Source organism: Rosa chinensis, chromosome 7 (genome assembly GCF_002994745.2).
Source record: "Rosa chinensis cultivar Old Blush chromosome 7, RchiOBHm-V2, whole genome shotgun sequence".
In the NCBI taxonomy this organism is placed as follows: domain Eukaryota; kingdom Viridiplantae; phylum Streptophyta; class Magnoliopsida; order Rosales; family Rosaceae; genus Rosa; species Rosa chinensis.
The window spans coordinates 69,416,741-69,481,677 of NC_037094.1; the positions used below are offsets into that span (position 1 = coordinate 69,416,741).

General features: G+C 38.9%; 2 protein-coding genes, 1 long non-coding RNA gene and 1 pseudogene across 4 annotated transcripts; 1 reads left to right on the forward strand and 3 right to left on the reverse strand.

Annotated features, from left to right (window-relative positions):
* Nucleotides 1-7,609: 7,609 nt before the first annotated feature.
* LOC112178492 lies at nucleotides 7,610-9,089 on the reverse strand. Its single transcript, XM_024316630.1, has 3 exons — nucleotides 8,790-9,089; nucleotides 8,389-8,700; nucleotides 7,610-8,317 (listed from the first exon to the last, which is right to left on the reverse strand). The coding sequence occupies exons 1-3, from the start codon at nucleotides 9,087-9,089 to the stop codon at nucleotides 7,610-7,612; spliced, it is 1,320 nt and encodes a 439-aa protein (XP_024172398.1).
* A 1,684-nt stretch (nucleotides 9,090-10,773) lies between these two features.
* Nucleotides 10,774-14,962, reverse strand: LOC112180055. Of its 2 annotated transcripts, XR_005804058.1 has the most exons (6): nucleotides 14,738-14,962; nucleotides 14,284-14,647; nucleotides 14,030-14,130; nucleotides 13,537-13,597; nucleotides 12,567-12,660; nucleotides 10,774-11,055 (listed from the first exon to the last, which is right to left on the reverse strand). It is a non-coding gene; the product is annotated as an uncharacterized LOC112180055 (long non-coding RNA). The 2 variants fall into 2 exon arrangements; XR_002928037.2 differs by having other exon boundaries at nucleotides 14,030-14,647.
* A 21,201-nt stretch (nucleotides 14,963-36,163) lies between these two features.
* LOC112180672 lies at nucleotides 36,164-43,635 on the reverse strand (annotated as a pseudogene).
* A 19,660-nt stretch (nucleotides 43,636-63,295) lies between these two features.
* LOC112178493 lies at nucleotides 63,296-63,979 on the forward strand. The gene has a single exon (XM_024316631.1). The coding sequence runs from the start codon at nucleotides 63,296-63,298 to the stop codon at nucleotides 63,977-63,979; it is 684 nt and encodes a 227-aa protein (XP_024172399.1).
* The last annotated feature ends 958 nt before the right edge of the window (nucleotides 63,980-64,937 follow it).

Consider the following 64,937-nt stretch of genomic DNA (forward strand, 5'->3'; position numbering starts at 1 on the left):
GGTTGGAGTAAGATTAGCAAAAAAAATGAAGGTTGCCATGTCACATGTCAAATTTGAATTTGACACAAGCCAAAAGAAATATCTATTGGAGATGCTCTAAGGATTTGATGATTAATTGAATGAAGGCCACGTGCTATTAGCATTTGGCAAGTGAATGAAAAGGAAAAATTGCCACGTGTCAAGTGAGCAATTAATCAATGGGTAATCAACCCATATATTCATTGTGTGCTGCACGTTTTGTGTCTTGGTTAATTAACCAATTAAGCTTAATTAAGTAATTAAGCTTAATTCAGCAATTAACATATCCACAACTTTGTCCTTTCGTCGAAAACTCAAATCTTCACCATTTTCGCGCTATTTTTTTCTTGTTTTTGCAACTCTGCTTATTTCCTGCAAGATAAATATAAATGGATTAATTACATAATAATTGACTTGAGGATTAACTTATTTCTAGTATTTTAGATACAATTACATGCATAGAAATACGTGTAATCACCGCCACATCAAGATGTCGGGATCTTGACAAAACAATGGCGCTGGCAGCCTTCAAGCAAGGACTCCTCAAGGCAAGCTTTTTGTACCACCTCAACTGCAATTGCCCAAATGCCACATACAACCACGTCATGAATGAAGCAGTTTTACACGCCCAGGCTGAATACAGCACTTATGGCGCCATTCCACCACCACCACAAACTCCACTCAAAACATCCCAGCCTTCCACATTCCAACAAGGAAACACCACCACCACCCTAAACATCACCACACCACCAAATGAAAAAAAAAAAGAAAAAAAAAGAAAAGGGAATGGCGGCAAGGCAACTACTAAGACAAGCGGCAAAGGGATCAACAATACCACAACAAAGGCGACAGATCTTTTCACAATGATCGCTGCTACAACAGTGACAACCGCAACAATAAGCCCGCCGCAAACACTCCAAAATTTGAGGTTTTCACAGTCCTGACGGCATCATATGAAGAAATCTATGATCAATGCATGGATCAAATCTCGCCACCAGCCCCAAGAAAGTACCTTAGAGTAGGAAAGCCCAGAAACACCGGCAAATGGTGCAAGCACCTTGAAGATAGCGACCATAACACCAATGATTGCAATGCCCTCAAAACTGCAATTGAGTCATTGTACTGTGACGGAAAGTTGAAGCAGTACAAGGTCCGGCAACCAACACCTGTTGTCGCTAACATCGAACCAATGTGGCGGATCAACACCATTGACGGTGGTGCTTTCATAGGCAACTTGTCACACATGGAAAGAAAGCGCTATGAGCGCGCTAACCACCCAAAAGAGGTATTCAACATAGGCTATGATCGATCCTCCAAAATGGCCAAAACTGGCTGGGAGCCAATTAATTTCTCTGAAGGGGAGGAGCGAGGTATTCATGCACCCTATGACGACCCATTTCTGATGGATGCAATCCTCGACAAGTGATCCGTCGGACGAGTACTGGTAGACAGCGGGTCTGCCGCAAACGTCATATTTAACGGATGCTACAAGCAACTACAACGCAACAGAAAGCTCCTGCAATATCATGAGCCGTTACTCAGTTTCTCTGGCGACGTAACTCAACCTCTGGGGTCTGATTATATGCGCCTATGCATTGGGACAGCCCCATGTACAACAGAAATACATACCGAGTTCATTGTGGTGGACTGCTTCAGCTCATACAACGCCATTATCGGTCATCCCGCCCTCAACAAGCTCAAGTGCATCATCGCCGGATACATGCTACTCATGAAGTTCCCCACCCCCAACAGCACTGGCTCTGTCAGGGGAAGCCAATCAGTTGCACGAGAATGTTACTCAACAACGGTGTCAAGGTCAAGAAGCTGCCATGAAATCTTAACGGTAGCCAACACACCACAGTTGACGGACAAAATTGACGACCCCAGGGATGACGAGAAAAAATACTTCAAGAAAGAGCCCATCAACCTGGAGACATCGCTCCGCATTCTAAGCATCTCCGACGAGCACCCAGAAAGAACTGTGCGCATTGGAGCCCAACTCTCCCCTGAGGTAGTGGCAGAAATCACCCAATTTCTAAAAGAGAACGCCGCAGTCTTTGCATGGTCATATACCAACATGCCAGGAATCTCTCTCGACATAATTACACACAAGCTCAGCATCAAGCCATCCTTCTACCCCGTCAAGCAGAAACGGCGGGCCTTTGACGAAGAAAGATATCGGGCCATCAGGGAAGAGGTAACCAAGCTACGAGACATAGATTTCATCCGCCAGGTTAATTACCCGTAGTGGATCTCTAACATGGTGATGGTGAAGAAGCCCAACGGGAAGTGGCGGATGTGTGTTTATGGTTTAAATCCATTAGTTTTCTTTGGTTTTACTGTAGGTACTTTCTTGTCCTTCAGTATGTTTTTCATAGAATCCAGCGTTTTTTGCTGTTCATTGATTTTTCTACTAACACTTGTTAGCCTTTCTTCTTCCGTTTTTAGAAGTTCTTTGATATAATCTATTTTTTGCTCCAATTTTTCTAATTGGGCGATTATATCTGGTATTTTTTCTAGATAATTCTGATATCTAGATACTTCTTGTAGCAGATTCTGATGTTTCTCATCAGAAGAGAAACATCTCTAATAATTTTTCAGACATTGTCCCCATTGGGGATTCCCCTTTTGAGCTCTTTACAAGCTCTGATACCAGTGATTTGCGGATCTAACCAATGCTCAAATAATCAAGAGGTTTTTGTTCCTCTCGGAGAGTATATTCAAGATCTCCGATTGACTTTTCAACTTTATAGATTCTTTTCTGGATTATAAAGATAATATCCCAATAATCAGGAGTTTCTCTTTTAAGCCTTGACCTGTAATCTCTTAATTTTCTCAGTTTTTCTCTTTCTTCAGCTAGTTCTTTGCTAGTATTTTTACAAATAGCAATTAATTCTAATCTGTCGATAATCGAAATTATGAATAGTAAAACTAACCGTTTACCTTTGAGAGAGGAGGATAAATTTCAACTACAATTATAGTTTAGACAAATAAATTCAAGATGGGCCCACCACGCTTTATCAAAAAAAAAAAAATTATGTAAAAAGGAAAAGATGATGGAGAGGAGTATTAGTGGGATGAATAGTGAACGGTTTTGAAAAGTAGGGTAAAATAGTGGAAAGTTTTTGTGAGTGTGAATAAAAATAAGTTGATGGGGTGTATGGGAAGTATATTGGTGGATTTGGGGTGTATGAGAATTTTCCCTTTTTTCAAATTTTTGAACGGAAGCTTATACATCGGTTAATTTAACGACCAATGTTTATAACCACAATAGAAATCGGATATTTCATAAACCGATGTTAATATGTTTTTTTACATCGGGTGCAATTCCGACCGATCTAATAGTGATGATGTCTATTGACATAATTCTAGTAGTGTATGTGTTTAGCCCAAACTCTAGGTTACTTGCTCTAGTTGTAATAGGGTTTGTATTAGAGATAATCTCGGAGAATCTTAGTAGATATCCAATCAATGTACGATTATGTTTCCATGTACAACTCTATCTCTATGCTTGTAATACTCTATATAAAAAGGCTCCTATTATCAATGAAAATACAACAAATTCACTCCCAAATATCGATTCCCTAAAACAGAAATCAAATATTGTAGTTTATTAAAAAGTAACCACAAAATGATAGACACATATAGAAACAAAAGGAGTACTGATAGAGCATATAAACACCAACCTATAAAAGATTACTGAAATCAAGAATATGGCTAGGGCACCATGTCGGCTAGGGCATCAAGAATAAACACCAACTTATTGCTTATCTACTCAACCATTAAATACGCATAGACCTATAAATGGATCGAATTTTGATTCGTATCCACTCTGGATCCGTAGATAATGAACCGGTTTGGATTGAAAATTTGATTTATTGATCCATTAATAGTTTGGATCGGTTATTTCGTTTATTTAACAGATCAAATACGAGTTTAGGTTAATCATTAATGATCCAATCTGTTTTTATAATAATTAAATATTATTTTTGTATGAATAAAGTATTATTTCTAAAATGTTAAATATAAAATATCAAGAATACTTATTAGTTTTGAATGTAAAATAATAAATATACATATATTATAACATGCAAAACTTTTACGGAAACAAAAAGATCGTAGTTTTTCAATATTGAGAATATGGGATAATTAAGGGTATGTGTTATTATATACGGATCGGATTAGCGGATCGGATATCCGTTAATCAACCGGATATGGATTTAGATTGAGCTATTAACTATCCGTTGGGTTATCGGATCAAGTCGGGTTAAAATTTCTTATTAAATGAATTCGAGTTTAGATCAATCCGCTGGAATCCAGTCTATTTTCATGTCTAAATACACATCTAATAATTGTATTTAAAAGTCGAGAATCACAACTAAGTACTCGTTGGAGACCGAAAGTAAACTGTATCCACCAACCAATGTGTAGAAAACATCTAGTACCTTTTTAGCTAGAAGATATAATCAGCATTTATTAATGGACTTCCAGGAATGTTATTTCCATTCCTTCGAACGAGCACGTACATCAAACTAACCAAGAGAAATTATTAAGCTGAACATTAATTAATAACAAAAAGCAAACCAAACTAATCACGGAAGACATTTACAATGAGTAAAGCCACGTAGTTGTAACACTCATTTCCGCATGGATAATTTCAGGGGCGGCCCTGGGGGTGTTCAAATGGAGCAGCCGCACAAGGCCTCCGGTTTTTGAAGGCCTCTGAATTCAATTTTATAATGGCTTTAGATAAATATATAGGTCAAGAATGTTGAGAGTTATTAAATTGTTGTTCAGTTCAGTTGTCCACTTTACCTTAAGTTGTTAGGCTTGATTGGTCTTGGGTTCAAAATCCATGGGGTACTTAGCTCTGTTTAATTTTTTCTTTGCCTATTTTGTGATCTTCTCTCTTCTTTTAATATATTTTTTTTCTTTTCATTCCTAAGGCCTCTCTACTTTCTTCTTCGATCTTCTGCTATGTTTCTTGACTTTTTTTTTTCTCTATTTTTCCTTCCTTGTTGATGTTTTTAGGCGTCCACTATTTTTTTCTTCTATTTCTACCAAACATTTTTTCTTAGTTCTTCTAATTGAGATCGTGATTAATAAGACATCATTTAAATTTTCGCACTAGGCCTCTTAATTTTTAGGACCGGCCCTGGATAATTTTCAGGTTCACTCCTTGGGTGAATCAGCATATTCACCATCTCTTATGATTAATGCATAATAACTTTATAATTTTCTAATCCAACCATTCATGTTGTATAATGCAATACAAAGATTAATTCTGTAAAAAATCAATCGAATTGAAGACCTTTTAGTCAGGCCCGGGCCTACTGCTGAGCGGGCTTGGCGATAGCCCAGGGCCGCAAATCAAATGGGGCATCACAGCCTAATGTATACCAATATAAATATACATGTGTTTCTGTGCTAATGAGCATTTTTTGGAATGATAAGGACAAAAATAAAAGGGGACCAAGAAAAATGGAAATTAAAAAGTCAAGAAACATAATTGTATTAAGTATTAATTATAAATTAAAGTTAGAATCTCTCTCCCAGGTATTTTTCTCTTTCTTTGCAACGTTTTTCTCTCTTCTTCCATGAAATGAGAAGACACCCTCTTTTCTTAACTTTTCCCTCCACATCTTTCTCAATCCTTTTTCCCTCACAAGCTCATCGAATCATTACCTCATTTGATATTTTCTTCCCTATTGTTTTCTCTTCTTGCCTTTTTTCTTCCCTTTTTTGTTGCAATCTCCAGAAATTAGGGTTTTTAAAATAATAATAATTAGAGGTATGTTTTCTTCTTTTCTAGACTCTGATAGAGAATGAGAAAGAGATTACAATATGCTTTTTTTTTTCTTTTTTCTAATGTGTTTGGTTATACCTCAATACTATTGCACGTTTTGTCTATAATTTTGTTGAGTTTTGCAGTAGAGTTTGACATTTTCATTGAAACATATTTTCTTTTCATTAGTTTGATTTCCATTAAAAAAGAAATTTCATTTTTTTGTTGTTGTGTAACTGTGTTAATCCTCAATAAATTTAGAACTAAATTGGACTTTTGATAAATTTAGAAACAAGAACTCTTTACGACGTTTATATGAGTTTACTAATAGAAATATAGGGGGCCTGTTGGTGTCGAAAAATTCCGTAGAGGAGTTTGACTCACCAATGAATGCGGACTGGAGCGGGAGCTGACCGGGAACAATCGAGAAGCTTCCTTCGAGCGTTGACCTGGAGTTTGACTGTCGGCTCGAGGAGAAGGGGGGGTACCTGCAGAAAACCCTCCGATGCCTAAGTCAGTACGTTTCTTAGTAGTGGAGTAGAGAGAATTGGAATTCGTTGCCTTACCTCGACGTCGAGCAGCCTATTTATAGGTGTATTTCGGCGTGGGCTGCAAGTAAACTTGCACGGCAAGTCGCAGTGACTTGAGCGGCACGCCACCATTAAGGCCGTATTCACTCCTGCAATAATCGTCACTTATTGGCGGCCATGATTGCCATACTGAATATCGCATTTATAGCTACATTAACCGTTGCATTTATTGTTGCTATTACTTCCCTTTAATTGCCTTGATTGTAGGGTCAATTTTGTTGACCACCCCCACAGGGCCTAAACATAATTCTCGCCCCGGGCCTTGAAAGACTCAGGACCGGCCCTGCTTTTAGTTATTCATTTCTATAAAATACATGGACGGTTCATCATAATAGCAGTAAGTGTTGTTAAAACCGTCCATTTGTTTGATTCAATTATATAATTAAACGATTTCCGATTCGATTGATTTTTTTACAGAGATGATCTTTAAAGAGACTAATTTAAGATATAAACCGTTGGATTATAAATTTATTAAGTAAAAGTGAGTTAATCAACAATGGGGGTGAATATGCTTGTTCACCCTAGGGGTGAACCTAAGAATTGTTCTTTCTGCATATAGTTCCGGATGCTATTTATGGAGGTCCATATGCTAAGAGCCAAAAGGATAATACATATGAGAAAAGCAGCAACTGTCCATGGATTAGAAAGATTCTCAGTCTTGAATGAAGCCATCCATGAATACCATTTTATTTCGTAGCGAATCTTTACCTCCTTGCAGAGATCAGCATAGTAGAACTTGTTGTGTGGGATGCCCTTATAAAGGTTGTTGAAGAACTTGCAGACATCTTCCTCGCTGCTCAGCCAGTTGCTTATTACTTTTGCTTTACGAAGCAAAACCATATCTTCTTTCGACGTAATGAGGTTGTTCATTAACAGTGGAGGAGGGAGGAATATATATTTATGGGGGCCAAAAAATTTAACCAAACACCAAAAGACCATTGATGAACCAAAATACATCCCATGTATTTGCAATTAGTGCATATAATACACAAAAATGATTCGCATTATACAAAAAAGACTTGAGCTATTTCCTAGCACAAAAGACAATCAATATTTCCTAACAAAACAGAAAAAATACTACTCAAGTCATCTATAGCTGTCCTCAACAAGGAGTCATGTTTTGGAATCGTTGAATTATAGGCTCATTGTCAATGGCATTGAATATATCTTTCTCAAGGTATACCGTTAAGCTATCATTCAACCACTGATCTCCCATTCAATTTCGCATTCGATTTTTTATGATGTTCATGGCAGAGAATGCTCTTTCAACTGTGGCTGTTGCAACTGGAAGTACTAGTGCCAAGGTTATGAGTAGATAGACAAATAGATATATCTTGTGCTTTCCTGTCTCGACAAGTTTCTGTGCTAGAAAAGAAATTCCTTGCAAGTCTTGAAACTTTGTGTTAGATTGCATATCATCAATATAAATATCACGCTGAGATTGTAGTACCAGCAAATCTGATGTAGAAAAATCATCCGGATAAAATTGAGCAAGAAGCATCAAACGTTGCTTGTTGAAAGAAGAAAATGAATGATTCGGACGTAAACATGCCAAATAAAGGAGTAGCTCAGTATTAACCTCATTGAAATGATTGTTTAGCTCTTGAAGTCGGAGATCTATCACAGCACAAAAGAAATCAAAGCGATAATAGTGCAGATTTGTGATTTCTGGACTTTTGCGTTTTGATTTCCATTTACATAGATGCTGATCACTCATGTTGGGAACCATAATATTTTCCTTGCCACAAAAGCCAACAACCTGCTCTAGTAAAGAATCACATCCATTATCCCTCATATCTTGCAATTTTCTCTTGCAAATTTTCACTAAATCCATTGCATTTCCTAGATCTTGATCATCTTTTTGCAAGGCTTGTGACAACTCATGACTAATTCCAATTAAAGTACAATCCTCATCAAGTGCAGACTAAATATGAAATCAAAAGATTGCAATAGCCCCAATGAAATAAATGCATCATGTTTCTGATCAGAACCTACTTTGTCAAATGCAATTTCATCTAGCACATCAATTATGGGAGAGAACATGGCAGTAAAGTTTATGAGCGTACCATAATGTGAGCTCCAACTTGTATCGGCTGAACACTTAATCTCAATTTCTTGATTTAAGCCTCTTCCACTTGAAAGTTCTCCAACTTTCAATGCTTGAACAACTTTGAGAGACTGTTTTTCTCGAACAATGTCACGCCATTTAGAAGATGCACCAACAATATTTACAACATGACCAACTGATGTGAAGAAGGCACCTACAATGCTATGTTTCTTTGCTACAGCCACCAAAGCTAACTGAAGCTGATGTGCAAAACAATGGACATAGAAAGCAGAGGAATTCTCCTTCAAAATAAGTGTCCTTAAGCCATTAAGTTCCCCACTCATATTACTGGCTCGTCGAAATCCTGACCACGTAAACTTGATATGCTTAAACTATGTTTACAAAGCAATGCATCTATAGCTTCTTTAAGTGTAATGGCAGTGGTATTGGCAACATGTTCAATGCCAATGAAACGTTCAATCACAGAACCATTCTTATCCACATAACGAAAGATAACAGCCATCTGCTCTTTTATAGAAACATCTCTAGCTTCATCAACTAGAATAGAGAATAATGCATTATCCATGTCTCTAATTATAGCATTTGTGGTTTCAACTGCAGTAGCATTTACTATGTCTTTTTGAATCATTGGTGATGTCATTTTGAGGTTTTCTGGAGCATTTTTCAATGCAACAACTCTAACTTCTTCATCATGATCAGCAAGAAATTAAATTGCAAAAGCTCAAGAAAGTTACCTTCATTGCTTGAATTGTCTTACTCATCATGGCCCCGGACTGCAAGGCCTTGTCTTAAAAGAAACCGAATGCAATTAACTGATGCAGTGAGTCAAATTCGATAATCTGTTCTGGATTGCTTAGCATTCTTGTGGATGATATTTCGAATGTGTTGTCCTTCATTCATCAAGGCTTCACACTTTTTCAAAGCTTGATTATGAGCACTATTATGGTCTCCAACATGATCATATAATCTTTCTTTCTTCTTCCAATTTCAAAAACCATCACTAGTAAATGCATCACCACCTGCTTGTTCTTCGATGTTTGCTTTAAATAGGCAGCAGCACAAACAATATGCATGATCTTTGTTTATACTATATTCCAACCAATTAGGAAAATCATCGAACCAAGTAGATATAAACCTTCGTTTCAAAGCTCCACACTTGGTTTGAAGACATTTGTGTTCCCTGGGCTGACAAGGACCCCTTTGCGGATATTCTCTTCGAACTTGGTCTCGAATGTTTGGATCGTAATCTGAAATTCTGGTTCGTAATCCAGGATCTGAAGGAAGATCTGCCAAGTTTATTTCTACCCGAACACGACTATTCTTTGACATTACACTATCTTCAAGGGGTGGTAGCATGTCTGATTTTCTTTTAGAGAATCTTTCCATGACTCTTTCACACAATTTACAACTACATTAGATGATTAAAGTGTAAGTAAAATTGTTTGAAAACTAAGAAACGATCAATATAGTAAACAAAATCATATGTAGTCTATCAAAAATATTAGTATATGCTTATAGAGTTCCACACTTCCATCCTTCCGGGCATGCAAAAAGAAAAGAGATAAAAACAATGGCAATAAAATCTTTCAACACAAAAACAGAGCAATCAAATTATACTATCAACATCATAACATGAATACATGATACTGATGATAGAACATCAAGTCATCAATTCACATTGTTCTCAATAAGTCTACACAAGAACAGAGCCACAGAGGAGAAGAAAAACAGTAGAAAAGAAACAAACAAATTAATCAACCTGAGTGCTGGCTTTGGTAGTTGAGTTTGATTAACAAAGAGATATTGATATATGGGGTTTGAGAAACGTAGCCATCGCAACAACTAGGAAGCCATCAATATCAGTTGGTACTTGGTTATTGACTTTGAGTGCAGAGTGCTGGTTTTGGTAGTTGAGTTTGAATATATATGTTGAATGGGGTTGCACAATAAGCTACATGCTCCCCTTTTTCTTGTTTTTTCCGTCGGTTTGTGGGAGTTGTGTGTTGTGGGCCTGTTGATATCATGATATGTTTAGACGGTTTGAACTTTCAATCTACATATTTGTGCCTTTGTGGGCTTTGAAGTTTGAATTGTACCATTATGGGAACACCAAACACAATATATATACATATATCATATATGTTGTTTATACTAGAATAGGTGCCCGCACGTTGCTGCGGGTTTTGGAATAGAATCTGACAGTTTTAAGGATGCAGAATATAGCTAAGAAGTAAGTTTTATAACATAAGATATAGATCATGTTTTAGTAACATCACCACTAATGTAGATATTGTGGTAATAATGTTCAAAAGATACTTACATTTGCTGTTCGAACAGCTTGCAAAAAATAGGTACAGTTGTAGGCTAACTTAATTACAATTATTGCTTGATGTATTTGTTAAAAATAGATGATGATGTCTGTTAGCATATGTGTTGCCAAAAGGTTGTTAGCCTGGTAGTTAACAGCTGTGGAGGTTGTGCAAAAAGTTGCTTCCTCCAGTTCTTTGTACATAAAAAGTGTCATCACACTTTAGTTTGTTTTCTCTTTGTTGAAGGTTTCCATGGATGATGCCGCTGGTTTAATGCTGCCTTCCCTGTCATCAAAATAGAGGATTAGCACTTATGTCAAATAAGTTGTGTTTTCTGTTGTTTTCCCATGTTACAACTTCTGTGTCACTGCAAATCATTTGATCACAAAGCTGAAAATGCACAACAAAGCAAAACAAAATTGCAAGATTTATTCAGAAATCAAACTAATCCATGGAAAAATTCAAATCCTAAACAAATCCAAATTTAATTGACTACACTTAATTAAAGGTCTGTACTTACTTTGGCGAGTACAAAATATTTTGAATCTAGAAATTGAGTTTGTAGTGGATGACATTTGCATATTGTTGTACCATCTAGAAACATTCAATTATGAAAATAGTATGTTTCATTGTGACAAATTCAGAAAGGGGAAGTGGAGAGCTCAATAAGAAGATTGTAAAGGAAAAAAACAATTGCCAATACATCAATTCTAGTAGTAAGGATAGGACCTGGAAGAATATAAGCAAGGAGGGCCATTGATATTTTTGTTTTTTCTGCATGATCCCATAGTACTACCCAGTTATGCAAGTAATTAAGGTAAGAGTTTTGGTTTACAGCTAAAAGTGACACATGAACTCTAGAGCTAAACCAACTTTGCAGTAGTTACCTGGCCTTTTGAAACTTTAGAAAGTACACCCAAAAATGGTAAATTTTTGCATTTCAATTACCTGGCTTTGACTTGACTTTCCAGCAATGCTTCTACTCTTATTCACTTTCATTGTTAAGTTTCTATAAGCTTGTGACTACATCATATTCATTATTCTATGCTCTTTTGAAACCTTAAACTCAGAAAAATAGAACGACACTTAATGGAATGAAATTTAGATGGTACACTTATTTCAGGGTTTAAGGCATACTGTAAACATATCAAAAGTGTATAAAGATTAGCTTTCTTCAAGTGTTCTTATTTTTTTAATTACTGTTTTGTTCCTATTTTGGTAGGCCTAGGATTTAGTATGCTTCTCTATCTGTCTCTACGCTATTGAAATGATCTGGAGTTGGTGAAGTTGATTCTGTCTGATCCATTTCTGTTAAATGATAGAGTCTAATATTATCCGAAACAGAAGAGGTTACGAACATGAAAATGAAATCACATATTAAAAAGCATGTGTGTGTGTGTGTGTGTGTACAACGGGAAACTAACTAATTGCATATTGGAAAACTCAAGACAAAAGTAGAAAATCAGTAACACAAACCAAAAGAGAAGACACAAATCTAACTAAAAAGGTAGCAGCAAATAAAACATGTATATATATATGTTTTAAAAAATATTGAAAGAAACCTGTAACTCATATAAGTAAAAATATAAGCTGATGAATAAAACAAACACAGCTTACACTCTGTTTTACCAAGTTTAGTTTTTAGATGAGCATCACTTTCAGTCTTTCTATAGTTTTTAGATATCCAAAATACTGGATGTATAAGTATTTATGACCACTCTATTAACAGACCTCTTGGTTTGAGACTGATGAAAGTAGACTTATGACTTTGAACAAAAAGCTTTAGGTAAACTTACTTTGTTTATTCAACTTATCAATCTGCTCCTTCAGGATCTCGGGATCCTTCTTCAAAATCCCCACCTCCCTCACCCTCTTTCTTTCTTTCTTGTTCTGTTAAGCATAAATGACATAAACTAAGAAATGTATAATAAAGACCTAACAATCAAGAACACCAGAAAAGCATTGTAAATGAAGTAACATTTGTTGAAGTAGCATAAAGAATACATACATCATACTTCCCAAAACTAATCTGGTTACAAAACACCCATGTATCTGGAAACACATCTATGTTCTTGGCCTTTTGGCTAAGTTCAAGTATATTTGTGCTAGTGTGTGATGCATACATTGTTATTTCAAATATAAGCATCGACTTTAGTCACTTAGTCAAACTTAATTCCATCATTCCATAACAGTACACCAATTTGCGGTCTTATATGATTAAATCTTATTCCATAAAACAAATTCGGGCTAGTAAAAGAATAACAGTTAAAATTATGTCTTCATTATCTTTTCAGACTATTCTCTAAAAGAAAAGAAAAAAAATTAACAAAAACATATTCTTACTTGTTTCTACTCAGATACTTCTTCTTTTATACAAATATTCCAGTGGTTTAAATGTGCAAAACCGGAAATTTTTGAAACATCAAAGGTAAAGAATAAACAAATTATGAAAACGCTATAGCTATGATCAATTCCACACAGTCTGATTTTACATCTCACTCAAAGATCAAAACAAAAGCCTAAAAGGGTAACTCAAAACAAAAGCATAAACACAAAATCCATTTTAACTTCTATCTCTAACTTTCATCCTTCAAAACAGGCACTCCCAGTTAGCTCTTACTAATCAAATTTCTTTTACTCAGATACAAACCATAAATTCATTACCTGATTTTGATACAGAGCTAATGTTTATGAACTCATTCATGCAAATTGAATAATAATTAAAGTTTGCACAGTTTGGAGGTAGACAAAAGTAGGGGTACTCACAATGATGATCAGAACACATCCAGGCTCTTGATTTCAAGTACGGCTCTTGGAAGCTGCTTTTCTGTATTAAATCAAAGATATAATAAGCTATCTAGCAAACCACTACAATCAAAACCAAATACCCAAATTCATGTTTTGCTTCCTTAGATTCATGTCAAAGATATAATAAGCTATCTCACCTAAAGCATAACATAAAAGGAAAACTCACAAATCATCTTGACCACAGATCACACTACTAAAAAATTGCCACTGTATGCTTTAGACGCATAAGAAACCTAACAACAATTAGGTACATATCTAGATCAAATCCATGATTATCAAGCTCAAAAATCTTATCAAATTCATTGATCAACTCATATTATGCAAATCTCTCTTAACATAAAACTCAGACGGGAGGTTTATAAAATTAAAATTTCAACAGATAATCATCTTCTTTTTTTTAATCAAACAAAAACATACCTATCAAACAATCATGCTTGGTCCAAGAACATACCTATCGATTCAACTGAGGATGTTCTCTGAGCACATGATCACCACTGGAACTCTGTCAATGATTCTTGTTTCACATTCATACCAGACAAATAAATCTCCAAGCTATCAAAATATTGGGACAATCACAATTTCAAAACAGAAAGAGACGTACTTCTAAGACAACAAACATATATCAATTTGCTGGTTAAAAACAATGTACAATGACATAGGAAAAAAGAAAAGAAAAAAAAAACTGACTGAAAATAAGAAACAAACCAAAACGAAGGCCACAAATTCGGTACTGTCGAAACCAAATCCTCTTCTCTCTCTCTCTCTTCAAACACCACAAACCTTTCTTCTTCTTTTTTCTTTTTTTTGTTGGATCTGAACGACAACCATTCTCTCTCTCTCTCTCTCTCTCTCTCTCTCTCTCTCTCTCTCTCTCTCTCTCTCTCTCTCTCTCTCTCTCTCTCTCTAAAACCGACCCTCTGATCCAAATTAACAGCGACAGGCCCTAATTCACCGACGACCAAACAAACCCGAAATCGCCAACAAAACAAAATCGCCAAAGAAAGTACTCTCCTGCTTTCCTCTATCTAATTCCAATCTTCGTCTTCCCTCTCGTTACTAACATGAACTCCTGCATCACCGAAAACCCAAATCAGTCACATGCAAGGAACAAACAAACCCTAAATGGAAAGAAAACAAACACAATCACAACATGCAGAACCTATTCTCTGCAACTCTCTCCCAAGAGCGCAGAGCTGAGGCAAAAACGAAGAGAAAGAAAAAAGGTCGCGTCCACCGAAACAAACCATAAAAGGAAAACAAACACGATCACAACACACAGCACCTATTCTCTGCAATTCTCTCCGTCTCTTTTCACTCTATCAACAACAGAAACGCAAAGATCAGCCAAGAATGAAGAAAGGGAAAAAGGATCGCTTCTATCACCTCAGCGTCTTTTATACCCAGGCCAAACCGCAATTAAGCAAAGAATGGAGGGCAAAATCATAATTTCAAAATGTCGGCTCAGCTCGAGCTGGTACTGTTCATAAGCCGATGAACAGTTAACTGAGAATTAGAAGATTATAAATATGGCCACTTGATGGGGGCAAATTGTATACTTAGGAGCCCAAGTGTCAAAATCTCAATGGGAGCAATGGCCCCCACTCGTCCTGAACTGCCTCCGCCCCTGTGACCATTAACATGACATAAGATGTAATTTCGTTTGAATAACCACGGTAGCATTGCTCGAAGGCTATGAGGTTTCTAAATAAAGATTCGGACAGCATTCCGACATTTAGCTGTGGAATCATAATATCTCCATTCTTGAAAACCCAGCCCTTCTTGAATCCTATGTCCATTATGCTCTTTGTTTTGTTTCTCTTGAATTTAAAGCCTGCCTCTGAGAGAGCGGTGGTCGAATACATTTCATGCGCATCTGGGTCGAAGATAGGTTCGACTTGACCTTTCTTCTTGCTCCGATCTTTGACAATCATTGGAACAACGATTGTAGCTCCTAACAGATCGAGTATGTGCAGGATGTTAGCATAGCCATGACCCCGGCAATGGTGATCTTGTGGATGGTCTTCAAGAAGATGTTGTTTATAGGATTCACAACTTTGTTTCAATGATGGCAATTTGATGAAGGAGTCAAGGACGAGAATAGAGAGGGAGCGGGAATGACTGGCAATTGCCAAGGATAAGGCCATATAAGATAAGATTTCCAGAATAAACTAAGGTAATTGGTTTTCTAGTAACAAAAGGTCATGGCATAGAAAATTGAACATGAAATCCCTGTTGAATACAGGGTCATCACTTTTCCTAAGTCCCTCATCATTACACTTCCTAAAGAGTTGAATGAGGAAACAACCGTCAACTATCATGATCATCTTCATGAAGGCTAATTCGGGTTTAAATGATTTTGCATAAAAATTGCGGACGAATTTATCCAAATTGTCTTCATTCTTTTGATGAGATAGCTCAATAACTTTTTCGGTCAACTCTTCAATGGTTATATTATTCATGCTTGAAAGAACTTCATTCAAATACCTCTCTTTCACGACTTGCATGAGTTGAAATTCTTCTTTGTTGCCTTCTCTGTCTTCCTTGCCTTCGTCCTGGCCTCCATCCTCTCCTCGATGATGATGAAATGATCCGATTGAGACAACATGAGGTGAATATGCCTCTGGGTTTTGTGAGCGGAGCACCCTAGGAACCCTGAAGATGCAGTTCCCGCGGTCATCCACAACTATAACAGTATGATGTCGCCCACAGTAACAGACATCATTTCCCGCCATATCTGATGACGATCCAATCTAATTGCTTGGCTTTCCTGAAAGAGATCGATGAAATGATTTCAAAATGGAATATAAAATCAAATTACCAAGCTAATAACAAAAACGATGTCAATAAATGAAATCTTGCATGCATGCAAAGGAATCTAGTGCACACCCTGCTAGAAATGAAAGGGACGTCAACAATGTATAGAACTGACGGTACTAATTAAGCGGTGGATAAAATTGATACGAGTGCCTGTTCTTTTATAAGCAAAGTAAATGTGCAGGCAGGGCACGCAAGTTGCTGATCAAGTTGATTAAAAAAGTTTTTTTTTTTTTTTTAATTAGTTGTTTCTGACATGCAAATTGTCCTTCCTTAACAGTGTGGTATTCTTCACGATAGCCTCCCTAATCTCACTCATGTAGCCTCCTTCCTTCATAGTTCATACCAGCCAAAAGTGAAGCAAATTTCTTAGCTGATGCCATAGCAAAGACCGGACATGATTCTCATGCTCAGAGTTGGTTTCAGGCTCTCCCTCTTTCAACTAGTCAGGCTTTTCTTTTTGACAATTTAGGTTTGGTTGTTTGTGTTGTAATTTCCTTCTTTTATCGGGAAAAAAAAATACCAGTGTGGTATTCTTCTTGAGATAGCACCTCCCCGTATTATACGTAATCGAACAGTCTTTTATTAATCTAGTAAATGAACAGTCTTTTATTATTCTTAGTAAATGAACAGTATTTTATTAATCGAACAGTCCTTTAATTGATTTTATTTCTTAATTAACTCTTACTCTAATTAGCTGTCAATTTAAGATTAACATGTAAAATGTCAAATGCTTGAGCAATGATCTTGCACGTGCGTGAAATAAATCACAAAGCAAATATTATCCTGATATGAGTGACGTTGGCTCATACGATGTAGGCAATAACCAAAACAATGACGATTACTTCCATAGAAGAAGAAAAAAAAAAAGGACACAATGACGATTACGTCTGCTAGCATTATATCAAAAGATTCACAAGTTGAGGTGCATCATGTGCCTCTCACCTAACAAGCGAGTTTAGTAAACTTTATGCATTCACAAGAAGTACGATCGTATGGCCTATTAAGTAGATCACAGTGAATTAGGTATTTTGGAGATAAATGCTTCTATTTGCTAATGATACATTAATTGCTGAATTTTTAGAATTTTAGTTTTCCTTGAACCAAAAACAAATATAACAAACTACATTTCATTGCTCTTTTTGTTTTTGTTCTGGTTATGCAGGTAAAAGTTGGCATCAGACATAATATGAAGATGTTTAAATGGCCACCGCAGCTGTTAGATCAATATAGATTTATCTTTTGCAACAAAGACAATTCTAATCTAAGATGCTCTTTGTTAATCTAGAATGTTTGACATTTTAGCATAATGATAATAAATTGTTGGTAAATTAAGTTGTTTTATACAATACTGAATTCTTGTTAGTAAATTAATTTACATTTTGTAATTTGATACTTGCAGTTTGTTATCTACAATTTTATCTCAATAAATTGTACAGATTTATTTAGATTTGAAATGGTATCGCAAAATTTACAGGAAAAAAAAATCGGCGCAAATATTACACTCCATAAATGTTCAAAAATATATCCATGACCATATTTACGGTATGTTTGTTAATCAATCACCGCGTGCTTCTAAGATCAATTACGACATGCTTTCATATTTCAAAATCGAAATAAAGAATCTCTAAAACCCTTTTACGGCGCTCATTTTTGTCTTTACAGCGTGATTCTGAGATCAATCATGACGTGCTTCTGAGATCAATTACAGAGTACTTTTATATTTCAAAATCAAAATTAAGAATCTCTAAAATCCTTTTATGGCTCTCATTTCTATCTTTCACAGTTTGCTGGTGGGGTCTTTTATGGCTTACTTCATGCACGCCTAAGACATGTCCATTTACAGCGATTTTTTGTGTGCCGTAATTTGTCTTTTACGATGCACTTTGTGGGTCGTGAAAGACCATTTTTTTGGTAGTGATGGTTCTCTTTGATTCTGGTTGGTTTCACTACACTACCATGGAGGTGGATCAAATATCTTCACTTATTTTGCTATTGGAGTAGCATATACAAATGTGCTCCTTATTTTGCATTGTCTAATCCATTTCGGTACAATTATGTGGGTTATAACAATATTAAATTAATATATATATATATAGATATATATTAATCTAATTACTATTCATTTGGTACTTTCTGATTTTGGCATGTTGTGTGAAAGCCTACATCTGGCTAATCAACCGTCGTCTGAATTCAAAACAGACAATGGATGCTTATAAACAAAAGGAGTGGTGTGAATAAAAGTCCCACAATGCACACAAAAATAAACAACCGTTGTCTGAATTCAAAACAGATAAGATGCTTTGTAAAGAGCGTTGTGTGACTAAAACTCACACAACAACACAAAATAAAGCGACCTCTAAATCGCAATAAAGCTGCCCATTGTTTGAATAACAATCACACAACAGCTAATGCTGTTAGGGCTGGGTTCAGTTCGGTACCGGAGCTGCAAGTCCAAAACCAGCTACCATACCGGACTAGTTTGGTACACAAAATCTTCTCCCATTACCGGCCACAGAAGTTGGTATACCAACATATCGGTATACCAAGAAGCTCGGTTGGTATTGGTTGGTTGGTCTTCCAATCGAGTTTCTAACAAGAGTGAAGAGTTGAAGAATCACCGAGCTTGAAGAATCACTTAATCCAAAACCCAGAAATCGAGCCTGAAGAATCACTGAATCCAAAACCCATAAATTTGACTTACCACTTTTGCTACTGAACCCAGAAACCCAGAATCATGGGAGAGCCAGAGAGCTGGAAGAGTGGAAGTCCAGTTTAACCAGAGCTACTGAAATCCCATCATGGCCGGAGAAAGGCTGAGAATCGAGGGCTCGTGCCTGAGAGAGAGGGAGAGAGCGTTTCTTTGAAGAGTTTGAGAGGCTCAGAGAAGAGAGAAGAAGAAGAGAGACTCCAGAAAAAAGAAAAAAGAAAAAAGAAAAAAGAACGAGAAAGAGAGAAGAAGAAGAGCGTCTCCAGAAAGAAGAAGAAGAAAGAGAAGAGAGAAAAATAAAAAACTAGAAGAAAGAAGAAAGGGAAGAGAGAAGAATAAGAGAGGGTCCAGAAAGAAGAAGAGAGAAGAATAAAAAACTAGAAGAAAGAAGAAAGAGGAGAGAGAAGAAGAAGTGACCGTCCAGGAAGAAGGACAGAAAGAATAAAAAAACTAGAAGAAAGAAGAAAGAGAAGAGAAAAGAAGAAGTGAGCGTCCAAAAGAAGAAGAGAGAAGAATAAAAAATTAAAAAAATATGAGTGTTTAAGGAAAACTGAATTGGGAGAGAATTGATTCGTGCTTTCATTGATAATAGGGGCCTCTTTATATAGAGGATTACAAGCATAGAGATAGAGTTGTACATGGAAACATAATCATACATTGATTGGATATCTCCTAAGATTCTCCGAGAATATCTCTAATATAAACCATATTTCAACTAGAGCAAGTAACCTCGAGTTTGGGCCAGACACATATTTTGGATTTGCTTGAACACTCCCCCTTGTGTCGCCCAAACGTGGTGCTCCTCTCGTTGCCTCATTAAAAACCTTGCCGAGTAACAAAAACCATGTGGGACAAAAATAACCTCGGTCGAAGGGGAAAAAGAGCACAACACACCCTTCACGTTTCGAGACCATACATGTAAACATCTCCCTTTGATGTCTGCATCTCCCCTTGATGACAACTGTCATGGGAGTTCGGATAACTTCCTCAAAAGATGCTACCAACATGTTTCTCGAAAGTGGAATTTAGGCAATGACTTAGTGAGCAAGTCTGCCACACTGTCCTCAGATCGAACCTAGTTCACTTTGATCTTGAGGAGAGTCTGTTGTTACTGATTATGCTTGGTGTTGTCGCTTTTGATGTAGCATTTGCTTCTTTATTCAAAACAAGCAGCATTATCTTAAATTCTCGTAAGCTCATCTGTGGTAGACTTCAAACCACAAGTGTTCGAACATGCGTAATTATGGATCCAATCCATATACATTCACGAACCACTTTGTGAAGAGTAATAATCTCTGCATTGTTCGAAGATATAGCGACTAGGGTCTATTTCTGTAGACCTCCAAGATATCACGGTCTTTACCCATGGTGAACACTTAACCATTTTGGGAATGACCTTTGTGTGGGTCAGAGAGATACCCAACATCAGCAAAACCTTCCAAAACACATGTCGTTTTGGGATGGGGATAGTGGACGCAGGCCAGTGTTGGCGGCGTTCCTGGTGTGTGATGGGTCTGAATCCATCATCTCTCTGTACGGATAGAACAAGCTCATATCAATCATACATCTCAAGTACTGAAAGATATCTTTTTCCACCAATCCAATGGCGTCGCGTTGGCGCACAGCTATACCTAGCTAACAAGTTCACAACATATGAGATGTCCGGTCTTGTGCATTGAGCTAAGTACAATAATGCGCCTATTGTACTCAAGTAAGGCACTTCTGCCTCTAGCACATCTTCGTCATCATCCTTCAGACGAAGAGGATCCTTTTCAGGATCAAGACTACAGACGATCATGGGGTGCTTGAAGGTTTGACCTTGTCAAAATGCCTAAGCATCTATCGACACGATGTTCAAGTTCCAAACCGAGACATAATCGTGTTCTCCCATAATCCTTCATCTCAAAATCGGATTTCAAGTGTTCAGCGGTTTCCCTTAACTCTTTAAGGGCTTCTAATGAAGATCATGTCCAACATGAACCGCGATGGAATCCAAAACTTGTTATGGAAACGCGTGGGCATATCCCTTCCCAATCAAGTAGTCATTTTAGCGAGCGTTTTAACCTCTTTGTAAACGCGCTCCGTGGTCTAGAGCCACTTGACATGGGTAATTGAAGTTCACCAATGAACCTTCATGTATATTCCGTATCTAGACCCTTATAGAGATACGTAGTGACCACATTTGTAAGCTGCATGTTCAGTTATTCGGAAACTACCAAACTGACAGGGTAGTGGAGTGCAATGACATCCATTACGAGAGAATATGTCTCATAGTAGTCGATTCCAGGGCGTTTTGTGAGAAGCCTTACGCCATAAGGCGAGATTGCCATCTCTTTTTCTCATCACGCTTTCTAACGAAGACCCATCTGTCAATAGGTTTTATGTTAGGAGGTGTTGGCATCACTGGCTCAAAAACCTTCCTCTTCGTTAGAGAATCCAACTTAACCTGGATCGCATCTTTCCATTTAGGCCAAATTTCTCTACGTTGTCATTCATTCATCAACGGAGCGTGGTTCGATATCATCTGACTCAACAAACTCATGCGCAACGAAATGCGCAACTACATCAACAATTATGATGGAGTTTTTATCCCACGTCTCATGTACACTAGTGTAAGTTTCATAGAGCTCTATATTCTCCGCAATAGGTTCTGACGTTGAGGCGTCCCCCAATGATAACTATAACCCGGAAGATACTCATGAGACGGATTTTGAGTCTTGATGATCAAAGGATTGGAATGTGCCAAAGTATCATTCGAACTCACGGGCCTCCCACGCATCCTAGCTGGGGCCATGGCCTATAACGCCAGAGTGCCACTCTCTTTGCCATTGGCCCCATGCCTACCTCCGTGTAGGGTGGCGCTACGTCCTCTTGTAGGGACGTCCTTCCTTGCAGGCATGTTTGCAGCATATTTGTGTGATCTCGTCACTTTAGTAGGGATCGAGATGAGACATAGTGGGGACAGACCACGACAATTCCTGTCGTTCCTGCTGAACATCTGTGTTCTTATCTGCCCCTAACGATGGGAAGACTGTCTCATCAAAGTGACATCCGCAAATCTAGCGGTAAGGAGATCGCCTAGCAAGGGCATGAAGTGGAGGACGATTTTTGGAGGCTCAAATCCAACTGAGTTGCTCATTCGTCTATAAGGACCCATTATAGAGCGCTGTGGCGGCGCAATTGGCACATAAAGACACACTCAAATATGCGTAAGTACGATACTGGTACCCAGTCACTAGCTGTAACGCAAAGGTAGGTTGAGTGGAGGTGGGTTGTAGACGAATTAGCATAGCTGCATGCGATATTGCATCACCCCAAGCGGATATAAGGAAATTAATGCTCATTACCAATGTCCGGACTACCATCGTAGTCGTTTCCGCGAGACCAATTGGGTGTGTTTATGGGAATATAATGTCCAACATTAGTCCCAATGCAATAACCATCGAAAGTCTTCGATGTAAACTCTCTAGCATCGTCAAGTCCAATTGACGGAATTAGGATGATCCGGGGAGTGAGCCAGTTGTCATATGTTATTTGCTAGGAGTGTAGCATAAGCAGCATTTACATGTGGACAATGGCACAACACATGACCATCGTGTTTGCGTATCAACCAATATCATGAGATATTTAAATGTCCGCAAGTTGGTTGAATCAGTCCATAGAATCCATGATTCTATGTAAGAACATAATGAGTATTTTCATATCCTTTGCATAGGACGGTCTCAGTCCTAATTTCCCTATGGAACGGGCTTTGTAAAACGAGCGAGAGGCTTTAGAAGCAACCAATGAGAATTTTGGTTGGGCCTGAGCGTCTGAAAAGCAATTTGAAGCAAGTTGGTGATTGCAGCATCACTTAGGGCACCATCACCATGATGGACGCCATCCATGGCGTCATGGATAGGGACTGCGCCAGCCCTAGGCTGGTGGTGGACGGAGGCGGTGCCCTAGGCAGCTGCGTCGGTCACACTTAGTCCAGAAATCAACTTTTTATTCATGCTTCATTTCACTCGAGAGAAAAGATATCCATGTGAAGTCTTTTGTAGATGGATCATCATATCATGACCAGGATGACCTATCCTGTCGTGGCAAAGCCAATATGTGTCTAAATCTAAGAGATCTTCTCTCATAACTTTATTGGATTTAATAGCTCGAATAGTGACATAGAGTCCACTAGAGAGACACATAAATTTCTCTAAGATGCGCCTTTGTTCGCAATCATTAGAGGTATTGCAAAGGAACTCATTTCCGTTCTCTACATGCATTTTCACATGGAATCTGTTGGCTATTCATAGGTGCGATTGGCCCTAGGAGCGTAGAGAGTTTATGTGACAGTAATTAAGGTGCCATTTGGCAAGTGGAACTTGAGCTATTCCATGTCCTTGAATTAATACTTATGGCCCAGCCATCGTAGTCACAAAAGTCATATGCTCAGAATCAAAATGGAGTCATAAAGAACCCGAAATTTTATTCATAAGCCAACAAAGTTACATCATTGTCTCTTTGACCAAAGAAAATCTAATCCAAAATGCTAGCTAATGCAAAACAATGGTAGTCGTCTAACTTCTTTCGGTAATTCCAAAATAAATGTGACCAGGTGAGTAGAGAGATGTCGGTGGAGCAAGGCTCGCTTAAGTACCACTAATCTCATAACCTTCCTAGACATCACACTTATTTTGGGTGAGCCTACTTTGAAGATAGACTTAAACCATTGGCATTAACTACAAAGTATATGACAATTGCCTATTACATCTCTTGGAAAAATAAAGACTTAAACAGAATTGGCGATCTATTGATCCCAGCCAGATTTGTAGTCTTCAACCCTTCACTTTAGATCATCTTCTTGATCATCTTGTTCCATATAGTGAGCTTCTCTTGCTTCACAATATGCTTTGTAGGCGGTGACGATTTCTTCACGAGCTCTACAAATGTGTGCCCAATGATCAGACACTCCACATCGAGAACATACATCTCTTTGCTCAAACTCCATTGATTGAGGCGCTTTGAAAGAGTCATTTAAATGGCTCTTAGTGTTGGTGGCTCCACCAACATGGCCAGAGGCGTTGCCTCCCTCTCTCTTTCCACGTTGACCTCTTCGGTTCCGTGTTCGCCTATTTTGGCGATTACCTTCCCAAGTAGAGCGATTATATGGACCAGAACGTCCAAATTTATTCCTAAGATTAGGGTTTCGCTCTTGGCGCCCTCTCTTTGGTGCGCGACTATAATTGGATTCCGGAATATGCTATGTTCCCACGGATCTCGAATTATAGTTCTTCACAAGGATGTTGTCATGCTTTTCAGCGACATTCATAGCTCCAATGAGCTCATGAAACCTTGTGATTCGTCTTGCAGTAACATCGATTCGATAGTTCTTAGCAACCATCAATGCAGAGACGGGGAAGGTAGAGAGAGTCTTCTCAATCAATATCGCATTTGTGATCTCTTTACCACAGAATTCCATTAAGGATTTAATGCGAAGTGCTTCCGAGTTGTAGTCAAGAACTGACTTGAAATCACAGAAGCGGAGGCTATGTCATCTCACTTCTAGGTCAGGAAGTAGGGAGTTACAGACGTTGCCAAATCTTTCATCGAGTGAGACCCACAGCCTTCTGGGGTCTTCTTCATTCATACACTCGTACTGGAGCGGATCATCCATATGACGAGTCATTAGGATGATGGCTTTCGCCTTATTTGCCTCTAAGGCTGCTCTATTGGCTTCCAAAGCTTGAGCTTGCTCAACAGTTAGCACGTCCTGGCTAGGCTCGAGAATCGTATTTAGAATTCCATCAGCCTTGAGATGCTGGCGGACTTCACGAACCCACCTGCGATATCCAGAGCCAGTAGTTCCCAATGGAGCAAAGTCCAATTTTTTCAGGTTACTCATCCTGAAAGAGAACAAGAAATTAGGGTTAGTTTCGGAGCGTAAAAGGCTACCACGAAAACATATAAAATTTCTGAGCGTAGTCGCTCCCAAGAAATTAGGAATTTCTGAGCGTAATTGCTTCCAAGAAATTCAATTCCAAGGGGTATTGGATTAGATCGAAACAATGACGTAAGTGGTCGATCATAAATTCTCTACAAACTCTAAGTTTGGAGATCTCAACAAGCTCTAAGCTTGGAGTGAGCACGAACCCCCATAGTTCGGCTTAATTAGGTCTCCCCTATGATGAAGAAAGGGGGGTAGAAGAAGGGATGTTGCAAGTCCCCGAAAAAGAAGAGAAATTGAATTTAAAAACTCTAAAAAAAGGGGAACGTTTAGTAAAAAATACCTCGAAATAGGTCGCCGGAAAATTTGACCGGAAAAAGTGGTAGGAAAAAGTCGCCGGAAAAGTCGCCGGCGGTCGTTGATTGTTGACTGTTGACCAGATGCTGACCGAGCTGACGTGGCAGTGGGCCCCTGTATGCTGACGTGTCATTGGGTCCCAGGGTGCTGACGTGGCGGTGGGTCCCAGATGCTGATGTGGAAGTGGGTCCCCGATTGCAGACGTGGCAGATGAATGTTCTGCTGACGTGGCTGTGGCCCTGTGCTGACGTGGCTGTGGGTCTGCGTCAGTGGGCTTGGGCTTGGTCTTGGGCTTTTATGCTTCTTGGGCTTCTGGGCTTCTTTTCCTTTCTCTTTGTTTTTTTTTTCTTTCTCTTTTCCTTCTGCCAGTTTTTCTGCCGGACTTGCAGTCGGCCGGTTCATCAAGATTTTGGCTGGTTTTTGTCATATTTCTTCTGGTTCCTGTATTATCACATCGAGGGGCTTCTTCTGACAAAATTTTGTGGAAATTGGAGGTCCGGAAGATGGTGAACCGGTGGCATATTTGCTGCGGGTTGTATGGAGCTTCCTGTGGCAGGTTCGGTAGGTTTCCGGCCGGTTCTTGGGGTGCCGCCGCCGGTTCTGGATTCCTGGAATCGAGTTCTTCAATTGTAAGGTGGAGGCAGAAAAGGCTTCAAGGTTTTGTATTCGGATTCAAGGTTTTTAGCTTCTTGAATCAGGGTTTGGCTATTTGTTTCAGGGTTAGGGCTTCGTGCTGATAACATGTTTAAGGAAAACTGAATTGGGAGAGAATTGATTCGTGCTTTCATTGATAATAGGGGCCTCTTTATATAGAGGATTACAAGCATAGAGATAGAGTTGTACATGAAAACATAATCGTACATTGATTGGATATCTTCTAAGATTCTCCGAGAATATCTCTAATATAAACCCTATTTCAACTAGAGCAAGTAACCTCGAGTTTGGGCCAGACACATATTCTGGATTTACTTGAACAATGAGTAATTAATTAATTGTATATGAGTTCGGTTGATACGGTATACCATGTATATACAAAAATTGAAACCATTACCGTATCGTGTATGTGGAGTTGGTACGGTTGTACCGTACCAAGAGTTCGGTTACCGACAGTGTTGGTTACCAACTTCTTTGGTTCGGCTCTGATTCGGTTGGTTGGTTTGTCTCTGTTGAAAATGCCAGCCCTAAATGCTGTCGACTGGCTACTAGCATGTTGCCGATCCCTTCATACGACGGTTCCTCACAATCGACCTTCATCAGACGTGTTTGAGCCCAAAACTATTTTTGGCAAGATCCCTTTAGGGGATTTAGCATAGCGGGCCGATACCTGCTGCCCAAAAATAAGCCTACTTGGATTTGGGTTACAGCTTCACCCATTTCGAGATCCATAAGGAAAACGAGCCCTTATTGGAGTCAGGTAGCATAGATTGAATAGGAAACTTCAATCAATAATCCTTCTATGGCAAGGAACAGTCGAAAACCCTAAGGTATAAATACTAGGTTTCAAGGACGAATCAAGGACAACTCTTCAATCAATCAATCTCTCAGATTATCAAAGCCTCTCCGGAGCAAACCTACCTGCAACCCAGCGAAGCTAAAGTCACGCTTTAGCAAAACCCGTGCTTTCTCCCAACTTCCCAGTGATTGCTCTGCTTAGTCTACAACACTAAGTATCGATTTGGTGAACGCAAGAGATCACAACTAAAGCCCTTACCCGTAAGGCAAGAAGTCCTTTTCCGAAAGGCATAGAAAAGAGCCTTGTGACGAGGTTGGTGCTCTCCTCGTCCACAACGCTTGAGAAGAAGTCAGGTTAAGGGACTCCCCGACGACTGCACCCCACGGTGATTGCACATCTACGCAATCACAGCAGCAAAAGAGACGGTTTGCACACCAAGCTAGTTTTGGAGCTAAACAAGACGGCGCCTCGATATACGACGGTCAACCTCCATATCAGACGATAGTTTTTAGCCGTCGTCTGTTTCAATTTCCGTAGTAGTGTGGGTTCTTTTCTGGACTATCATATGTTTACTCCCTATACCTTTCCTCAAAAATCAGTTCAGTCCCTCACACTAATTTCATCCAAAAACTCCCTGGCCTCTCAGTTTCCACCTAATGGGTCTACTCCATACAAATGCTCTATTAACTAGCCTATGTGGCACAAAATTAGACGCCAACTCGCCTGCACGTAAGCTAGGTGGATGGTGAAATATCCAATATATATCCCTGTGTTCTTTCTAGCTACCTTCCTTTTTTCTTTTTAATTTCTTTTATTCTTTTCTTTTCTTTTCTTCCTACCTTCTTCTTCACACCCAAAATCCAAGGCATAACAGAACCACCGTCTAACCACCATAACATAACCACCGCCCAACCACCAATCCCTTCTTTAATTAAGCCAAAAAAGAGTTATGACCTTCTTTTTCCAGTGCTCTATTCCTTTTACCCTCCTCTATCTCTATCGCTACTTCTCCCCAATTCAAATCCCCAAATTGTTACTACCCACTTGACTTCCTTCTTCTTTGTTCCAGCCACCCTCTCCCACACCACCACAGCCTACCCATCTATTAAACAGAAATAGGAAAAAGCAATAGAAGTGAAAAGAAAGAAACTTTGGGAACCCAAATTGGGCTTCAAGCCCGAATCTTTCATGGAACTGGGTAGTGCGGCGGCCCAAGAAGGCGGTGACAAGGTCGAACTTGGGCAGACTGCAGAGGGCAAAGAGAGGAAAAGGAGGTCATAGTGGTTGCGGCAGCGGCGAGTTTGGGCGCCATGCACGGTGGTTGCGGCAATAAAGTTAGAGGCTTTGAGAGAGAGACGTGGTGGGTTGTCCATTGGTTGCTCTGACAGGTCTGCAGCTGAGATTTGACGCGCTGATTTTGTGGGTATTGGTGGTTTGGTACGGCTTCATCGCTGTGATTGTACAGTGTAGAGGCGTTGGCGCTATTTTGAATTTGCAAAGGAGAGAAATAGAGGGAGGTTGGGGGGTCAATTAAGAAAGGTTTGGTAGGGATCGGTGGAAGAAAAAGAGGAAGAGGAGGTGATGATGAGGAAGCCGTTGGATATGGCGGAGACTACATAGAGAGAAACGGTGAAGCCCTTTTTAAAGATTGAGTCTTTAGAGCAAGTTCACCCATAGTCAAGAAATGTCAAGGTCGAAAAGTCGAGGCATCCACCAGTCAAGTTACTGTTCACTGCCACTGGACATGGGTTTCCACCCGTTTTTTTCTTGACCAGTCAAGACTGTTCACTTTTCACTGTTCATCGATTTTTACTATTCATTTTTTTTCTTACCATTACAACCCAATACATGCACGTCACGACGAGTTCGTGAAAATTTTCGGAGAATTATTCGGATCACCGGGCTATTTTTCGTGGTTGTCCGAACTTTTGGAATTTTGGGAAATTAATTTAAGAAAGAGAAACAGGTGGCACGATCCTAGCCATCCACCTTTTCCCACCGATTGATCCTAGCCGTCATTCATTAATGGGACACATCTATTCACTTTAAACTGTGGGAAGAGACAGGAAAATTCGAGAGAGAGAGAGAGCTCGGTGCTCTCTGACCCGAGACGCAGCGCGACCCGGCAGGAAACCCTACCGGAAATCGCTCCTCCGACCACTCCACGGTGGAGCGCGGATACCATCGTCTTCGTCTCACCGTCGCCAGCAACCCCTTGCCCTTGGATCATCCATGCACTGAACGGAACAGAGAATCGACGGTGATAAGCAACGACTGCTACGGCGGTTCTGTGGTGTTTTCCGGCGACTCCGGTCACCGATTTGCTTGCATGTGGTATGGAAATTCATTCCCTCGTCATGCTCTACACGTCTGTATAATTAGTTTTTCAATTCGACCGAGTTTTGACGAATGTGTTTCTGGGTTCTTTCTGTCTCCGTTACGGTTCCTCGCTGCCGGCGACTTCTCCGGCTTTCTGGGCTTCGCTTCTCCGACTGTGAAGATTTCTGGTGCTGACGTCACCCACATTCAGGGTTGGGCCGAGCTGGCAGATGGGTTGGCTGGGCAAGAAAAATGTCAAGCCTTTGGCTTTTTTCTTGGCTTCGGTCAAGAAAGTCAAGATTTTGCCCGGTCAAGAAGCTACCGGTGGAGCTGCGTTTTTCTCCTCCATGGTCACCACCTCAGCTTTTCCTAGCTGGTGACCAGTCAAGAATCAACCGGTGGACTTGCTCTTAGAGAGAGACTTGAGGAGTCTGCAGTACATGTAGAGGCTTTGAGAGAGAGAGACATGGTGGTGCCTGGAATGGAAGGGAAGGCTGTGGTGGCATGGGAGAGGGTGGTTGGAATGAAAGAGGAAGGAAGTTAGATGGGTAATAGAGGAGGAAGAAGGAGGGGAGGAAGTCAGGATTAAACTAGAAATTTTATCTTTTAAATCGATCCCACGACACTGAGTTGGCATAAAAGGATTTGCCATCTCAGCTGGTTAACTGAAACATTTGGACAGAGACTTGAAGGAGTAGACTTATTGGGTGGAAATTGAGAGGCTACGGAATTTTTAGATGAAATTAGAATGTGAGAAACTGAACTGATTTTTGAGGAAAAGTATAGGGAGCAAACAGATGATAGTCCTTTTTTTTTCTTCTTTTTTTTATGGGTTGTTTCATTTTCACAATCCCAAATAAGTCATATTTTCTCTTCTATTACCTGCAAGCAAATCAAATTGGTCATTATCACATTTTTACAATCTACACTATAAAAATATCCCACGGAGAGAAACTCAGAGGAAAACCTAGAGAGAACTTTGAGAGAAAAGTTGCCGACTGTGCCTGTCCGGCTGCGCCTCGACTCTGACGATGGCTTCTGGCCTCGCCGGCGGTCGTCGAGTGCGGCCGGATGGGTTGACGATGTGAGCTAGCGACGGTTGGGGCTGTATGGGCTCCTTAGGCCATGTCTTTGGCTGGCGGCAGTGTCGACACAGGCAGAAGGTACGCGGCAGAGGGTGGAGCCTGATCGGATCCGTTTTGGATCTCGCTGCTATCGCTGGGTTTGTGGCTGGGCTACGTATCTGTTCTGGTGGTTTCTAGGGTTTGATCCATTCGGATCTAGCCATGAAATCGTTGGAGGCTCATGGATCATTCTCAGTGCTTTCAGCGGATGAGGGCGACGAGCAGGGATGGACGGGCTTCGGTGCGTGCAGTGGAGGGCAGTTTGCGGTGCTGATCGACGACGTGACTTCGCCGGAGGTTGGGATCTGCAAGCAACGGCGTGATGGGATTGGAAGCACGATGGTGGTGGTTGGGCTGTCTGTGCAGCACATTTCGTGGGCCGGGCTCAGTGGCTGGAGCTCTTGAGCCCTAATCCGGTGATGGGCCTGGTCTGGACCTGAAGTATCTTGGGCCTGGGGTTTTACTCGGGGTTCAAGATGATTTATTTTATTTTACTGTTTTTAGTTACTAGTATATTTCGTTGCTTTGGGAATCCTAGGTTTGTATTACTCTCTAATTTTGTTAGGGAACTACGCACTTTCGTGCCTCTAGCAAATCCTCTTGAGTAGTTATGACGGAGGATTCTCGAGACAGGGGCTTGGGAAGCTTTTGGTTCCCGGGTCTCCCTGCCTAGTACTTGACATTGAGTCTTTTACTACTTGCTTCTTAGTTCTCTCTAATTGTACACCAATTGAGGTCTCTAGGCGACTAGGTTTACTTTTCAAAGAGAGGTTTTGTAGTGAGGATTTATCTCCTGTATGTAGGCTCAATAAGTGAGCGCATGTGTTAACAGTGAGGGTCACCTGTCCTTTGCCTGGTAGCTTATATCATGTATGATTTTGGTGTAAGACAGCATTCGATGTACGTGCCTTCTGGCCATGGATATATGAATGAAAGTATCTCCTTTTCTCAAAAAAAAAAAAAAATTGGTCATTTACTCATAAACTCACTTCAGTGTAAATGGCAGATCATGTAATCATGAATCAATGCTCCTTCTTTTTTTTTTTTTAATCAACTAACAACTCTATTAATTAGGAGAAAATTCCTTCTCAATTACATTCAAAATGAAAAAGGGAGAACAGATCCCCAACCAACATCTTGAGGGAAAAAAAAAATGAGCCTGATTAACTATTTGTGAGCTGCAGTATTGGCTTGATAATAAGCATGAGTAAAATAAGAATATGACCCATTGGAGATAATATCATCATAGACACAACCCAAAGAGGAGGTATGGGGGATGACGCTCCACTTTGAACAAGTAATAAAGAATCTATCTCAAAGATAACCAGAGAAAGGCCATGCTCTAAAGCATGGGAGACAGCTGCCCTCCTCGCCAAAACCTCAACCTGTTCTACTAAAGGAACATTATTAATTGTTCTATAAAACCCACATACACAAGCACCCGAAGAATGTATAAGGATCACTCCAATCCCTCCCCACCCCCCCCCCCCCCCCCCGGTGTTTGGTATTACTATCGAAAGAGCCATCCATATTCATTTTCAACCATCCATCTGGGGGAGCCATCCAGCCCTAACTTCGCCCTCCTACCAAGCCCCGTTGTGGGGTTCGATTATGAAAGCGGTAGTCACATAACCTAGCATTCAACCCAAAGACCAAGTCCGCCGCACTAGTGCTTTTATCATCCCAAACACGCAAATTACGTTCCCCACCCCCAACCCCCCAAAAAAAGAACAGGAGAAAAGCCCAAGCATCCTTAGGAAGTGTAGTATAACAAAAAAGGAACCAATCAACCAGAGGTAGAGCCATCATATCCACCTCCAAACACAATCCAAAAGCCGGATGAGTACTGAATACATCTTGTGTAAAAGGACACCTTCTACACAAATGATCCAAAGTCTCCTCCCCACATCACAAAGAACACAAGTAGTACTTTCTAGTGCCACAAACTTCTCAAGCAAACGAGTTTTAACCGGCAAGTTATTATGTAGAATCTTCCAAATACATACCTTGGCCGAGGCAGGCATCTTAGTCTTCCACAATTTCTTCCAAAGCATCACTGGGACATTTGCATACTATTCCAAAGGCTATTGAAACCCGACACCAGCATTTTATAAGCACTCTTAGCTGTGAATGCTCCTTTGGAATCATAAAATTATACCTTCTGTACATCCCTCAAGCTCAAAGGACTAGAAAGAATCAAAAAGCGATCTTCGGCGTGAAAAATCTGATTGATCAAAGTTCCATTCCATTGCTTATTAACAATTAAGTCACTGGTCTTTTGAACCGGAGGATGTAAAGGAGCTGCAATGGGAATTTTAATATAGGTAGGTTCTTTGATTAGGAAAATTTGCTGACTTCTGATAAACAACAAGTGTAGCCCACGTTATTCATTATTAATTGACGTTGCACTGATACGTTACAAAGCTAAAGACTTCTCCAACTAGGTGTAAAATTTAGGGTTAATTACATATAAGTGCATATTTGAATGTTTTTTTAGTCACAAGGCCACCAACTATTTTTTTTCCCTCATAAGGCCACTAGATTAAAAACGGTGTTAAATTTTGGATATAAAAATCAACATATTTACATCAATGCCACTAGAGTAAAAAGTCAACAATCATCTTCTATCCCTCTCCGGCGAGGTCTCTGGCCAACACCGGCGGGTCTCCGGTCAACTCCGACGAGTCTCCGGCCGACTTCCAGCGAACTCCGGTCAACTTTCGGCTGACCTCCGGCCAACTCCGGTGACTACAAAAGCTACTGTCACTAACATGAAAAGCTACTGTCGCTGGCAACAAAAGCTAATCTGGTGAGATTTCCGACAACCTCCGGCGAGATGACAAAAGCTACTATCACTAGCAACAAAAGCTACTCCTTACCAAAAAGAACTTATTCTCCCCAAAACCAAAAGCTACTATCCCCACTAATAAAAGCTACTATCACCAACACCAAAAGCTACTCTCACCAGCAACAAACGCTATTTTCACAAGCAACAGAAAACTACTCTCACCAACAACGAAAGCTGCTCTCACCAACACCAAAAGCAACTCTTACCAACAACAAAAGTTACTCTCACCAACACCACAGATCTACTCTCACTAACACTAGCGAGCTACTCCAGTATCAAAAGCAACTCTAGCCATCAACAAAAGCTACTCTCACTGATTCAAAAAGCTACTATCACCACTGTAAAAAGCTACTATCACCAAAAGCTACCTTCACTGCCAACAAAAGCTACTCTCAACAACGCCAAAAACTACTATCATCACCACCAAAAGTTACTCTTACCAACAACAAAAAATACTCTCATCAACATCAAAAACTCTTCTCACCAACAACAAAAAGCTACTTTCACCAAAAATGAAAGCTACTCTTACCAACTCCGAAAGCTATTCTCACCAGCATTAAAAACCGCTTCACTTGCTCTCTTTCTGAAATGATGCAAGACAAATATTGCCAGAATTCAACCACAAAAACAAAGACACAAACCAGAATAAAACACCATCAGAAACATAGATACCATAACATCAAAACTTAACAATGATGCATACAATTAAGATCCAATTTCATCCACAACATATAAGAAGTCTGACAAAACTCTAAATTAAGTTTATAGTAGCATCATATTACAAACTCTCAATTACTCAGCATGATTTGAAATGGTACTGTACTTGCAGATTAATCAAGTAGCGTCATATTACAAACTCTCAATTGCTCAACATGATTTCAAATAGCATCTGATAACTCTGTTCCACCTCATCGTCAAACTTAAGAAACTAACTAATCAAAATCACAAAATTAACCAGTACTTCTAGACATATATAAGAGAACAAATGCACAAATCAAACATCTACTGAAATCGAAATTTTGAAATTGGTGCTTTGTTACCGTCGTCTTTCGCTGTCAGTCTCCTTCTCCAACAATCTCGCTTCTTCCGAGCACAAGTGCACGTCGGAATTAAGTGCAAGGACCTCTTGCAACTTTCCGATAGCCGAGATATGAGTAGAGTAGTGAATCAGAGAGATCTGAGTTCGAGTTTGCCTCTAGTAAGGTAGCTCCAATCGGAGCTTGTTCGTCGCCGTCGTCTTCTGCACGACCTGAAATTCAGGGGAATTCAAACAAAAAAATTGTACAAAATCTCATAGATTTGAACTCGACGAAGATCGAAGAGCATCAGATCGAACAAAAAACGGTAGAGCGGGGTCCTTCCGGCCGAATTGTTCAAATTCCCCAATCCAATTCCGGTTTCCGGAGCTGCATCCTCCCAGTCATCAACCGAAATAAGGCGGTGGAATTAGAGTGAACCAGCATCGTGAAGATCTGTATGTGATCGAGGAGAGAGAGCACCATGCCGGTGCTATCCAGAATTGGAGTCGGAGACCGAGATGTGAAGAACTGTGATCGAGGAGAGAGAGGGAGAGGGGGGGAGAGAGAGAGAGGGAGAGGGAGGCGGGGGAGCATCGTGCCGGTGGTCACCGGAATCAGAGGCGGAATCGGAGGCGGAGACCAGAACGTGAAGACCTGTGATCTATGAGAGAGAGAGAGACTGTGACTGAGGAGAGAGAGAGCGATTACAGATCGATCATGATTCATGAGGATGGAATTGAGTTTATTGGGTAGAAGGGTAAAATCGTCACAAACAAAATAATATGTGGATGCAGATGGCCTTATTTGTACAAAAAAATGCAGGTGGCTTTATGACGAATATAAGTCTCAAAATGACACTTACATGTAATTTTCTATAAAATTTTAACACAAAATGCTTAGTACAATTAGTAATAGACCACCTATTTATTTTAATGTGAGATTTTCCATCTTCAACAAATTCATGTTTTTTATTTCTCTATTCATTGGCTAGCTCTGAAAGTTTGATTTTCTTGCCACGTGAGTGAGTATCCGTGAAAAATACTATACGACTAAATAAAATTCCTAGCTCAACAAAGCAAGAGTCGTTGTAATTATTTTTCATCAATTGGGAGTTCATAAGTATGGATGATTTTAGAGCTTCATGTGCAACTCATCCACGAGATGACTTTGTTAATGAGTTGAATTGCACCACAAGGCGATTGATACGCAAGACAGGCGTGAATCAAGTTTGTAGAGCGTCTAGAGTTCTACTCCCTCATGGAGTGTTTGGTGAGCTCAATATCAACGAAGGAAAAAACAAGAGAAAAAATCCTATCAGGCCCATTAAATGGACGGATGTGAACCAAAGGAGTTCCTGAACTTGTGATGTCAGGCTATTGACCCTCTACAACACCCTCTACCTAAGTTAATTTTCTAAATTTTGAACAATGAGGCCAATGAACTTCTGATGTTGGGCTTTTAATCTATTATGCACTCTCATTACTTTATCTTGAGAAAATATGCTTATCAAAGTTTCTAATGAAGACCACTAAAATGAGAATTTCATGAGGACTCTACTTTTCGATCACATTTCCTCAAATCAACTATTAAATGTCTAGATATTCATGTGTCGATCATTTATGCAATTTTTCAATCAAATTGAAAATCGTTAAGGCACTTATAATCGTGATTTATCATTTATGAACATAAACGGTTCAGACTTGACAGATTAGCAATTTAAAAAATAAAAATAAAAAATAAAAAAATTCAAAAATATTCTGATTGATTTGTCATAATGTAATCGAAAAGTGAGTCTCCCAACCGTTGATTAGAAAGTCCTCATTTTAACATTCCTCATTAAAAGCTCTCCCTGCTTACATTTTACATTACATGTGCCTCTTAACTGGTCTCAATTTTCAATGATACTCGCAACAAAGGCCTTAGCATTGTGATCGTATTATCTTGAGATTGCCGTGAGACATAGCAATAAATTAGAAATAACAAGGTAGAAAAAATAAATAACTAACTACGGAAAATAATTGAGAAAGAAACGATCACGTTTACAAATGTCTGCTTTCAAAAGTATTATAATGTTGAGGGAGTTTTCGGCTCCAACAAAGAGAGAGATGTGGATGATCCAGGAAAGCCTTTGTAGTTGTTTAGCTCGCCCCATACGACCTGTTCAACTTCTTCCCATGATTTTGCCATCTTGAGTTCGTCCCAGAGACTAAAAATTGCTCCCAGGACATTCTCTTCATGTAGAATACAGTAGCACCTACACAAGTGATCCAGAACAAATTTGACCACTGTCATTGTTTGGGCAATAGTTCACAACAAAATGGGTAAAATATAAACATCAGATTACATCAGAAGACAAACAACCGAGAATCCGGACATTTGACTGCTTATATTCAGAATGTACGCATCCTTTTCAAACAAAAGATATACTTGTTCAAGAATCTTAACGATGTCAAGGCACATCAGTTTAAATGCATCAAGTATTGGTTTGCTCTGTGGAAATTTTTAAATATGTAGAATTACAAGAATCCTCTCATTCTCATTGTCACCTAGCTGTATATCTAAGGTATTGCACACCTCAATCTGATGCATACCACATTTTTCTCATGGTTGAGATAGGACATGGATAATTCAAACCAAAGAGCCAAATTCTCCTAGATAAATAAGACCATTAACTGATATACTGAGAAGATATAAATTGACAAAACAGCATAAGCAACCATAAAGAGGGAATCATTACTTACATGGCCTGGTATGAAAGTCGTCCAAACTTGTCGCCACCCTCAATATACTCATGAGGTGATGCTTGTCTCACTAAAGGAAGTTTATAACTATCTAAAAATCCCTTAAGCAGGCAGCAATCTCCTCTGAATATATCCAAGTATAAGGGTATCAAATCATAGATGGGATCACCTGAAAATAAATCATTCGAGTCATCAAGATATAGAAAGCAATATATCAGAGACATCTCAATTCTATTTCTGGCGACTTTCGGTTGTGTAATCGCTGTTTAGGGCTAGGTGATTTCTGTTCATTTGTGGCCTAACTCAAGCTTTAAACATGTGCTGTTTTGTACAAGTTGCCATGCTTTAAACAACACACTTTCCGCACCTGATACAGAGTTTATGTGTCTACTCTATATCAAGGTCATAGACGCATGGAAAAGTGCATGATGAGAGGGTCCAGATCCCCCATATTGCAAAGAAGAGTTGAAAACTTAAATTTAATAGTAGAAATCGAATTGTAATTTACTAAAAGGTAACCACAAAATGATAAATAAGCACCAACCTATAGAAAGATTACTGAAATCAAGAATGTGGCTAGGGCACCATGTTCTCCTCTCTGCACGGTCACCATCAACATTCAAGGAACCATTCTTTACCAGGCAAGTGTTTTTGGCATTGCCAATGACACAAGAATTAAAACCACATAGTTCCATGTGAATGTTGTCATCCATGATATCAGAGTGTATCCACGAACAACTTTTACCAACATTGCTTACACCATTTTCATCCTGACACCAAATAGGGTTGAGATGTTAAAAATCAATAAGACTTGATTCACCATGTAGATATGTTTTTTAAAGTTTATATACAGGAAATTGACTTTGACAGAAACTCATCTTCACATGTGTATTGAAGGTGGAATGTGGTATGTAGTATACCCACCTTGAATATGTACAGAAACTTGGCAAAATCATCTGGGATGTATTTGTCAACTTTCTCTATGAGTGTACTAGGAATTGGATCTCCCCTACAAGGTGAAAGAAGGTAATTATAGGACACTTGCTATAAATTACACACGTTCTGAAAAAGTAATAGACAAAAAACCTTCTTGTAAAAGGCACAGAAATACCATTTAACCAAGCGACTTGAGACATCCTTCTTCTTCTTGGATAGAGTTCTAATGAATATATCCCATTCAGCAGGAATGTTTGATTTATTGGGAACAGCTTCTATACTACCGCGGGTGAAGGGAAAATCTGATTCCTGTTCAATATCTGAGAAAGTTGAGATATTAAGAGGTGGATGGGGCAAGAGATGGAGGTTACAGAGCTGCTCTCCCAGGAAGGAAGCTAAGTTCAATTCATCTTCCCGTGACACAGTATCTCTTCTGCAAAGTGCAATAAAAATCATGACCAATTTGTGCTAATGCTTCATATGACATATCTAAAACAGCAGAGAAGAAAAAAAGAAAAACAAAAATAAGAGGATTGAACTAAGAGAAAGAACTTAAACTCTAATAGCACTTACAACTCTGCATATATTTTTCCTCTGCATCGTTTTGTTATGAGATATGGCCATATCCTTGTATATTCAACTGAACTGATGGATTCGTTTGTTGAGACCCCAGCTTTTCTGTATTCAAATTGTTTCTTCCTCCATACACCAAAAGGAGAAACATCTCCTTTGACCTTCTCCGGAATAAAATTGCACTTAGCAATCACATCAGGAACTCCGTTGCCATCCCAAGGTACAATTTTATAAGTTCCATTTTCAAGATAAATGATCCCACTTGCCAAAATGTCAGGTATGTGATTTTTCAGAGGGGATTTGACTTTGCCTAGGAGACTGTAGAACTCAAGCTGCAAATGCGCACTAAGATATTAGATGGATGTCAAAAGTGCAGCAAGAAAAGCAGAGTACAAGTACGATTATATACCTCAGCACCTAATCCATAAAGTGACGTTTCCAGTCCTCCGTCAACAAAAATTTTGATTACACAGTTGCTCATGAGATAAACCTGTTGGAAAAAGACACATCAGATCATCTTAACAATAATGCTTAGGCATATAAGAACATCTGTGCATCAATACTCATAGCATTCGTTGTTATTGTAGGATGCTACATTAGTTAACATCTGAACTTACAAGTTCTTTGACTATAATGAATCAACAAACTAATAATAAAAAGATGGATGCCAACAGAATACTATTTTCTGCAAAACCCTCAACGTCATCGATTAAATCTCCTAACCCCTTACTCGTTAACGTAACTTTCAAGGGGCAAAGTGATAATGTGTAGAATACTTAAAGTTGGTACATTTAGTTCTGTGGTGGCTCAGTCCAACATTAATATGCTATGGGGCCTACTGTTAACCAATATGCCCATAGTCCCCTCCACCCACAGCTCTGATCCAACAGACTCAATGGTTAATGATCTTATCATAAATACATTATGTAAGAAACTACTCTAGACTTTCCCGGCATTGGTCTTCCTAAAAATTGTTGAAACCATGAATTCAAGATGTAAATTCATATTTAATAGTAATATAGGGGAACCTTTTTTACGCCAGAAAAAAACTAGTTTACGATGGCTAGCCATTGTTTTCCTTTTTTATATGAGTTCAGATATTTGAAGGAGTAATAAGTGCAAGTATGTTTACTCTAAATATGGAGACATCAGTGCAGATAAGTATATAAAATTGTTGCATTATACGTTATGAAAAACAAACTTACAGGATTGCTACCCGTGCCAACAGGAAGCCTCTCATCATCTGTTGGAGAAGGCAATTTGTGGAAGGCACAAATTTCTGCCAGGGATTCTGACCATTTGCTCGCATTTAGTGCAAGACATGCTCCCTGACATTCACAAGAACAAATAATTGAATTATAAGTGAAAAGTATAGGAAATGAAACCAAAGCTTCAGCTTTTCACAAACCAAAAGGAAATAACTTGCGCATAGGAGAGAACAACCCTTGTTTTCTAGACATGAATAAGGTTATTAGTTGTAAGCATGAAAGTAAAAGTGGTAGTCACTAATGTAGAGGGAAACCTGTCAAAGGTAGATGTACATCTTTGGACAAAAAGCCTACCAGTTTAGACATATGACTGAACAAAGAAAAGAATAATTTTGTCTACTGGAAAGATTCTTGTTTGATTGCTTAATGTCACAGAGGACAGCCTTCCAAGTGTAAAAATCTTAATGTTCCCGACACTCATCAAGCTCTTCATAGAGAAATGAAAATCAAAGTAATACAACTACAATATTTGTAGACAGATAAAAATGAACATTCTAGATCTCTTAATATATTTATCATTGCCAATTTCTTCATTGTAACGTTTGTCTGTGCATGTGCGTATGTCAGCCAATTTGGAAAGCTAAAGAATAGGGTAATAAGAAAAGTACCTTCCAGATTAAGTCTCTCATTCCTGGTTTTCCAACCCAAAGCTTGAATAACCATTCTCTCATTTCTCGTTGCCCTATGCAATTGCCTGAGCTCCAAGGAGAGTTGTAATGATCTCTCTCTTCATCCAGATACATGGCTAGGAAATTTACATCATAAGAAAAAGCCTGAGCGCCATTACTAGTTCTTTCACTACTTGGATATTCTCCAGGTTTGAGAGTTCTGACTCTTTTTACTTTCCTAGTCATATCTGAGGAATTATAATCATCTTTATCATAGAGTATATGATTTGTGGAATCCTCAATACTGCCTTCATCATCTGCAAGTAATCCAGCACGGCAAACTCCCTTATGACGATAACCAGGTGCCATATCCAAGCACACAAATTCAAAGTTCTTAGAATTTACAAAGTTCTGGGTAACAGCAATAGATGGTTCAAGATTTAGGACACAGTGCCACCATCCACTAGGAACGAAAATTGTCTCCCCCGGCATTTGGGTGCACTCTATGGGCTTGTCTTCATCAGCAAGAAGTGGATAAAAATCTAGCCACCACTGAAGACACAAATAAATAAATAAACAAAAGATAACTTTATAAACCGCAAAGCAACAGATATTATGAGAAGTTGCAGACGACTAACTAGGGTATCTAAATAAATACCTGCAACGAAGTTGGAGTTTCAATATTGACATCACCGTCTTCTTCGTTTACATGTACTGTGACACCTATAGGTACTCTTCCTGGAGGATACAAGGCCCACCTAAACAAACAGAATCGCTGATTAGCTCTTGGATGTCAGTTACTTTAATTGCAGAAGGAGAAAAGGAGAAAATTAATTTTCATCAAATAAAAAAAAATGAATAGCATAAGATCATGACCAAATCATCCACAGACCATACAGATAGAGGAGAATGTATAAGCATGCAACAGATCAACATTCCAAATGATGAAGGGTTTCTCCTCTGTGTGTGGGAGGGGGGACTGAGGAGATGAACGGAATAAAGAAAAGCTCAACAAACCAAAGTAAACCCAATCATTCACCTTTCTTACAAAGGAGCAAATATGTCCAGCAAGTATGCAAGTTAGCAACAGCATTGCAGGAGCCTTTACGACAAAAATGTGGAAGAATATAGTATTTTCAAAGCATGCAAGATTTAAACCAAACCGAAGTCCTTAACTACATGCAAGCACGGCAAAATACATTAACATTATCAAATTCACAAATACATGATCTTTCTAAGAAGAGAGAAAAAGAAGAAGAGGATTTTACCTTTTACGACCACATGAAGCGTATTCCAGGCACTGGTCAGAGCTGGATCAACATGCAAAAGAAGCACCAGACCTCTGGGGACCAATAATGAGCCATCTAAATGGAGGTCGCTTATCTTTGTCCAAAACATCAAAAAAGTCCTCTTGAAATAGATAAGGTACACTGTAATCTTTCAACAAGCCAGGTTCGACCTCTCCAAACTGTTTAAGAAATAAGTCACTTCACACATCAAAAGAAGAAAATAAAATAAATGAAAATTAACAACTTCTCAACCACACATAGAACCAAGTATGTACCTTGTGATCAAAGATATAAAGCGGATCCTCATCATGCTGAACTTTCATATATGAAACATAATCCTTGAATGTCATTGAGATTTTACGTGAGGTCCTTTGAGAAATCTTGAAAGCTGTATCTCCATAATTCTGCAATAAGTGGTCAAGTGTCCATGTATGCCTTGCAGGCCATGCATCAGCTAATCCAGTGAGCAAAACCTGATAAAGTTTTCAGCAACAGTGTATGTGAACAACATAAACCACCAATCTGTAGGTACTAGCACATTAGTAGTGATAAAATTTTCTAAAGTACAAGGCCAATCTATTAAGGAAACAGTTTGGCAAAAAAGGTCAAAGGTTCAATCTCCCCCTTTTCTAACAGAATTGATGCCTGCAATTAAAATCTGAACATTTGGTTCAATCTGCAGTGAAAATCTTTTGAGTTACCACAACACATCTTACCAGAAAAATAATTGAGTCGCCAGAAAAACAATGGGAGTTTCCATCAAAAAAGAAACGGCCCTATAGAGCATTGTGTATTACAATTTCAGCTAAGGAAATGCCGTAATGCTGATGCCCTTGTGACCAGAATATTAATTTGTGGTGATAGAGAGGGTGGTGGCATCACTGGTGTGGCGGAATTAGCAATCAGAGAAATATGGTCTGCTAAGGTGTTGGTTGAGTGGGGTAGGAACTGAAATAGTAATTTTCTCAAGTGCAAAACAAACTGGTGCATCATATAAGAGCATTCTTCTTTCACAGATGTAAAATCATTTTTGAATAGAACGATGTGCCCAAACATAATTGAAGAGCGAAAATAGAAATTTGACGTCCACTGTTTTAACTCAATCTGTATTATGAACTAAAAATATGAATCATTGTATACCGGTTTCTTCCCATCATAGTCACAAGAAAACTCTTCCACTCTGATTTTGTCCTTTCTTTACACATTCCCACTGTCAAAAGAAAAGCCATCTAAAGTGGTATGACACCTGTATAATCTTCTGTACAAGAACAAAGAGTCAAATCCTGCACCAAGTCGATAGGCAATGAGCCAGGGAAAACCTCAAAAGAAAGTTTTCAACATCATAAACAAAATGATCCACCAAAATGAGGATGCTATTCGAAAGGCATAACATCCTTACCATCAAAATTCAGTGGTTTTCTGCAAGCGTTGTTGCGTTCATACGACACATTCTCCCCGCACGAAATGCACAACAATATAAGTTCTCATACTTTTGCCTTCAAACGAAAACCACAAACTTCGCAAAAACTACTAGACACAGTGTCAAATTCCAAAAACTAAATCATAGCTTAAAGTCTGAGACATACAAATGCAGCACCGTCTTCTTCCACGATGTGTTGAGGCATAAACCCAACCAGAGTGGCTCATCATTGCCAAGTATATACATCACACTGCATTTAAACACAGATAAGAATTCGATATTCTATACACAAAACAATAATCAAAATCCACAAACAAAATCTCACGAGCAACATTTCATATTTTATATCCGAAAATTCAAAATCCAACAGAGAGAATTGAGGAACAAACCTGCTAAAGCAGGAGAGGCGAGCAACGTCGCGAGGAGAGAACGATTCCAAGAGGGTACAGATGAGCTTGTTGGAGAGGACTAGGGAAGTTTCCGAGGGCGTCCGGGCGGCGATCTCTTGGCCGGAAGGGAGGGGCTTCCGAAACCTCCATCGGAAGATTGAAGTTGATAGAGAGAAGCTGCGGGAGTTTGAGTGAAAGGGAGACGAGGAATACTGACTGTGGCAAACGGCGGTTAAGAAAGGCGGGCTCTGTGGTTTTGGAGACTTGACGGAATCGGCGATTGCCACGTGCGACATGTTTCGTGCGTCTCATTTTCGTGTCTCTTCTGTTTTTGTGTGGGCCGTCCGAGTCATTTGCGCTTAAGGGATGGCGCGAACGTAGCCCTTTTTTATTTTATTTTTTTTTTTCACTTTTTTGTTTTTGTGTTAAACGAAAAACATATTATATGTCTTCGTCGAAGTAATTAATGAATAGGAAATTAATGAATTGCGATCACAGCTCAATTAGCATTTACTATCATTATTGTAATTGATATTTCCATTGTAATTCTCTCACTATATAAAGGGACTATCAAATGAATATCAATTCTCATTTTACTTTTACACATTATCAACATATTCAGAGCTAATAGCCAAGAAAAAAAAAAACTAAAACCCTAGAAGAAGGAAAAAAAAAAAAAAAAAAAAAAAAGCCCTGCTCGCCGACGCGACCTCCACAACAACACCCAACAGCAACACCACCAGACTGGCCTCCATCTCCCGTCCAGATCGGCCTCGTCCCTCGTCCGAACCGCCTTTGTCTTCCTCTAGCGCCGCGCCGTCCGGCCAACATCCATCCTTCAATTTCTCCGACGGCCCTTCCACTCGATCCGAGCCACTCCATTTCGTTCTTAGAGCTCACACCCGATCCTACCTTGTCGAGCCAGACCTCGCATTTTGAGCATGATATATTATTGCTGTTATTGTGGGTATCACATATTTTGTTATATATTATTTGTAAAATTTGAGCATGTCTTGTAATTTACGTTAGTACCTTCTATCATTGTTTTATTTCGCATGTTATATATAAATTGAGATTTGCCCTGATAATGAAAATTCATGCGCATTATAAATACATAATTACAGTGATAAAGTATTTTCACGTGATATCGAAAAAAATGTGACCATTACGAATCTTGGTCTTGAGATCTAATTCATATTCTTGGAAAATAATTCACGTGGATGTCTTTATGTCTGCGTAATTTATATATCTTATCTCTTGTTTATGTAGATGGCTGATCCAACTCGACTTGAATTTGACATTTTGGACTCAGAAAAAACTGCCTTTGTGGGAAAGGACTATACTGCCACCATCACTGACCCCAAAGATGATGTACCGTCTAACAAGGTGAAAGCAAGTGCCTTAATGTTTCTAAGGCGACATATTGATCATAGCCTACGCTAGGAGTACCTTCAGTTGAAGACACCCAAAGAACTGTGGGATGCCCTTAAGGGACGTTTTGGGAACATTCATGACACTTTGCTCCCAGAACTAACCACTCAGTGGAATGAAATCCGCTTGCTTGACTACAAAAGGGTCAATGACTTCAACAAGGACATGTTGCGCCTAAAGGCACGTCTCAATTTCTATGGAGGGGAACCCACAGAAGATGATATGATCCAAAAGATTCTTTCCACTTTTCCTACTTCAGCACTTATACTAGCGAACCAGTATAGCTGGAGTATGACAACAAAAGAATCACAACCTTCAATAAGCTGATCAACCTACTGCAAGTGGCTGAGAGGCATAATGAGGTTCTTTTGAACAACAATGCCAAGCCCGTTGGGACAAAGAAAATTCCAAAGGCTAATTATGGTAAAGTGAAAGGTGGAAAGAACGTACCCCAATGCATAGGGGGTTGGACGTCCTGATCCCTACGCACGTGGCAACAATGCACCACATGGAAAGGGTCATGGGGTTGTGGTATGGGCCATGGAGGCCCTCCCAATGTATGGCTCAGATATGGTGGTGTTGGGCCTAGTGGTCATGGAAACAAGGTGCAAAAGGCACCTAAGAACCCTTCGGTCAAAAAGAAAAGAGTTGGCAATGAACCATGCTATAGGTGTGGAGTTATTGGGCATTGCTACAAGAAATTTAAAGAGTAGCAGCCACTTACAAGAGGTATAGGGAGTCTAAAGAACAAGAGACTCACTATATGGAAGAAGAAGGCCATGACCTATACGTCAACCTTACAATTGCAGACTTCAATGGCAACAAAGAACTTGCTCAGTCAATGGATGCTCTAGATTTTGACTGATCTGCTTTATTTTATTTTTCAAAGATAGTTGTGAAAGCATAATGCCTCATTTTTTTTAATTAGACTATTGCTTGGTCTTAAAGTTTAAATAATGGTTTGACGAATTAGATTTCTAAATAAGACCCTGATTTGATTATCGATGACTTATTAATAAATTTCAGATTTTATTCTGAAGCATTGAATTTATTCTATTTTATTTACTACACATATATACATGGTTCAAAAGAGCACTATAAAGATGTAAAGCAATACATCTAGGAAAAAAAAATTAGAATGAAAAGATTATCAGTCTACCTAAATAGAAATACTCTAAAGAATATGACATATATTTTTGAATTATTTAATAATACTTCCCATTTACTTGTAGGAATGAATCGAGGAGAACTTGAGTGCTTAGTTGATAGTGGGACTACCCACACCATATTAAGGAATATTCAATTATTCATTAAATTAATAGCCTATAATTCCTCTGTGACTACGATTATTGGATCATCACAAGTAATAAAAGGGCAAGGAACCGTCAAAGTTTTGCTACCTAACTGCACAATGTTTAAAGTTACAGATGCTCTGTATGTAACAGGAGCCAATCGAATCTTGTTAAGTTTCAAAGATATTCGTGCCAACGGTTATCATATAGAAACCTACTGTGAGAATGGAACCGAATACCTATATATTACTTCTAATGAATGTGGAAGGAAATGCATTTTAGAGAAACTAATCAGTCAATCTAGTAGACTATACCTCACTACTATTCGGATCATTGAATCCTATGCCGTCACCAACAATGAAATGACGCTGACACATACAGGCTTTAGCATGACCCCCTAGGGCATCCTGGTCGTGACATAATGATCTATATTTTAAGGAACTTACAAGGACATCCCTTCTTTAGGGTGAAAAATAAAATGGGACAAAAATCCGCTACACTGCAAGGTGTCGGTCCTAGTACTGCTCAAATGCAGCCATTGCCTTCTAAAGTACCAGAAGTATTACCCCCCTCCCATTATGCCTCACTGACTATTTCAAAGGCACATCACTCGTTTTGCAAAGCCTGCTTTTTAGCAAAAACAGGATCGAGACCTTCCTATGCTAAAGATACAAAACAAAACATTCCATTCTTACAAAGGATACAAGGAGATATCTGTCGATCTATCCATCCAGAATGCGGACCATTCAAGTACTTTATGGTTCTGGTGGATGTTTCGACACGCTGGTCACATGTCGCTTTATTCTCCACAAGAAATGCTACATTGCAAAACTTCTAGCACAGATTATACGTTTAAGGACTCACCACCTTAATTATCCTAACAAGTCTATAAGGCTTGATAACGCTGGAGAGTTTACATCAAAAGCATTTGATGATTATTACATGTTTATTGGGATCGATGTAAAGCATTCTGTACCCCATGTGCATACACAAAATGGTCTCGCAGAAGCCACCATCAAAAGGCTATAGATGGTAGATAGGGCATTGGTTATGCGCACCAATCTGCCTATATTTGTCTGAGGTTATGCAATATTGCACGCAACTTTACTTATTCGTTTCAGACCCATTGCTAGCCAACCATTTTCTGCGTACCAGTTGGTAACTGGATATAAGCCTGACATTTCACACTTACACGTATTTAGTTGCACAGTATATGTGCCTATTGGGCCCCCCATAGTGCACAAAAATGGGTCCTCAGAGACGATTAGGTATTAATGTTTGATACGAATCCCCAACCATTATCCGTTATTTGGAACCCTTGATAGGCGATCTCTTTATTGCTAGATTTGTGGATTGTCACTTTGATAAGACAGTCTTCCAGTCGTTAGGGTGAGATAGGAAAAAGGATTTTCCAAGGGAGCGATAAGAATTATCGTGGTTTGTCCCCACTGTCTCATTTTGATCCTCACACTTCACAATGTGAAAGTGAAGTGAAAAGAATAATCGTCTTCAGAATGTAGCAGATTCGATGCCTGATGCGTTTCCTGATATCGCAAAAGTGACGAGATCACATATACCAGCTACAAATGTGCCTGCAAGGTTAGAAGTCCCCAACAAGGGGCACGATGCAGCAGATAGAGGCACTGCAACCACACTTAGTAGAGGCGTGGTTGAGGCCGTGGCTCCCCAAAAGAAGATGGGGAGGCCACTTGGTTCGATTGACACTCACCCAAGGAAGAAGAGTGTAAGTAAGGCACAAACCGATCCATTAATCATCAATGTAGAGAATCCCTCTCATGAAATTGTATCTGATTATAGTTATGTCCATGAATCAATACTAGAGGACGCTCTGATGTTTGAAATGATTCCACAGAACAGAGAAATCTCAAAGGATTATGAGAGTGTGTATGAGTTGATAGAATAATCTTCCATACACATTGATGATGTATTTGCATACATTATTGCTCAAGAAATCATAGAGCATGATGATATCGAACCGCGCTCTGTTACAAAATGTCAACAAATAGCAGATTAGCCTAAATGGAAAGAAGCAATCCAGGCAGAACTAGATTCTCTGGCAAAGAGACAGGTATTTGGTCCGGTAGTGCTAACCCCACCAAGTGTAAAGCCTGTAGGACATAAATGGGTCTTTGTCAGAAAACGTAATGAGAAGAATGAGATCCTGAGGTACAAGGTTTGCCTTGTGACGCAAAGTTTCTCACAACACCCTGGAATTGACTATGAGGAGACATACTCTTCTGTAATGGATGTTATAACATTCCGCTACTTATTTAGCTTGGTAGTTTCCGAAGGACAGGAAATGCAGCTCATGGGTGTGGTTACTGCATATCTCTATGGGGTTTTTGATTCAGAGATATATATGAAAGTGCATGATGGCCTTACATTACCCAAATCATGTGACTTTAAACCACGGAGTGCGTTTGCAATTAGGTTGAAACGCTCACTTTACGGATTGAAACAATCTGGGCGAATGTGGTATACCCATCTAAGTGACTACTTGATTGGGAATGGATATAAGAACGATGAATTATGCCCTTGCATATTCATAAAGAAAACAAGTTCGGATTTGCAATTGTAGCTGTATATGACAATGATATGAACATAATAAGTACTCTTGATGAAATAAGAGAAACTGCGAGCTACTTGAAATCTGAATTTGAGATGAAGGATATTGGGAAAACTCGATTCTGTCTAGGCCTCGAACTAGAACATTGAGTTTGTGGAATACTAATCCACCAGTCTGCGTATGTACAAAAGATGCTCAGGCGATTTAACCTGAACAAGGCGCATCCTGCTCGCACTTCCATGATCGGTCAAAGTTTGGTTGCAAAGAAAGATCCATTTCGTCCAAAGGAAGATGACGAAGAGGTGTTGGGAGCTGAAATTCCCTATCTAAGTGCAATAGGCTCATTATTGTACTTAGCCAAATGCACTCAACCAAACATTGCATTCCTAATGAACTTGTTAGCTAGATTTATCTCAGCCCTAACGCAGCGTCATTGTAATGGTATCAAGAACATTTTCTGACACCTAAAATGAACTATTGACTTGGGTCTGTTCTTTCCCTACAGAGAGACAAGAGGGGCCACAGATGGAATTGCAATCCCTAAAGGAAATGTTGATGGCGAAAGTACCACTCACTACACTGAAACACCAAATAATGTTTTGGTTGGTTTTGCCGATGCTGGGTACCTCACATAAAGGTCATTCCCAAACTGGTTATGTATTTACCATTGGCAACACGGCAATATCTTGGAGATCAACCAAGCAAACCTTTGTGGCTACTTCCTTGAACCACTCTGAGATCATTGCTCTATATTAGGCGATTCGTGAGTGTATATGGTTAAGAACTATCATTACACATATTCGAAGGACTAATGGTTTGAGTTCTACAACTGAAGAGCCTACTTGCATTTATGAAGATAATGCAGCTTGCATCGAACATATGAAGCTAGGTTATATCAAGGGTGATAATACAAAACACATATCGCCAAAGTTTTTTTACAATCAGTAATAACAGGCTCTCCTCAAGATTCAAGTGAATCAAGTAAAGTCTGAGGAGAATGTGGCAGATTTGTTCACCAAATCATTGCTTAAGGCCATATTTGAGAGACATGTGAAAAACATAGGAATGCGAAGACTTTTCAAGCTCCCCTGACTAAGGTAAGGATCAAGGGGAGCTGTAGACATCAGGGGGAGTCTAACACACACATGTCATCATCAAATGTAATAGGTGCGTTGCGCTCTTTTCCTTTGGCTAATGAGTTTTTTTTTTGCTTTCCCACAAGGTTTTTATTTTTACTTGGTAAGGTTTTTAGTGGGGCAGCAATTCATGCACCACTTCGTCTTTGACTTGGCACAAGGGGGAGTGTTAAAGGAAAAACACATTATGTGCCTTCATCAATTACTTTGACGAAGAGGGAATTAAGGAATTGCAATTACAGCTCAATCAGCATTTACTATCATTATTGTAATTGATATTTCCATTATAATTCTCTTCTTATATAAAGGGACTATCAAATGAAATGAATAGACCAATTCCTATTTTACTTTTACAATTTTGGCTTTTTTGTTTTATTTTATTTATTTATTTATTTATTGTTTGACCTGATAGACAGTGTTGGTAAATGGTAACAAAGTTGCATTTCTCCATTTTTGTACCCAAAAAAAAAAAAAAAAAAAGAAGCACTTCTCCATTTCCGACTTGCATCTTTGTGGATCTTTAGATGAACTACCCAACCAACAGGCTTCTCCGACCACCTTTGATAAGTAACCTATCTCGTGCAATGGCACACGAACAATTGAAGCAATGAGAGGATATTCCAAAACTTTTTTACTTTATTTTATTATTATTATTATTTTTTTTATGCAGGAGACACGCGGGCATATGAGGTTTTAGTTACACTAAGCCCTCTCTCACCCCTCGAGCGGTTACTAATTTTCATTTCACAATCAGGATAACTTAATCTGTCGTGCCAAAGCCGATATGTGTCTGAATCTAAGAGATCTTCTCTTATAACATTATTTGATTGATGGCTCGAATAGTGTTGACATAAAGTTCATTAGAGAGAGATATAAGTTTATCTAAGATGCGCTTTCGTCCGCAATCATTAAAGGTGATGCAAAGAAACTCATTTTCATCCTCAGTATGCATTTTGACATGGAATCCATTGGCTCGAATATCTTTCATTCTCAATAGGGTAGAGAGCTTCTGCGACATTGATCAAGGTGCCATTTGGCAATATAAATTGAGTCATTTCACGTCCTTGAACTAAACTCGATGGTTCTGCCGTCGTAGTCACAGAGGAATGCATAGGCAACATCTTTAAGAATAGCTGCCTATATATGGCAGAGAGTTGTGTGCGTAGTCGCACTATCCTGGAGACAATGAAGTTCTCCAAAGTCTATTCCTAAAAAAAAACCTCATATGCCGCCTAGCGCCTAGGCGCTAAACGGAGCGGTTCCTTGCCGCCTAGCGCCTAGGCGGCCGCCTAGGCCGATTTTTAGAACATTGCCTAAAATAAAGAGCTCAAAATTAAAAGGAAGTCGGTGACTCAAAATTTTGTTCATAAAGCCAACAGTTACACCAAAGTTTCTAATCGTGAAAATCTAATCTAAACTAGATAATGCAGATAAAGGTCATCACTTAATTTCTTTTGGTAGCTCCAAATTAGACATGACCGAGAAAGAAAAGAAGAGATGTTGGCGGAGCAAGACTCGCTTAAATTCCACTAATCTCAACTACTTTCCTAGACATTATGCCTACTTTCCTAGACATTACGCCTACTTTGGGTGAGTCTATTCAAAGAAAAGTTAGAACCAAAGGCATCTGCTAAAAGTTATGGCAAATGTCTTATATATTACATCAATCTTGGAAAATAAAAGACTTAAACAAAATTGGCAGTAACTTCATCCTTGCTAGTTTTGAAGTCTTCAACCCTTAACTCGAGATTATCATCTTGATATTCTTGTTCCATTTAGCGAGCTTCCCTTGCTTCACAATACAACTTGTACGCACTAATTACGTTCTGGAAAGCATTACATACTTTTGACCAATGTCTAGATGCTCCACATCAAAGACAAATTGTTGGACATCACGAACCCACTTATGATATCGGGTGCCCATTGTCTCCAATGGAGCAAAATCCAACTTGTTTAGGTTGTTCAAGTGTGACATCCTGAAATAGAACAAGAGAAATGGGTTAGTTTCGGAGCTTAAAAGTAGGAATTTCTGAGCGCATTTACTCTCAAGAAATTTGATTCCAAGAGATATTGGATTAGATCGAAATAGTGATGTATAATGGTCGATCGTAAGAATAATCTCAACGAGTCAATACTAGGAGATATCATGAACCCCCACAGCTCGACTCAAATCCCACATTACAAGAAAGGTAGGAGGTAGAAGAAGAGATATTAGAATTCCCGAGTGCAAAAAAGCAGGAAAGTAAACGAAAGCAACAACATTTAGAAAAGATTACCTTGAAAAGTCGCTTATGAGGCTAACTTGTGCCGGGGATGGGCTTAGCGAAGCTAACAGGTGCATAGGAGGTGCAGGGGCGCCAGGAGGCGCATATGCTAGAGAGTTTGGCTTCTGGTTGGCCGCGTCTGGCTGGGTGCCTAGCGAGTGGTATGAAGATACAATACGAAGTCACTAATGGGCCACTCATAACAAACCTTAGATCAAAGGGCCTGAACATAACTCCCATATAGAGCTACTAAATCTCCAGCACACCATGAGGCTAGAAAAATAATCATATTGACTGAGAAGACTAGTAAATTGACAAAGTGCAATATCGCTGGTAAGATAGTGTTAGCGTAGCAACTGGGCAGCGTCTCTGAACCCATGAAGGATTGACAAATGCTTGAGTCAACTCTGCGTCTTGAGTAGTGAGTACTCATAATAAATTTGAGAAAAAACATCATCACTCGATCAGCGGTGTTTTGTATTGAACCACCAGCACGATCAAAATGGATCAAAATTATTTAAAACAAAAAACCAAACAAACAATCTTAAAAGAAAAAAAAAATTAGTAAAACAAAACAAAAGGAGCTACAGCAGCCCTCCTGAATCACCACCGCCAGGCCCAAGACTGAGTAGGCCCATCAAGACATGACTGAGGCTCAACCCAGATCAAGCCCAGTCCAAAACCAGGGGCGCAACAGTCCAGGGTCATCTAGTACAACTTTAATTTTCGACCAAAAAGAAAGCATTCCCCGATTGACACTCAAAATTTCACAATTCAAATTCAATCCTTCAATTTCGAGCCATTCTCTGACGGAGGTTTCTGAATCCCGAGCCTTTGGGCCAAGAGATCGCCGGACGGACACTCTCGGAGTCCTACCCGACGAGCTCATCCGTGCCGTCTTGGAATTGCTCTCTCCTCGCCATAGTTTTTCTCTTTGATTCTCTCTGAATTTTTGGAGGTGAATTTGAAATTTTTCTTTTAGTAATTCAAGTTAGCAACCTCTTTTCTTGGGATTCTATTGCGGAATCTTCTGGAAAATTCTCATGATTGAAACCAACCTCTTTCCTTTTTTGTACGTGAAGATCAGAACAAATTTTATATTTGTTGATATACAAATCTCATAAAATCTCTATCTCAGACTACAAGGTCTTGCAGAAAACTAATTCTTTAGTGGATAAGTGATACATTTTTGTGTTGTATGTGATTTATGTCATTCCTATTATGTGTTTTTATTAATTTCTGATAAAATCATAGTGATTATTTCAATCTGTCATTGACGACCACTTTTACTTGCATGGTTACAGCTAGTAAACCATATTCATGTCTAGAAAATGTATGTTGTTCTCTGTTTTGGGCGTGCTGTTCCATTTTGGTTTATGAAAAGCTGAAGCTCCGGTTTCAGTTCTTATACTTTTTCTCTTTTAATGCAATTATTTGTTCTTGTGAATGTCAGGGAGCATGTATTGCACTAAATTCGGGCGAATGGTCAGAATCCCTGGCAGAGTTTGTGCCTTTTGTAAAAACCATATACATGCTCACAACATATGCACACAATCATAAAAGGGATCAAGGCTTACCTTCAGCAATCAGTGGCATGGATTCCATCTTATGCAGCTTCTTAACTCGATCACTAAATATGGTCTTCTGTTACTTACCAACTTGCTTCTCAATGGACAGAACAATATGCAAAACGTAGGTTACTATCAGGGACCAATTCATCTGTATATATATAGGTGACTTAAACCTCAAGAAGCTTCCCATTAAAGCTATCCATATCGATTTAGGTTTCCTAGTTAGATTCTTAATGTAACACATCATTGTAGTCTTTCTTGCAGACTAAGAATATGATTACTTACCTTAATGAATAGATACACTCTTCCATTAAGTTACAAGTATTGATTTACAGTTTGTATCTATGTTAAACTAGGTTTGACATTTAGTTAATCATTAATTACTTTATGATGATATGTGTTAAGTCCATATTTAATCTAACAATCTCCCCCTTGGACTCACACATATCATACTCGATGATTTGCACCAGAGAACATCAAAACCTACTTAACTTACTGAAGTGCGCGCCAGATGACAAACTCAAATCGAAAATCCATTCCAACATGGTCAGATCACAATTACTTATGCAGAGCAAGAAACAGTATACATTTTAATAAAAATGCAGAGTTTCAAAACCACAAACATAAGCTCCTACAATCCACATATGTCAAACCAGAAGTGATACAATATATGTTAATGTGTATCAACAAGTAAACATATATTAGGTCCTACTGTATGTTTCTAAAACCAGAAACTCAAGCAATTTTTCTAAACACTGATGGCTTAAAACATTGCTTGAACCTTAACATCATGCTGTACATGATTTAAGCCATCTGATAGCAATTATGACATTCAAAACAAGATGATAATTTCCAAAATAAAACAATAAAGTTGCAGCAAAACCATATTTGGAAATACCTCGAAATTTTATTGATAATAATAAACTGCCATTACAAATAAGTTGTGATAAACAAAAGTCAAAAATATCACAACTGAAAATACAAGAACTCAGGAACCTTAAAATTTTAAATTGCTCCAACTGGACTAACTCTCTACTGAACCTAAGCATCAAGATTAGCTAAAACTCCAATGCTTGTTGTATGCTTCTGGAATGCTGCTACTGACAAGGCCTTGGTGAAAGGATCTGCTAGCTGTGAATTTGTGTCAATACTCAAAATAGCTATTTCACCATGTTTTACTCTTTCTCTAACACTGTAATACTTTAGATCAATATGTTTAGAATTATTTGACCTTTTACTGTTCTTGCTAAAGAAAACTGCAGCCTCATTGTCACAATAAATCACAAGTGTGCCAGCCACAATGTGCCCCCCATAAGTTGGTTTTCTTGCTCTCTGTGATCTTCTAGGCTGAGCCACTGGAGGATTTTGAGGTACAGTTACGTGGCCAGTTACTTGATCAGGTACAGTTACTTGGTCAGTTACATGATCAGTTACTTGGTCAGTGACATGGTCAGTGACTTGACCAGGTACAGTTACTTGTTCAGTGACATGGTCAGTTACTTGATCAGGGACAGGTACTTGGTCAGTTACATGGTCAGTTACATGACCAGTGACATGATCAGTTACATCTTGTTCTAAAGGCAATGCTACGCTTATAATCTCATCTGACACAATTTCCTCAAAATCTGAGGTTAAATCCTCAAAATTTGTATTGTGAACTTTTTCACTTAGAGACTTTACTTGATGTGTTTCAAAAATTCTAGGTGAATGATGAGCAGAATATAATTTATAGCCTTTAGATTTATCTGGATAACCTATAAAATAGCAACTAACAGTTTTGAGGTCAAGTTTATTCAAGCCTGGATTATAAATCCTAGCTTCTGCATGACATCCCCAAACATGGCAGTGATGAAGACTAGGTTTCCTGCCACACCAAAGCTCAAAAGCAGTCTTTTCTATAGCTTTGCTAGGTGTCCTGTTGCAAATATGATTTGCAGTTTTTAAAGCCTCACCCCATAAAAATTTAGGTAAACCAGTTGTACACATCATGCATCTAACCATGTTCAAAAGATTCCTATTCTTTCTCTTGCAACACCATTCTGTTGTGGATTATAGGGTGTTGTGTATTGAGCTTTAATTCCATTGTCTTGCAAAAACAAGGCAAATGGACCCTTTTGTTGGCCGGATTCAGTGTACTTTCCATAGAACTCTCCCCTCTATCTGACCTCACTGTTTTGATTTTCTTTTCTAGTTGATTTTCTACCTCAGACTTAAAGATTTGAAAGGCTTTCAATGCTTGTGCCTTTTCTGAAAGTAGATAAATATAACTGTATCTAGAAAAGTAATCAATGAATGTGATAAAATACACATTCCCACAGATAGTTTGATGCCTAAATGGTCTACATATATCAGTGTGTATGAGTTCTAATAAATTTTGGCTTCTATATGCAGTCTTCTTTTTAGTATTAGTTATTTTTCCCTTAAAGCATTCAACACAGTCTATTAGATCAGAAAAATCAAGTTCATTTAGGATGTTGTTTTTCACCAAAATTTTCAGTCTCTCTTTTGAAACATGGCCGAGTCTTTTATGCCATAAAAATGCAGACTTTTCATTTAGTTTGGTTCTTTTAACACCTGTTAAAGTGCTAGTACTGTTTGTGTTATTTTCAACAAGTAAAATTTCTTGTTGAGCCATTGAACAATTTAACTGTAAATAATCATTCATAATAACACCAGAACCAATTTGAACAGAATTTTTAGAAATAAGAATTCCATTACTATCCATAACAAGTCTACAACCAGATTTTACTAAAAGAGAAACTGAAACCAAATTCCTTCTCATGGAAGGTACATAAAAAACATTGTCCAAAACTAATAATTTTCCTAATCCTAAATCGAGTTTTAAGGTTCCAATAGCCTTGACTGCCACTCTCATGCCATTGCCCACACACAGGTTCACTTCATCACTTTTTCGGATTCTCCTCCTTATGAATGCCTGCAAAGAATTAGTAATATGAATAGGTGAGCCTGAATCTATCCACCAAGACTGTGGTTCAACATTTATAAGATTAATTTCTAAAGAAAAAAACTTACCCTTTTTGGCTAACCAATTTTTATAGCCAGTGCAGTCCTTTTTCATGTGTCCTACTCTTTTGCAAAAGTAGCATTTGAACCTAAATGGCCTGTTTTCCTTGGCCACTACAGCTGTTGAACTCTTAGTTATGGCTTTGATATGCTTGAGCTTATTCTGGGGCTTTTTCCTTTTAGGCTTCTCAATGAGGTTAATGGTTGTAGCAGGTTCCTTTTCTTCCTTGATCCAAGATTCCTCATCCACACAGATGGATATAAGTTCATCTAGAGTCCAGTTTCCCTTTTGAGAGTTGTAACTGGTCCTTAGATGACTAAAACTATTAGGCAAGGAATGTAGTGCATAATGCACTACCTGCTCATCCCTAACCCCCATCAAGAGTTCCCTGAGTCTACCATTTATATTGATCATCTTCATAATATGCTCTCTAACTCCCCCTGAACCCATGTACTTCAAATCATGAAACTCCTTGGTTAGCCTAGCAGCTTCTGCTTTTTCACTTTCTTTAAACTTAGCACCTATGAGTTCCAGAAAATCTGATGCTAGCTCAGGTTCTTCCATACTTCCCCTGATAGTCTTGGACATAGAGGTACGAATGAGGTTCTTAGCCATTCTATTGGATCTATGCCACTTCTTGTAAAGGTCAGTTTCTTTCTTGGAGCTCTTTTCATTCAACTCTTCAGGCTTATCCACATTAAAGCAATAGTCTATATATATATATATATATATATATATATATATATTCTCATGCATTCCCATATAGTTCTCTACAGAATCTAGCCAAGCTCTATAGTTTGTTCCAGTTAACATCAAGACACTATTCAAGTTCATGTAAGAGTTACCTAAGGAGCAAAACAAAATTCAAGTGAGTTCTCAATTTGTAAAGAAAATAACTTTAAGTTTTCTGTGTTTTATTAAGCTTTAAGCAACCTAAACAAAAACATACAGAAAACCTAAACAAACCATACTTGCATTCATGTCAGTCTATAACAAAAACAATATTAAGCATCACTTTTGAGCAGAAACTTAATATCCTGGAGTCCTTTATCAATATGCCATGCTTAATCAAATTATGTTATCCAAGGAGATTCATCCACATCTTTAGACAGAAGAAAAATTTCCAAGTATCCAAATATATTTTCATAAAGCATGCATACTGCTGTCTTGCATTCTAAAACCACACTTAACCACTTCTTTGGAAGATAAAACTGAAGCATAGTTTTAAAATACAAAACACAATTTCAGTTTTGTTATTTGATCAGGTACTTGATCAGTGACTTGGTCAGTTACTTGACCAGTTACAGGTACTTGACCAGTGACTTGGTCAGTTACTTGACCAGTTACATGTACCTGATCATTGTTTTCTGCCAACATCAATGAAGGATGCTTTGTGCATCATAATCACTTATGCCAACAGAAAACCACAAAACATATGAGCTCTTTTACTTTACATTCTATCCAGATTCATCCTTGTAAGAAAATTAAGCTCTTGTATCTGTCAACTTTAACAACGTGTAAACAATTTCTGGGAGATTTTTGTTCTTCATACAATTTTACACAATCACAGATACAATACCATATCATCAATCAATTCAACATGCATATTCAAGCATAACCAAATTGGTTCGATTCCAAGAAACCACAAAACAATCAAGAAATTGTAAATTTCATCCGGTCGCCATCTACTTTAACCTAACGCACGCCGGGAATGCAACTAGTGTTCTTGAGCACAATCAAAAACTCAATTATCATGCTATGAATCTAAATCAATTTCACAGAAAAACCTGTTTTTTCTTTTTCCCCAATTTGCTGCTAAAAATCACAGCGGAAGCGTGAATTTGATAATTAACCAGATGCAGCAATTGACTTAAGTAACTTACCTTGATCAGGTACCTGACTAGTTACTTGGTCAGTTACCTGGTCAGTTACTTACTTGGTCATGTACCTAATCAGTTACCTGACTAGTTACTTGGTCAGTTACCTGATCAGTTACTTGACCCATAAAGCAAAAACCCCCTTTTTTTGTGTGTTTATTTTGCAAAACCCTAAAACGATTTTGATGCCAAGCAAAAAACTGGATTCATATTTGTGAGCCTATGCTCTGATACCAATTGTAAAAACCATATACATGCTCACAACATATGCACACAATCATAAAAGGGATCAAGGCTTACATTCAGCAATCACTGGCATGGATTCCATCTTATGCAGCTTCTTAACTCGATCACTGAATATGGTCTTCTGTTACTTACAAACTTGCTTCCCAATGGACAGAACAATATGCAAAATGTCTGTAGCAATCAGGGACCAATTCATCTGTATATATATAGGTGACTTAAACCTTAAGAAGCTTCCCATTAAAGCTATCCATATCGATTTAGGTTTCCTAGTTAGATTCTTAATGTAACACATCATTATAGTCTTTCTTGCAGACTAAGAATAGGATTACTTACCTTAATGAATAGATACACTCTTCCATTAAGTTACAAGTATTGATTTACAGTTTGTATCCATGTTAAACTATGTTTGACATTTAGCTAATCATTAATTACTTTATGATGATATGTGTTAAGTGCATATTTGATCTAACACCTTCTCCAACAGATGATGAGAGGCTTCCTGTTGGCACGGGTAGCAATCCTGCAAGTCAATTTTGTTTCTCGTATAATATAATGGCACAATTTTTAAATTACGATTTACGTGCACTGACGTCTCCATTTCTAGAGTAAGGAATTTTTCCACTATATTACTCTCTCTAGTATCTGAACTCGTTTAAAAGAATGGCTAAGGAAAACAATGACAGACCACTCGAGACTAGTTTCTCTAGAGTAAAAATGGTTCACCTATATTACTCTCTTCTACATCTTGAATTCATTGTTTTGATGATATTTTAGGAAAACCAATATTTCCAGGAAAGTCTAGTGTAGTTTCTGACGATAATGTATTTATGATAAGGTCATGAACCATTGAATCTGTTAGATCAAAGCTGTGGGTGGAGGGGACTATGAGCGTATTTATGCAGGACTGAGCCACCACAGAACTAAATGTATTACCTTCAAGTTTTCTAGATTATCACTTTGCCATTGAAAGTTACCTTAACGACTGAGGGTTAGAAGATTTTAATCAATGAAGTTGAGTTGAGGGTTGCAGAAAATAGTGTTCTGTTGGGAATATGTTTCCAAAGGCGATTCCGGTGCGCGCACGGGGCGCACTTCGGTGTGAAGCGACCGGAAATCTTCTCGCTAGTCCAAACTAGGGCGTGCTACTGGAAAAGCGTACCGAAAAGCGATGGGGCGGCCATTTTTGCAGAAACTGAGCTCTGATGCGGCAGGAGGCGGAAGGTAGAAGATGAAGTCGACTGGTTTTTTTTTATTTTTTATTTCTTCTGATCAAAATGACGTCGTTTTGATAAGTAACTTTCTGAGAAAAAAAAAATTTGGGCCAATCCAATGGAGGTAGTCAAGTAGGAAACATGCAAAAGATAACGGTCCATTTACATTCAGCCTCAATAGCCTAAATAATTCAATAATTTGATATTTTATTTATTAGATTATATTTTTATGTGTTTTCATATTATTTATAAATGTAATATATTAGAATAATATTTGCGGGAAAGGCGGTCGCCTCAACGCCTTCGCTTTCGCTTTCGCCTTTGAAAACATTGTACTTGGAATACCTCGTTTTATTATTATTTTGTTGATTCAACTTGTAAGTTCAAATGTCAAATAATATAGTATCGTACAAAAATAATGAATTTTATGAGTATTGAAGCACAGATGTTCTTATATACCTATGAATTCTCGTTAAAATCATCTCCTAATATGTCTTTTTCCCACAGGTTTTTTAAATCAGCAACCGTGTAATCAAAGGACTGGAAATGTCATTTTATGGATTAGGTGCTGATTTGTGAGGTATATTACCTTACTTATAATCGTTTTTCTTGCAACATTTCTGACATCCATCTAATATCATAGTGCATATTTACAGCTTGGGTTCTACAGTCTCCTAGGCAAAGTCAACTCCCCTCTGAAAAATCACACACCTGACGTTTTGGCAACTGGGATCATTAATCTTGAAAATGGAACTTATAAAATTGTACCTTGGGATGGCAACAGAGTCCCTGATGTGATCGCTAAGTGCAATTTTATTGCTGAGAAGGTCAAAGGACATGTTTCTCCTTTTGGTGTATGGAGGAAGAAAGAATTTGAATACAGAAAAGCTGGGGTCTCAACAAACGAATCCATCAGTTCAGCTGAGTATACAAGGATATGGCCAAATCTCATAACAAAACGGTGCAAAGGAAAAATTTATGCAGATTTGTAAGTGCTATTAGAGTTTAACTTCTTCCTCTTGGTTTCAATCCTCTTATTTATTTTTTTTCTCTCTCCTGTTTTAGATGTCATATGAAGCATTAGCACAGTTCAGCTGTGTTGGAGATGAAAGATCTCACATTAGAAAAGTGACAAATAAAATATAACTTATAAGTGGGTGGATCTCACCCAATTGTACCGAGGCCTTTTGTGATTAAAACTCAACACCTATCGGGTGGTTAAGTTGGGACAATATGGGTACAATGGTGGGCCACGGGCCACGCTTGTCGCTGTTTAACATGGTATCAGAGCGGGTCTCTCTCCAATTGCGTCTCCAATTATCATGGGCCCGAATTTGGGTTCCTTATATTGCCATCGGAAAATTCCGATTGGATTGTTACCAAGTGTCCGATGTGGGCCTTAGATTGTTATATTGACCAAGTCACCAATATGAGACTTGTGTCCCAATTGCTAATGTGGGAATTGGATTGTTAATTAATTTCACGTACAGACCTAGAGTTAGGTTGCACGTGAGGGGGCGTGTTGGAGATGAAAGATCTCACATTGGAAAAGTGACAAATAAAATATAACTTATAAGTGGGTGGATCTCACCCAATTGTACCGAGGCCTTTTGTGATTAAAACCCAACACCTATCGGGTGGTTAGGTTGGGACAATATAGGTACAATGGTGAGCCACGGGCCACGCTTGTCACTGTTTAACAAGCTGAATATACAAGGATACAGCCATATCTCATAACAAAACAATGCAAAGGGAAAATATATGCAGAGATGTAAGTGCTATTAGAGTTTAAGTTCTTTCTCTTAGTTCAATCCTCATTTTTCTGTCTCTCCTTTTAGATATGTGATATGAAGCATTAGCACAAATTGGTCTTTTTTTTCTTGAACTTTGCAGGGAAGACGAACTGAACTTAGTTTCCTTCCTGGGAGAGCAGCTCCATAACTTGGATCTCTTGCCCCATCCACCTCTTAATATCTCAACTTTCTTAAATATTGAACAGGAATCAGATCGTCCGTTCGCCAACGGTAGCATGGATGCTGTTGCTAATAAATCAAATATTCCTGCTGAATGGATATCCCGATTGCATATTGTCTCATGTACTTCCCGTTGCCTTTCAGCTCAAGCCTTGCTTGGACTTGATTTTCTTGTACCCATCGGACGGCAGCCCTTTCAGGGGTTCCTTAGGGACCGATTCACTCTACGGGCGCTGTGCTGCAAGTCAGTTTTGGGGCGGGGGGCGAATAGAGACCAGAAGAATCATTCATTTGGATCGACGAGCTTTTTCAACCCCAAAACTAAGAATCAATGGAATGTCTGTCTATCCATGAATATATATTCTGTCTGTACATTATTAATTGCCCTATTTGATCTAGTCTCTTTAATTACCGAGACCCGTAAATAAAATTTAGTCAAAAACAAGACTTTCACAGGTCCGATAAGAGCTCATCGAACTGAACTTGTAGAGTGAGACCTGAAAGGGTCTTCATCTGTTGAAGTTAGTTGCTTGAAGTTAGGAGCATTTGGTTTTCTGTTTCAATAAGTCCTAGTCTCTAGGAAAGATAGCTGTTTTGACTTATTCTAGTTTTAGTTGATAGCAGTAGCTAACGTGAGCTATTTTCATGTATTCTGTTGCTCTGTAAAAGGCTATTTAAAGCCTAGTTTAAGATTCAATAAGAGGCAAGCATTACATCCAGTTTGATCAGAGGTTTTGTTGTTGAAACAACTCTTTTACTCTACAAATTGGTATCAGAGCCCCCACTGGGCCTGAAATATTGAAAAAGCCGCAGCTTAGAATAGAGAGAGAGAGAGAGAGAGAGAGAGAGAGAGAGAGAGAGAGAGAGAGAGAGAGAGAGAGAGAGAGAGAGAGAGAGAGAGAGAGAGAGAGAGAGAGAGGGAGAGAGATAAACACAGTAAGATGAGTGAAGAGAAGAGCTCTACAAAGATTCCACACTTTGATGGTCTCCACTACGACCATTGGAGTGAATTAATGGAAAATTTGCTCAGAGCCAAAGGGTTGTGGAGCCTGGTTGAAAATGGATTTGAAGAGACTCGACCGGGAACAGTGTTGGCAAATGCACAGCAGGAGCAGCTAGAGAATGTGAGGACGAAAGATCACAGGGTGAAACACTACCTCTTCAGAGCTATTGATCGAGCAGTTTTCAAATAGGTTTTGGATAGGTGCACATCCAAAATTGTTTGGGATTCGTTGAAAAGCAAGTTTGGAGGGAATGATCGAGTAAAAAGATCTCTTCTAAACTCTTTGTCAAGAGATTTTGAGGTACTAGAGATGAAAGAAGGAGAGACGATCACAGAGTATTTTGCAAGGGTCATGGCAGTGGCAAATAAGATGAGAAGCAATGGAGAAGAAATGCCTGATTCTAAAGTGGTTCAGAAAATTCTCCGAACTTTGAAGGAGAGGTTTACCTATGTGGTCGTGTCAATTGAGGAGTCCAAGAACACTGAATCACTCTCAATTGATGAGCTGCAAAGCTCTCTTGTAGTTCACAAGCAAAAATTCAAGAGAGTGACCAGCTATGAAAGTGATCAAGCTCTCAAGGTAGAAGATCGAGCAGGAGGCAGAGGCCGTGGAAGAGCACCATTACGAGGAAGAGGACGTGGAAGTGGGCACCAAACCTTCACCAGAGCAACGGTGGAGTGCTTCAAGTGTCATAATCTAGGACACTTTCAGTATGAGTGTCCCAAGTGGAATAGGGAAGCCAATTATGCTCAGCTAGACGAAGAGGAAGAGCTGATGTTGATGGCATACGTCGAAAAACATGATGCAAAGAGGAGTGACGCCTGGTTTATTGACTTAGGTTGTTCGAATCATATGTGTGGGAATAGAGGTATGTTCTTAAGTTTAGTAGATGAACTTAAACATTCAGTGAAGTATGGCAACAACACTAGAATGACAGTGGTCGGAAAGGGTAGTGTGAAGCTGGTGTTTAATGGTACGAGCTTTGTTATTTGAGATGTTTACTATGTCCCTGAACTTAGAAACAACTTGTTAAGTGTGGGACAACTACAGGAGAAGGGTCTTGCAATTCTCATTAACAATGGGGCGTGTAATATGTATCATCCAGACAAAGGACTCATTGCACACACAAGGATAAGTGCAAATCGAATGTTTGTGCTCCTAAATGAAAGCTCATCAATCACAAAGCCACAATCAGAAGAGTGCTTACTCATCGACTCCTCAGACCTCACATATCTTTGGCACCAACGATATGGGCATTTAAGTTACAAGGGGTTGAGAACTTTGCAATCTAAGAAGATGGTACGTGGACTGCCACAGTTAGAAACTTCAAAGACAATATGCACCGATTGTTTCACAGGCAAGCAGCACTGAAATGCATCCCCAAAAAGAGTGAATGGCGAGCAAGCAAGGTGTTAGAGCTTGTTCATGCAGACATTTGCGGTCCTATTGATCCCATATCCAACAGTGGGAAGAGGTACATTTTATGTTTCGTTGATGATTATAGTCGTAAAGCATGGGTGTATTTGTTGCTTGAGAAATTAGAAGCTTTGGAATGTTTCAAGAACTTCAAGAAGATGGTGGAAAAAGAAGCAGAAGAATCCATCAAATGTTTAAGGACAGATAGAGGTGGCGAGTTCACTTCATTCAATTTCAAAGCATTCTGTGAAGAACAAGGGATCAAACGACAACTTACTACCTCCTACACACCTCATCAGAACGGCGTTGCCGAGAGGAAGAACAGGACCGTAATGAACATGGTGCGTTGCATGCTAGCTGCCAAAAAGGTGCCTAAACCACGCTGGACTGAAGCTGTAAACTGGACGTTCTACTTGCTGAACCGGTGTCCTGCTCTTGCGGTGAAAAACATCACTCCTCAGGAAGCATGGAGCGGAGTGAAACCATCAGTTGATGACTTTCGAGTATGGCGTTGTGTGGGACATGTGCACATTCC

Bases quoted from the DNA above. Each gene is read 5' to 3' on its own strand.
- LOC112178492 (XM_024316630.1), bottom strand. From the start codon at position 9,089: ATGATTCAAAAAGACATAGTAAATGCTACTGCAGTTGAAACCACAAAT. The intron at 8,701-8,789 runs GTAATATGAGTG...TTTGCACATCAG, and splicing joins GTCAGGATTTCGACGAGCCA to CTTCAGTTAGCTTTGGTGGC. The intron at 8,318-8,388 runs GTAGGTTCTGAT...TTTCATATTTAG, and splicing joins ATGAAATTGCATTTGACAAA to TCTGCACTTGATGAGGATTG.
- LOC112178493 (XM_024316631.1), top strand. From the start codon at position 63,296: ATGAAAGAAGGAGAGACGATCACAGAGTATTTTGCAAGGGTCATGGCA.